The sequence below is a fragment of the Ranitomeya variabilis genome, chromosome 5 (assembly GCF_051348905.1).
Source record: "Ranitomeya variabilis isolate aRanVar5 chromosome 5, aRanVar5.hap1, whole genome shotgun sequence".
NCBI classification, from domain to species: Eukaryota; Metazoa; Chordata; class Amphibia; order Anura; family Dendrobatidae; genus Ranitomeya; species Ranitomeya variabilis.
The window spans coordinates 46,027,201-46,096,788 of record NC_135236.1 but is presented as its reverse complement, the minus strand read 5'-3'; the positions used below and the strand labels follow the sequence as shown (position 1 = coordinate 46,096,788).

Here is a 69,588-nt window from a genome sequence, read left to right as displayed (position 1 = left end):
TACACTGCACAGTACCACTCCTCCTGTATATATACACTGCACAGTACCACTCCTCCTGTATATACACTGCACAGTACCCTCCACCTGTCCTGTATATATACACTGCACAGTACCACTCCTCCTGTCCTGTATATATACACTGCACAGTACCACTCCTCCTGTATATATACACTGCACAGTACCACTCCTCCTGTATATATACACTGCACAGTACCACTCCTCCTGTATATATACACTGCACAGTACCACTCCTCCTGTCCTGTATATATACACTGCACAGTACCACTCCTCCTGTATATACACTGCACAGTACCCTCCTCCTGTCCTGTATATATACACTGCACAGTACCACTCCTCCTGTATATACACTGCACAGTACCACTCCTCCTGTCCTGTATATATACACTGCACAGTACCACTCCTCCTGTATATACACTGCACAGTACCACTCCTCCTGTCCTGTATATATACACTGCACAGTACCACTCCTCCTGTATATATACACTGCACAGTACCACTCCTCCTGTATATATACACTGCACAGTACCACTCCTCCTGTATATATACACTGCACAGTACCACTCCTCCTGTATATATACACTGCACAGTACCACTCCTCCTGTCCTGTATATATACACTGCACAGTACCACTCCTCCTGTCCTGTATATATACACTGCACAGTACCCTCCTCCTGTCCTGTATATATACACTGCACAGTACCACTCCTCCTGTATATATACACTGCACAGTACCACTCCTCCTGTATATACACTGCACAGTACCCTCCACCTGTCCTGTATATATACACTGCACAGTACCCTCCTCCTGTCCTGTATATATACACTGCACAGTACCACTCCTCCTGTATATACACTGCACAGTACCACTCCTCCTGTCCTGTATATATACACTGCACAGTACCACTCCTCCTGTATATACACTGCACAGTACCACTCCTCCTGTCCTGTATATATACACTGCACAGTACCACTCCTCCTGTATATATACACTGCACAGTACCACTCCTCCTGTTTATATACACTGCACAGTACCACTCCTCCTGTATATATACACTGCACAGTACCACTCCTCCTGTATATATACACTGCACAGTACCACTCCTCCTGTATATATACACTGCACAGTACCGCTCCTCCTGTGTATATACACTGCACAGTACCACTCCTCCTGTATATATACACTGCACAGTACCACTCCTCCTGTTTATATACACTGCACAGTACCCTCCTCCTGTCCTGTATATATACACTGCACAGTACCACTCCTCCTGCCAATCCTGTTCCTGTCCTGTTCTCGGATAGGTGACATTGGTCTTTGGGAGGGTTAATATTGGTTTATTATTTTCAGGAATACTATGGGAAAATAAAATATATATATATTGGAAAACACATTTAAATGGATTATACCAAGTAATCCCCTTTCCCGAGAACTTTGTAGTTGCTGGGGTCCGACCGCTGGGACCCCCATGATCTCGAGAACCGGCGCTCTAAAGAAGCGATCAATCGTGGGCACTGTGGCGACATTCACACATAGCTCTTCAAATAACGCCTTTAAGAGGAGCGTTGAAGGGCACAACACAGTATAGGAAAATCCACTGATCGGGTGTGGGGGGAGTGTTAAGGTACCGTCACACTCAGCGACGCTGCAGCGATATAGACAACGAGCCGATCGCTGCAGCGTCGCTGTTTAGGTCGCTGTAGAGACGTCAAACACAGCAGCTCCAGAACGATGCAGGAGCGATCCTGTGACGTAACGGTGACTCACTTATCGTTCTCACAGGTTGTTAGCTCCATGTAAAACATTGCTGACATCGTTGCTTTTGATGTCAAACATGACGATACACGCCGACCTGACGACCAAATAAAGTTCTGGACTTCTAGCTCCGACCAGCGATATCACAGCAGGATCCAGATCGCTGCTGCGTGTCAAACACGACGAGATCGCTATCCAGGACGCTGCAACGTCACGGATCATTGTCGTTCTCGTTGTAAAGTTGCTGAGTGTGAAGGTACCTTTATAGTCTGTGGGCTGGTGGGGTTTGTGTGGCATTGCTCCTTTTTTGTCCCAGTCCGGCCCTGGACAGCTCTGCAGGGAGGCTGCCATACTTTGTACTGGTTTTACTCCCTGCATATTGTGGGGCAGCTGAAGGGTTCAGGTAGCAGTGTCATCGCCCTGTGTTGTTCTGTAGCCCACATCCCCACACTGACTATATACAGTGGGCAACTAAGGGGTAGACAGCAGTTCCTTATGAATAGTAGGGTCAGTGGGTAAATGTGTCTACCTGTTTTACAATGGTATGGCCCAAATGTGAGCTGAGGTAAAACATTGCCAGAAGCTAAGAGGGACCAAACTTTCTTCTCTCTAGCCTCTGACATGTCCATACACAGGCACTAATGCCCTCACACTTCTGCCAGTATGTACTGCCGTGTGTGTGGCAGTAGTTTTTCTAATAGTCTTATCACACCTGTCTGCCTTACTTCCTTGAGGAGGGACGGGAACCAAAGTTGACGTGTTCTAATATTGAAATCCCATTTCCCAGCTCTGGAAATTCACCACTTACGGTTGGAGGATTGGCAGTGATTGCATGGTTTAGAGGAGCACACTTCCATTTATAAGGGGTTGTCCCCGTCAGGCTGGGTTTACAGGAGGGATACCCTCCGCGAGGCTGGAGGTTGTGGTGCGTATACAGAATGTAAACTTCACTCTTGTGAACCCAGCCTACAACTAATTATGTAATGGTGCATGTATTACTAATGCAGATGACGTTTGCGTGTGTCGCCATTTCTAATTCATCTATATATTTTACTATATTATACTGCTCTGTAGTAAGCTCCGTTCTGCGCCCATATGTCTGTAGTAAGCTCCGTTCTGCGCCCATATGTCTGTAGTAAGCTCCGTTCTGCGCCCATATGTCTGTAGTAAGCTCCGTTCTGCTCCCATATGTCTGTAGTAAGCTCAGTTCTGCGCCCATATGTCTGTAGTAAGCTCCGTTCTGCTCCCATATGTCTGTAGTAAGCTCCGTTCTGCTCCCATATCTCAGCAGTAAGCTCTGTTCTGCTCCTATATCTCTATAGGAAGCTCTGTTCTGCTCCCATGTCTCTGAAGTAAGCTCGGTTCTGCTCCAATATCTCTGTAGTAAGCTCGGTTCTGCTCCCATATCTCTGTAGTAAGCTCGGTTCTGCTCCCATATCTATGCAGCAAGCTCAGTTCTGTTCCCATATCTCTGTACCAGCCTGTTTTTAAAGCCTGTTATGTCTGCTGCTTTAATGCAATGGTCAGAGGTAAGCAGGGAAAAGGAGGGCCACCGCAACTCGAGGGCCACTGCCTTGTGATTGCCTCCCAGGCTGAAAAGTGCCAGCCAGCCCCTGTCTAAGGGTCACTTCCGTCCTTCTGTCTGTCACAGATATTCATTGGTCGCGGCCTCTGTCTGTCATGTAATCCAAGTCGCTGATTGGTCGTGGCAAAACAGCCACGACCAATCAGCGGCGGGCACAGTCCGGCGGAAAAATGGCCGCTCCTTCCTCCCTGCAGTCAGTGCCCGCTCCGTACTCCCCTCCAGTCTGCGCTCACACAGGGTTAATGGCAGCGTTGACTGCGGTGTAACGCACTCGGGTAACGCACTCGGGTAACGCTGCTATTAACCCTGTGTGACCACCTTTTTACTATTCATGCTGCCTATGCGGCATGAATAGTAAAACGATCTAATGTTAAAAATAATAATAATTAAAAAAAAATCGTTATATACTCACCGTCCGTCGGCCCCCGGATCGACAACAGGCCTTTCCCGCTCACGACGCTCCGGTAACCGGTCCATGCTGTGATCTCGCGAGATGATGACGTAGCGGTCTCGCGAGACCGCTACATCATCATCTCGCGAGACCGCAATGCACTCTTGAGACCGGAGTGCACGAGCAGCGTCGGTAACCGCTTCGCTTGGATCCAGGGGCTCTGGAAGGTGAGTATATAACTATTTTTTATTTTATTTCTTTTTTTTAACAGGTATATGATGCCCACATTGCTATATACTACGTGGCTGGGCAATATACTACGTGGGCTGGGCAATATACTATGTGGCTGGGCAATATACTATGTGGCTGGGCAATATACTACGTGGCTGGGCAATATACTACGTGGGCTGGGCAATATACTACATGGGCTCTGCTATATACTACGTGGCTGGGCAATATACTACATGGGCTGTGCTATATACTACGTGGCTGGGCAATATACTACGTGGCTGCGCAATATACTACGTGGCTAGGCAATATACTACGTGGCTGGGCAATATACTACGTGGCTCTGTGCTGTATACTACGTGGGCTGCGCAATATACAACGTGGGCTGTGCAATATTCAATGTGGGCTGCACAATGTACAACGTGGGCTGCGCAATATACAACGTGGGCTGCGCAATATTCAACGTGGGCTGCACAATGTACAACGTGGGCTGCGCAATATACAACGTGGGCTGGGCAATATACTACGTGGCTGGGCAATATACTACGTGGACTGCGCAATATACTACATGGGCTGCGCAATATACAACGTGGGCTGCGCAATATACAACGTGGGCTGCGCAATATACTAAGTGGACTGCGCAATATACTACGTGGACTGCGCAATATACAACGTGGGCTGCGCAATATACTACGTGGGCTGCGCAATATACTACGTGGGCTGCGCAATATACTACGTGGGCTGCGCAATATACTACGTGGGCTGCGCAATGTACTATGTGGGCTGCGCAATATACTACGTGGGCTGCACAATGTACAACGTGGGTTGCGCAATGTACAACGTGGGCTGCGCAATGTACTATGTGGGCTGCGCAATATACAACGTGGGCTGCGCAATATACTACGTAGGCTGCGCAATGTACTACGTGGGCTGCGCAATGTACTACGTGGGCTGCGCAATATACAACGTGGGCTGCGCAATATACTACGTGGGCTGCGCAATGTACTACGTGGGCTGCGCAATGTACTGCGTGGGCTGCGCAATGTGCTGCGTGGCTGTGCAATAATATACTACGTGGGCTGTGCTATACACTACGCATACATATTGTAGAATTCCCGATACGTTAGAATCGGGCCACCATCTAGTATATAAAAAAGAGTTTTTGGCAAAGCCAGCTTACCGCTTTGAAGAAACAGGAATGCATCCAACCTGTATTTACAGTTCGCACGGAAAACGGATTGGGACAAATCCACACATGTAAAGAAAAAACTATTTGTTTCTCCAGCGATCAGTCCAATGGTAGAGTAAAATATACCTTTTATTTATCCATTAAAAAGTTTCAGATTTCTTCAGTTACAATATTGCATACATTCAATCCCTTATGGACGACATGTTTCGACACCACGTGTGTCTTCCTCCAGGTCCAAAATCTGGAACTTTTTAATGGATAAATAAAAGGTATATTTTACTCTACCATTGGACTGATCGCTGGTGAAACAAAAAGTTTTTTCTTTATATATATATATTAGATGCTGGCCCGATTCTAACGCATCAGGTATTCTGGAATATGTATGCGTAGTGTATAGCACAGCCCACGCAGTACATTGCGCAGCCCACGCAGTACATTGCGCAGTCCACGCAGTACATTGCGCAGCCCACGCAGTACATTGGGCAGCCCACGTAGTACATTGCGCAGCCCACGTAGTACATTGCGCAGCCTATGCAGTATATTGCGCAGCCCACGTTGTACATTGCGCAGCCCACGTAGTACATTGCGCAGCTCACGTAGTATATTGCGCAGCCCACGTAGTATATTGTGCAGCCCACGTAGTATATTGCGCAGCCCACGTAGTATATTGCGCAGCCCACGTAGTATATTGCGCAGCCCACGTAGTATATTGCGCAGCCCACGTTGTATATTGCTCAGCCCAAGTTGTATATTGCGCAGTCCACGTAGTATAAAGCGAAGCGGTTACCGACGCTGCTCGTGCGCTCCGGTCTCAAGAGTGCATTGCGGTCACGCGAGATGATGACGTAGTGGTCTCGCGAGACCGCTACGTCATCATCTCGCGAGATCGCAGCATGGACCGGTCACCGGAGCGTCGCGAGCGGGAAAGGCCTGATGTCGATCTGGGGGCCGACAGACGGTGAGTATATAACGATTTGTTATTTTTTTTATTATTATTTTTAACATTAGATCGTTTTACTATTCATGCCGCATAAGCAGCATCAATAGTAAAAAGTTGGTCACACAGGGTTAATAGCAGCGTTACCCGAGTGCGTTACACCGCGGTCAACGCTGCCATTAACCCTGTGTGAGCGCAGACTGGAGGGGAGTACGGAGCGGGCACTGACTGCGGGGAGGAAGGAGCGGCCATTTTTCCGCCGGACTGTGCCCGTCGCTGATTGGTCGTGGCTGTTTTGCCACGACCAATCCGCGACTTGGATTACATGACACAGAGGCCGCGGCCAATGAATATCCGTGACAGACAGAAGTGACCCTTAGACAATTATATAGTAGATATAATATATATATACGTATTTCACCACAGGGGTCCTGGCTGGTTGTGTGGACTTGTGCTGTGAGGGGGCTATGCCTGTGCAGGTGGCATGTGATGTAACCGATGACTTTGATTTGCCGGGACCAGGTGTTGGACAGTTCAATGAGGGAGACCACCAGTCAAAAATACATATTTTACTGAACATTAACTAGGGGAGGGTTAGATATAGAAGATAGCGGGTCATATCTTGATGGTTTCACGACACAATTTTCCTCACACAGATTCCTTCCTCTTTACCCTCTTTATTTCTCCTCTGTATTTCTATTTCCATACCTCTCAACTTCTGAAGAATAGAAAGAGGGACATGTCATCCGCACAATCTAGCTCAGTAGCCCACTTAGCGAGACTCCTTTATTGGAACCTTGGTTTTGTGTCTTCTTTCCCCACAGAGGAGCTACACTGCCAGTACTTACCTTCTCTGGAGCTCCTACCTGGGCTCTGTCTTCGTCCTGCATACTCTGTCCCTCTTGGAGTCATACACTCTGGACCTTACAGCTAGGTGTCCTCTCCCAGGAACAGTCTCTGATAAATCATTCCGTCTCTCAGTCACTTCTGCTTTGGATCTCGCCATCTTGTTCCTTCGGTCTCCTCTAACCTTCGGAACACCCCAGAATGCAGCTTTGCTCACATTGGTCCTTTCTCCAGGCCCTATCTGCCTGACTACAAGGAAACTGTTTCTGCCCCTTGAGCTTATCACCTCCCACCCTGGGCTCGCCCAAACATTAACCATTGCCATCTCTACTGTCAGCAATTCAACATTACTAGTGCAGCGCCCCAGAGTCCTGGTCGTTGCAGTACTGTGGCTCCGCCACTATGGGGAGCTACGGTGCGTCCGATGGCACTGAAGGAGTTCATCTGATCAGGTATCACAGACACCAATACATTTCACAGCTGGGCCTCCGGGGGGAGCTAAGGGTTCTATTCATTAGGCCACTCCCCACCATAGTGGGTAAACTGGGGGTCAGGCAGGAAGTTAGATCAGAAAGCTGACTGGATTGGACGAAGCAACACCTGGTGGCAGAGGGTGTTGTGGAGGAAGAGACAGTAGGGTCTCTGTCAGGGGTGGGATCCTGACAGAGGCTTGGCATTGAAAAGAACGTAACGGGTCCGCGCCAGCTCCGGGAAGCGGCGGGACCCAAGAAAGGACTAGAAGCGAGATATATTGTGCTGAGTGAGAAACGAGATCAAGCGATAGGAGAATACCAGTAGGAGTCGTGCTGTAAGACCGGAGCAACATCCTACTGAGGCGCACTACCGGTGGCCGGAACGCCGAGGGAGTATTATAACATTCAGCTTCAAGCAATACTCTAAACAGCGGCAGGACAGTCAGTCTCAGGCGGGCTGTCTCACCTAAATCACCTATGAAGTCTTGGGAGGCAATTGCGGGAGAGGGGCGTCTCTAGGGTCCCGGAAGAACTCCAGGCCTACCCGACAAACGGGTGCCGTTCTAACTGTAACATCAGGAAGGGACGGAAGATTAGAAGAACATCATTTAATCGAGTTGTGAGGGAACTTAAGAAACAGACACAACGGTTGTGGGGTACTTTCCGTAAGCACAGCAGGGAAGGACTACAACACATAGCGCTAGCAGGAAGGCGCAGATTTCCACCTGTGAAGTGAACTCTGGAGGTGCCATTGGACCGGCCGGACTTGCGCAGCCTGGTGAACCGTATTCCGGACTGAGGACCCAGAGATCTTCAGTAAAGAGATAAAGAGACTGCAACCTGGTGTCCTCGTTATTTACTGCACCGCACCACCACCACTATCCACACCTATCATTCACTGTGCGCCCCACGGCAGGGTCACGGACCGGGGCCTAGCCGCCGTGACAACCCCAGAGCAGAGACTTAGAGGCCCGGTACCGGGTACCCCTCGGCCCTGCGGCGGTGTGGGCGCTACACTAGCATATTTAATACAATTCACATTACAACAATTTAAATATTCTTTAAGGGGGAACGTGGTCAACATGTCCATCACGTCACATAAAATCCCAATAAAATACATTAGAGTTTGTGGGTGTAAGGGAAAAAGATGTGGACAAGGCCAGGTTAGCCCGACTGTAGATAAAGAACTCCATAGCCCCCAACCGCCCCACGCTCTGCGGCTCTGTCCCGCTGTCCCGAGACGTCATTGCTTTGGCCCCGGCTTCTATATTCAACTCTGACGTCTTCATGGCTCCTGTATCTCCTCCTTCTCCGGGAACCAACTATGGATGAGCAGGACACACAGATGACGTCACTCCAGCCCACCGGGGACGCAGGGAAGATAGAGATTTGAGGTCTTCCGTCCAGCCGCATCACTGACCTGGACGCTGGATCGGAGTCCCATGAATCGATCGCTCATCTCTAGTCCCATCTCTAGTGATTAGCACTGGTTGCTATGGTTATGATTGGTTGCTATGTAATTAGCACTGGTTGCTATGATTATGCTCTGGTTGCTATGTGATTAGCACTGGTTGCCATGGCTATGCTCTGGTTGCTTTGGTTATGATCTGGTTGTGATGTGATTAGCACTGGTTGCTATGGTTATGATCTGGTTGCTATGGTTATGATTTGGTCGCTATGTAATTAGCACTGGTTGCCAAGGTTATGCTCTGGTTGCTATGTGGTTAGCACTGGTTGCTATAGTTATGCTCTCATTGCTATGTGATTAGCACTGGTTGCTATGGTTATGCTCTGGTTGCTATGTGATTAGCACTCGTTGCTATGGTTATGATCTGGTTGCTATGGTTATGATTTGGACGCTATGTAATTAGCACTGGTTGCCAAGGTTATGCTCTGGTTGCTCTGGTTGCTATGGGCTTAGCACTGGTTGCTATGGTTATGATTTCGTTGTTATGTGATTAGCACTGGTTGCTATGTGATTAGCACTGGTTGCTATGGTTACACTGTGGTTGCTATGTGATTAATAGCGGTTGCTAGGGTTGTGCTGTCGTTAGAGGGGATGAGCAGAGGTAACTATGGTTATGCTCTGGAGGACACGTGATTACTATAGGTTCCCGTCCTGGTTGCCATGGATCTCTCCGTTGCTGGGATACCGCTGGTGGCGCAGTTCCGTGACGTCACGTAGAAGTCGCGCCTGCTGATGACGTGCGAGGCGGGAAGATGGCGGCGACGTGTGTCGGGGTCCGGATGATGGAGGCGGCGGTGAGCGGACTCCTGGAACATGACCTGACTGAGGGAGAGCTGGGGGAGACGATCCGGGCGCTGCGGGAGCACGGAGCCGTGCGGGGAGAGGTGAGGAGCGGCCGCCATTGTGTGCAGCCTGTGCCCGGGGTCATGTGACCGGCGCAGCCGCACGGAAGCAGCCGCCCCGGGGGACGAAGGGTTAAGCTCTAACACTGTGTGTACCACTACCCCCATCATCCCCCTAGCCCCGGTGTACCACTACCCCCATCATCCCCCTAGCCCCGGTGTACCACTACCCCCATCATCCCCCTAGCCCCGGTGTACCACTACCCCCATCATCCCCCTAGCCCCGGTGTACCACTACCCCCATCATCCTCCTAGCCCCGGTGTACCACTACCCCCATCATCCCCCTAGCCCCGGTGTACCACTACCCCCATCATCCTCCTAGCCCCGGTGTACCACTGCCCCATCATCCTCCTAGCCCCGGTGTACCACTACCCCCATCATCCCCCTAGCCCCGGTGTACCACTGCCCCATCATCCCCCTAGCCCCGGTGTACCGCTACCCCCATCATCCCCCTAGCCCCGGTGTACCACTGCCCCATCATCCTCCTAGCCCCGGTGTACCACTGCCCCATCATCCCCCTAGCCCCGGTGTACCACTGCCCCATCATCGCCCTAGCCCCGGTGTACCACTGCCCCATCATCCTCCTAGCCCCGGTGTACCACTACCCCCATCATCCCCCTAGCCCCGGTGTACCACTGCCCCATCATCCTCCTAGCCCCGGTGTACCACTACCCCCATCATCCCCCTAGCCCCGGTGTACCACTGCCCCATCATCCTCCTAGCCCCGGTGTACCACTACCCCCATCATCCTCCTAGCCCCGGTGTACCACTGCCCCATCATCCCCCTAGCCCCAGTGTACCACTACCCCCATCATCCTCCTAGCCCCGGTGTACCACTGCCCCATCATCCCCCTAGCCCCAGTGTACCACTACCCCCATCATCCTCCTAGCCCCGGTGTACCACTGCCCCATCATCCCCCTAGCCCCGGTGTACCGCTACCCCCATCATCCTCCTAGCCCCGGTGTACCACTGCCCCATCATCGCCCTAGCCCCGGTGTACCACTGCCCCATCATCCCCCTAGCCCCGGTGTACCGCTACCCCCATCATCCTCCTAGCCCCGGTGTACCACTGCCCCATCATCCCCCTAGCCCCGGTGTACCACTGCCCCATCATCCTCCTAGCCCCGGTGTACCACTACCCCCATCATCCCCCTAGCCCCGGTGTACCACTGCCCCATCATCCCCCTAGCCCCGGTGTACCACTGCCCCATCATCCCCCTAGCCCCGGTGTACCGCTACCCCCATCATCCTCCTAGCCCCGGTGTACCACTGCCCCATCATCGCCCTAGCCCCGGTGTACCACTGCCCCATCATCCCCCTAGCCCCAGTGTACCACTACCCCCATCATCCTCCTAGCCCCGGTGTACCACTGCCCCATCATCCCCCTAGCCCCGGTGTACCGCTACCCCCATCATCCTCCTAGCCCCGGTGTACCACTGCCCCATCATCGCCCTAGCCCCGGTGTACCACTGCCCCATCATCCCCCTAGCCCCGGTGTACCACTGCCCCATCATCCCCCTAGCCCCGGTGTACCACTGCCCCATCATCCCCCTAGCCCCGGTGTACCACTGCCCCATCATCGCCCTAGCCCCGGTGTACCACTGCCCCATCATCCTCCTAGCCCCGGTGTACCACTACCCCCATCATCCCCCTAGCCCCGGTGTACCACTACCCCATCATCCCCCTAGCCCCGGTGTACCACTGCCCCATCATCCCCCTAGCCCCGGTGTACCACTGCCCCATCATCCTCCTAGCCCCGGTGTACCACTACCCCCATCATCCTCCTAGCCCCGGTGTACCACTGCCCCATCATCCCCCTAGCCCCGGTGTACCACTGCCCCATCATCCCCCTAGCCCCGGTGTACCACTGCCCCATCATCCCCCTAGCCCCGGTGTACCACTGCCCCATCATCCCCCTAGCCCCGGTGTACCACTGCCCCATCATCCCCCTAGCCCCGGTGTACCACTGCCCCATCATCGCCCTAGCCCCGGTGTACCACTGCCCCATCATCCTCCTAGCCCCGGTGTACCACTACCCCCATCATCCCCCTAGCCCCGGTGTACCACTGCCCCATCATCCTCCTAGCCCCGGTGTACCACTGCCCCATCATCCTCCTAGCCCCGGTGTACCACTACCCCCATCAGGAGCAGGTTTTGTGACGCAGTTTCCTCTGATTTCAGGCCTCCTCTGCTGCAGTCTCCGGCCTCCTCAGCTGCTGTAACTCTCACCTGCTGTCTGCAGCCACCCGGTATGTTCTGGCTGTGGCGCGCCCGTTTGCCCCGTGCCCGCCGCTGCCCCCTATGTCCCCCGCCGTGTGCTGATCTGTGGGTGTCTTGCAGGACTGAGGGTCTGTCGCTGCTCTCGCTGGTTGTGGAGGAGTCCTGCACAGATGTGTTCCAGCAGCACTGTGTCTCCTGGATCCGCAGCGTCCTGCAGGTCATACAGGTGAGGAGCCGGGTGGTCTGTAACCATGGTGACTGCCGGGCGGCCTGTAACCATGGCAATATGTAGGTGTGTGTAGGAAGTGTGTACACAGTAGTTCCACAGGTCCCTGTGTCGCCCAGGCCTGACTCTTCCTGTCCTCGGTAAGTGTGTGGGTCACCGCCTCTGATTTGGTCCGTTCTCCCCGTATCCTGAAATGTGCTGTGCCGCTGGGGCTGTGCTGCGGGGGCTGTGCTGCGGGGGCTGTGCTGCGGGGGCTGTGCTGCGGGGGCTGTGCTGCGGGGGCTGTGCTGCGGGGGCTGTGCTGCGGGGGACTGTGCTGTGGGTGCTGTGCTGCGGGGGACTGTGCTGTGGGTGCTGTGCTGCGGGGGACTGTGCTGTGGGTGCTGTGCTGCGGTGACTCTGCTGTGGGTGCTGTGCTGCGGGGACTGTGCTGCGGTGATTGCTGGGGGGGGCTGTGCCGGGGGGGGGGGGGCTGTGCTGCGGGGGGCTGTGCCGGGGGGGGGGGGGGGGGGGGCTGTGCCGCGGGGGACTGTGCTGCGGTGACTGCAGGTGATGAGCGTCCGACTCTCCTTCTGTTTTCAGAGTAGCACAGACGTGGATGAAGAGGAGATGAAGCGCTGCGCCCTGCAGGTGCTCCGTCCGGGGTCTCCTCACTGGGCTCGGGGTCTCCCACTACTCTCTAGTCCAGCACTGGGTGCTAAGCCTGGGTGACCAGTGTCTGCAGAGCCCCCATTTTACCTTGTGGCTTCCCTCTTCCCACAGTCTCCAGACCCCCCGCGGGTGGTCAGCATGGCAGTGTTTGTGCTCCGCTCTCTCCTCGCCCACTCGTCCGCCCTGCCCGAATTATCCAGAGAGATCTCCACCAATCACATCCCCGGACTCCTCACCTCCTTGCTGGGCCTGAGGCGTCAGGTGAGTGCGGCGGCGGGCTGGCGGGGGTGCGACGTGTGACTCCTGATCAGCGTCTTCAATATGACCTTTATCTCCTAGTGTCTGATGCCTGCACTGGAAGGAATCCGCTCCTGCCTGATCTCCTACCCCCGGGCCTGTGGGTCACTGCGGGTAAGTGTGCGTCTGGGGACCGCTCACACCGTCATCACTGTAAGGGTGGGAGAAGACTCAAGTCCATCAATTACACCTGTGACCCAACGTATTCATACAGACGACGGCAAAACCCCAAGAGGCAGATCCTAAATGTCCCATAATAGCCGAAACTACCAACTCCACATAGGGGATCAGACAAGCTCCCTGTACAGCGCCCCCCACAGGATCCAGTGCCCGTAACCTGTATCATAAAGGCATCCAGGCTGACAGGTGCTACTGTAGAGAATCAGACATTACATCATGTGGTAGAGGAGTCCATAGTGTCACTGCTCGTACAGTAAAGAATCCATAGTGTCACTGCTCACACAGTAAAGAATCCATAGAATCACTGCTCGTACGGTAAAGGATCCATAGTGTCACTGCTCACACAGTAAAGAATCCATAGTGTCACTGCTCGTACGGTAAAGAATCCATAGTATCACTGCTCGTACGGTAAAGGATCCATAGTGTCACTGCTCGTACGGTAAAGGAACCATAGTGTCACTGCTCGTACGGTAAAGGATCCATAGTGTCACTGCTCACACAGTAAAGAATCCATAGTGTCGCTACTCGTTCTGTAAAGAATCCATAGTGTCACTGCTCGTACTGTAAAGAATCCATAGTATCACTGCTCGTACAGTTAACCCATGACTTTCCTGGCCTCGGCAGCAGCTGCCTGACACTGGTCACTAGAGTGGAGTTTGCCATCCTCCCATACACATGTATGTCACCTTACCTCTTGCTCGGGGTTTTGGCTTCCAGATGAGGCCAGACTCCATATTCAAGGAGGAAGAATTTGGCCGCAATCTAAAAAATGTTTCCATGTCTTGCTCTGTATGACAGTATGGGACGTTAGAAGCTGCAAGAGGATTTTACTTTCCGCTCTTATCTCCCTTTTACAGACTCCAGTGGGATACAGGAGCTTTTCCTTATGTTATCGCCCATCATACCAGTTAGTCTACTCCTGTCATCTCGCACCTGTACAGCCTCCATACAGGAGCCTTTCCTCTTATCACCCATCATGTCCTCTCTACAGCCTCCATACAGAAGCTTTTCCTCTTGTTATCACCCATCATGTCCTCTCTACGGCCTCCATACAGAAGCTTTTCCTCTTGTTATCACCCATCATGTCCTCTCTACAGCCTCCATACAGGAGCTTTTCCTCTTATCATCCATCATGTCCTCTACAGCCTCCATACAGGAGCCTTTCCTCTTATCACCCATCATGTCCTCTCTACAGCCTCCATACAGAAGCTTTTCCTCTTGTTATCATCCATCATGTCCTCTACAGCCTCCATACAGGAGCTTTTCCTTTTGTTATCACCCATCATGTCCTCTACAGCCTCCATACAGGAGCTTTTCCTCTTATCATCCATCATGTCCTCTACAGCCTCCATACAGGAGCCTTTCCTCTTATCACCCATCATGTCCTCTCTACAGCCTCCATACAGGAGCTTTTCCTCTTGTTATCACCCATCATGTCCTCTCTACGGCCTCCATACAGAAGCTTTTCCTCTTGTTACCACCCATCATGTCCTCTACAGCCTCCATACAGGAGCTTTTCCTGTTATCACCCATCATGTCCTCTCTACGGCCTCCATACAGGAGCTTTTCCTGTTATCACCCATCATGTCCTCTCTATGGCCTCCATACAGAAGCTTTTCCTCTTGTTACCACCCATCATGTCCTCTACAGCCTCCATACAGGAGCTTTTCCTCTTGTTATCACCCATCATGTCCTCTCTACGGCCTCCATACAGAAGCTTTTCCTCTTGTTACCACCCATCATGTCCTCTACAGCCTCCATACAGAAGCTTTTCCTCTTGTTATCATCCATCATGTCCTCTACAGCCTCCATACAGGAGCTTTTCCTTTTGTTATCACCCATCATGTCCTCTACAGCCTCCATACAGGAGCTTTTCCTCTTATCATCCATCATGTCCTCTACAGCCTCCATACAGGAGCCTTTCCTCTTATCACCCATCATGTCCTCTCTACAGCCTCCATACAGGAGCTTTTCCTCTTGTTATCACCCATCATGTCCTCTCTACGGCCTCCATACAGAAGCTTTTCCTCTTGTTACCACCCATCATGTCCTCTACAGCCTCCATACAGGAGCTTTTCCTGTTATCACCCATCATGTCCTCTCTACGGCCTCCATACAGGAGCTTTTCCTGTTATCACCCATCATGTCCTCTCTATGGCCTCCATACAGAAGCTTTTCCTCTTGTTACCACCCATCATGTCCTCTACAGCCTCCATACAGGAGCTTTTCCTCTTGTTATCACCCATCATGTCCTCTCTACGGCCTCCATACAGAAGCTTTTCCTCTTGTTACCACCCATCATGTCCTCTACAGCCTCCATACAGGAGCTTTTCCTCTTGTTATCACCCATCATGTCCTCTCTACGGCCTCCATACAGAAGCTTTTCCTCTTGTTACCACCCATCATGTCCTCTACAGCCTCCATACAGGAGCTTTTCCTCTTGTTATCACATATTTCCCCCGTCCATACGTTGTATTGTAGAGTTTCTGGCCTGGGGGTTTACAGTGAGGGGTTGAGGGTCCGTGTCGTGCTCTGGGCACAGCGCGGCGTGTGACTCCACACCCTCTTGCATTGTATTTTCTTACCTTTCCTGATGTCTCTCGGTTTCCAGACTTACTTGTATTATTATTATTTTTTTTTTCTTACCTTTCAGGGGAAGCTCACAGCGTTTTTTCTCAGTCTCCTGGATGAAGAAAATGTGGCAATCCAAGAGGTAACGATGTAGAAACCAGAGATGAGAAACCATTCTCATCTTTCCACAGGCTCGGAGAAAACTGTATAGTGGGTGGCGGTCCGACCACTGGGATTTTGTGGTCTCCAAAATGAATGGAGCGACCACCGCTGCAGTCTCTTCTGTGCGTGTATCGGACTGGTGGTCATAAACCCTTTCCATACTTGTGATTGGACCCCCCCACTATTAGTCACCTACACTCTGGACAGGTGATGAATGTTTGGGAAAATCCCTTTCATTGAGGGTCATTAATACTAAATCACAAATATTAAATATTTGTGATGGTGTAATCCTCCAGACTTCTCGTTTCATCCAAGGCAGCTGACATGTTAGAGAGCGGCGACTCCTCAGACCGCGGCGTCCTGAACGTACGTGTGTGCCCTGGTTGCGGGGGTACAGTCGCCCGCGGTATGTTCAGGTTCTGCTATAATAACCCATGTCTGTGTCCGCAGCTCGCCTGCCAGTGCTTCTGTCTGCTGCCGACTCTGGGCTCCGGCTTCTCACAAGGCGTAAAACACACAGAGAACTGGGAGCGACAGATGCAGAGCGTCCTGTGCTCGCTGCACGCCGTGTTCCAGCAGTTGTACCAAGCGGCCGAGACCGGTGAGTGGAAACCCTCAGCCCCTCAAGCTCTTTACATTAGCTCCCCCCAATCCTGATTACTTGGGACTGATTGATGTTGGCTCGCTCCGTATCCATCATTTTGTTCTGCCGCGTTTCTTCTCCGCAGACCCCACTCGCTACGAAGGTCCCGGCACGGAGCTGGAGCTCCCCGTCCTGGACGATGATGGGGCTTCCAGTATCCTCCAGCTGGTGAGGAGATTCACCGCCCTAGCACAATGCGTCCGTCTGCTGTTGAGGTAAGGGTGCGGCGGAGTCTTCACTCGCATGGGGCATCGGCTTCTAACAGCAGCAACCGGAGCTCGCCCCGATCGCTGCTGTTCAACCCCTTAGGCTACTTTCACACTAGTGTTTTTTGTTTTTTTTTGGCGGACGTCGCAAAGTTGTCTGCAGGATGCGTTTTTTCCCATAGACTTACATTACCGACACATTGCGACGTATCGCCACACGTCGCAACCGTCAGGCACACCACCGCCACAAAAAAACATTACATGTAACTTTTTTTGTGCATCGAGACCGCCATTTTCCGCCCCCCTCCTCCCACACTTTGTGGAAAATCCGCTGTGGAAACGCTGCGGTTTAAAAGAAGTAGCATGTCACTTCTTTTTTGTGAATCTGCAGCGTTTTTGTACCCACTCCATTATAGAAAACCGCAGGAGTAAAAAACGCAGCAAATCCGCAAGAAAACCGCAGCAAAAACGCTGCGGAACCGCACAAAAAACCACAGGTGCGTTTTCTGCCAGGAGAGACAGAATCCGCACCAGAAATTCCTAAGCCTAATCCGCAACGTGTGCACATAGCCTTAGACTGCTTCCGCTGCCCACGTCGGGCATTTTTTTCACAGTATGCGTCGGTACGTCGGGCCGACGCAGCGCGACGGCCCCGTACCAACGCTAGTGTGGAAACAGCCTTAAATAGCGCTGTAATTTACGTGTCACTGTCTCAGTACAGCGCAGATCGCAGGTTCAGGACCTCTGGGGGACAAACAAAATGATGGAAAAGTAAAAATAACTTCTTAAAAATATTAAAAACAAAAAAGTTTGAATTTGTGCCAAATTTTCCCAATTTATATATATATATATATATTTTTTAAATGAAGGAAAAAAGGGCATTATATATATTTTTTTTTTTACTTTTTATGTACTTTAGCTCATTCATGTATGTTGTAGGTCTCCCCTGCCTGTTTGGTTCAGGCTCTGGCGCTGAGCCCGCATCTTTCTTGGCACATAACATCCGCGGGAGGAATCACAATCCCATCCATGGCTGTTACCATGTTAAAGGGATCCTGTCAGCAGCATTTAACCAGTTAACAGCCACGGGTGGATCACGATTCCACCCGCGGCTGATGCGGGCACATGTTAGATGTATAGATCAGCTGTCATGTAACTGGAAAGGTGCGGGCTGAGCGCCAGAGCCTCCACTAAACAAGGAATCCAATATCGATGTACTATTATGCTTGATGTCGGAAAGGGGTTAAAGGGACCTTGTCAGCAGGATTGTGCTCAGTAACCTACACACAGTGTCAGGTCCGCACCGTTATACTGGATACACTGATACCTGGTGATGAAATCCTTCTTGTTAAAAGGTTGACATTGACTTTTAGGATCGCTGCTTCCTATAGGTGGCGCTAGAGTTCTAGACAATTTGCACAAAAAAAAAAAAAAAAAATCAAACCTACACATATTTGGTATCGCAGCATTCTGGAGGCTGACAGCCCCCCTCTGCCTTTGGATCGGAGACCCCGCGGCGTGACGCCGGGTCCCAATCATTGTCATGGTGGCCGGACATCGTCATGACGACATCCGGGTCACCAGAGTTGGGAAACTTGCAGATCATGCCCAGTGCAGCGCTGACAGTTTCCATAGCATGCAGAATCTACTTCATCTATATACTATAGAAGCGATCAGCCTGCAAAGAATGATTGTCTCATAGTGGGACTAAGTGTAAAAGTTAGAAAAAAGTAAAAAAAAAAAAAAAAAAAAAAAAAAATGTGTTTAAATAATTGTAAAAATATTTAAAATAAAAAAATAATAAAAAAAATCAATATATTGTATATTCTACCTCTAAATAAATATTTTGAATGAAAAAAATGTAAACAATTAAAGTACACATATTTGGTATCGCCGTGTCCGTAACGACCCGACCTATAAAACTGTCCCACCAGTTAACCCCTTCAGCAAACACCGTAAAAAAAAACCCAACGCTTTATCATCATACCACTGAACAAAAAAATAGAACAACACGCGATCAAAAAGACGGATATAAATAACCATGGTACCGCTGCAAACGTCATCTTGTCTCGCAAAAAACGAGCCGCCATACAGCATCAGCGAAAAAATAAAAAAGTTATAGTCCTCAGAATAAAGCGATGCAAAAATAAATTTTTTTTATATAAAATAGTTTTTATCGTATAAAAGCGCCAAAACATAAAAAAATGATATAAATGAGGTATCGCTGTAATCGTACTGACCCGAAGAATAAAACTGCTTTATCCATTTTACCAAACATGGAACGGTATAAATGAACCACCCCAAAAGAAATTCATGAATAGCTGGTTTTTGGTAATTCTGCCTCACAAAAATCGGAATAAAAAGCGATCAAAAAATGTCACGTGCCCGAAAATGTTACCAATAAAAACGTCAACTGGTCCCACAAAAAACAAGACCTCACATCACTCTGTGGGAAAAAATATAAAAAAAATTAATTGATCGTTAAATGGCGTAGCGAGAAAACAATCAGTGCATTACCGCGTATCCAGGACGTGTGTCAGGGTGGGCCGCGTTACTGTCGCACTTCTATCCAAGGTCTCGCCCGTGTGTTTTGCAGAGGACAGTTCCCGGCTCCGGTGCGGGTTCCAGTCTCCGATATCCTCAACCTGGTTTGTCGAGTGGTCAACGTGAGCGCCAAGAACTTGGTAAGACCCTCGTGGGGTGGTGATGGCGGCGGCGGCACCCTCCTCCCGCCATCCGTACGTTGCTGGTCATGGTGTCCTTGTGTTGCAGAGCTGGCAGGGTGAGGAGGCTCTGAAGCTGCTGCTGCTGCCCGGAGTCCACAAGACGGCCCTGGACATCCTGGAGGCCGCCATACTGGCGTGAGTAGCACCACTCCTGGTCTCTTGTGGGGTCTTCACCCTGGGCTGCTACGTACCCCCAGCTATGTCTCTTCCCCAGGTGCGGTCCTCGTCTCCTGCCGCTCTCGTCCGTCATCTGCAGATTATTTCCACAACTCCTCAGCTCCTGGGCATCTGTAAGAGGAGCAGGCGGGTTCCCGTCCGGGCAGGAGAAGCCTTATAGGTGGGTGTCTGTCGCCGATGTAGTCTGCGGGGTCCTGCGGCCATCTTTCCCCTGTGTCCTACATTACTGTGTGATGCTTTATTTCAGCTCACTCCGGGGGGCCGTCTACCGGGTCCTGGAGCGCTGGGTAACCATGTGCGGAGTCTCGGCTGGCGTCTTACAAGGCATGGCACACCACTCAGATATACTGCTGGCACATCTGCTCAGTGACATCACTCCGCCCGCAGATTCCCTGAAGGTGAGACCCGCCACCACTTACTCTTCCCTTGTCGTCCTCCTTGTCTCCCCCAGTCGTCCCCCCCAGTCGTCTCCCCTTTCCCATCCCCCAGCCGTCCCCCCTTTGCCCTTCCCCCAGCCGTCCGTCTCCCCTTTGTCCGTCCCCCCTTTCCCTTCCCCCGATCTTCCGTCCGTCCCCCCTTTCCCTTCCCCCGATCTTCCGTCCGTCCCCCCTTTGCCCTTCCCCCTCCGTCTTCACTCTCCCTCGTCTCTGCAGATGTCCAGCTTTGTGCAGTTAGGAGCCAAGAAGCAGAAAGTCTCGGAGATTGGGAACGGCGAATTTCAAAGTCACCGGAAACGAGAAAGCGGCGCAAATACGGAGCTGTGTGCGGCTGCGCTGCGGGGTGAGAGGAACGACTTGTAGATGTCTGGTGGATGGGAAGCGCCAGGGTTTTTGGAAACCCCTTATCAAGTGTCTTTACGGGAATTCGGAGATGGAGGGGGGTCCTTGTGTGTCCCCCGACCTCTCACCGTTCTCACCTGTCTCTTTTCTAGCCCTCTGCGCCATTGTCCTGTATGGAGGATCAGTAATCAAGGATGACAGTCACCGGGTGAGTGGGCTCTAGTCTCCCTCCCTGAAGTCAGCTTCCATCTTTTATATTGGACGCATCTTGTTGGCTCTTCAGCCTCGTATCTGATGCCACCATGTGGACACGCTGTGGTATTGCACACAGTGCCTTCTGTGTATACGGCGCAGTGAGGGGCAGCAGGCGTCGGGTGTGAAGTCCAGCGTCTCCAGTGGGGTTACATGACGTAAGATCTGCGGCTGCTGGCCTGGAATACAAGAGATTGCCCGAACCTCCGGCCAGCACCTTGTGTGACAAGGGGAGGAACACAGATTATTATGTAGGGGGCACAAAGGAGGGCACCATGGCTGTGGGGGGCACTATAAGGGCATTATTTCTTGAGTGTGGGGGGCGCAAAAGGCGGAATTATTCTAATAAGGGGCACAAAAAGAACATTATTACAATGCAGGGGACGTCAAAAGGGGACAAAAAGGGGGTTCTTTTACTATGTGGAGGATACAAAGGGGGCATTATTACTATGTGGGGGATACAAAAGGGTGCTAATATATGGGTTATACAGAGGATGCTATTACTAAGGGGTATGCAAAGGGGGCACTATTACTATGGGGGGGGGAAACAAAGATGTGCTATTACTACGTGGGGGATACAAAGGGGGCACTATTATTATGTGGGGGATACAAAGGGCGCTATTACTATGGGGAAAGCAAAGGGGGGCGCTATTACTATGGGGGACACAAAAAGGGCACTGTTCCTATGTGGGGAAAGCTATTACTATGGAGGACACGGGGGGCGCTATTACTATGGAGGCACATAGTTGGTGACGATATACAGGGACACTGCATGTGGGGGACATGGCTGACAACTACATGGGAGTATTGCGAAGAGTTGTTGAAAAGTTTTGTGTGCGCAGCACGGTGGTCTTTGATGGCACAGCTGCGCGGTATGGGTGCTGTACGGTGGTTGGCACATCTGAGGTTGGTATAGGTGGTGCATGGTGGTGTTTGGTTGGTGTGATGAGGCATTGGCACCCTCGCAGTGTGATGAGGTGTTGGCGCCCTTGTAGTGTGATGAGGCGTTGGCGCTCTCGCAGTGTGATGAGGCGTTGGCACCCTCGCAGTGTGATGAGGCTTTGGCACCCTCGCAGTGTGATGAGGCGTTGGCACCCTCGCAGTGTGATGAGGCGTTGGCGCTCTCGCAGTGTGATGAGGCGTTGGCGCTCTCGCAGTGTGACGAAGCGTTGGCGCTCTCGCAGTGTGACGAGGCGTTGGCGCTCTCGCAGTGTGACGAGGCATTGGCGCTCTCGCAGTGTGATGTGGCGTTGGTGCCTTTGCAGTATGATGAGGTATTGGTGCCTTTGCAGTGTGACGAGGCGTTGGCGCCCTCGCAGTGTGATGAGGCGTTGGTGCCCTCGCAGTGTGATGAGGCGTTGGTGCCCTCGCAGTGTGATGAGGTATTGGTGCCTTTGCAGTGTGACGAGGCGTTGGCGCCCTCGCAGTGTGATGAGGTATTGGTGCCTTTGCAGTGTGACGAGGCGTTGGTGCCCTCGCAGTGTGATGAGGCGTTGGTGCCCTCGCAGTGTGATGAGGCGTTGGCGCCCTCGCAGTGTGTTGAAGCGTTGGCGCTCTCACAGTGTGATGAGGCGTTGGCGCCCTCGCAGTGTGATGAGGCGTTGGCGCTCTTGCAGTGTGATGAGGTATTGGCGCCCTCGCAGTGTGATGAGGCGTTGGCGCTCTCGCAGTGTGATGAGGTATTGGCTCCCTCGCAGTGTGATGAGGCGTTGGCGCTCTCTCAGTGTGATGAGGTATTGGCGCCCTCGCAGTGTGATGAGGCGTTGGCGCTCTCGCAGTGTGATGAGGCGTTGGCGCCCTCGCAGTGTGATGAAGCGTTGGCGCTCTCGCAGTGTGATGAGGCGTTGGTGCCTTCGTAGTGTGACGAGGCGTTGGTGCCCTCGCAGTGTGTTGAAGCGTTGGCGCTCTCGCAGTGTGATGAGGCGTTGGCGCCCTCGCAGTGTGATGAGGCGTTGGCGCCCTCGCAGTGTGATGAGGCGTTGGCGCCCTCGCAGTGTGATGAGGCGTTGGCAGCCTCGCAGTGTGATGAGGCGTTGGCGCCCTCGCAGTGTGATGAAGCGTTGGCGCTCTCGCAGTGTGATGAGGCGTTGGCGCCCTCGCAGTGTGATGAAGCGTTGGCGCTCTCGCAGTGTGATGAGGCGTTGGCGCCCTCGCAGTGTGATGAGGCGTTGGCGCTCTCGCAGTGTGATGAGGTATTGGCGCCCTCGCAGTGTGATGAGGCGTTGGCAGCCTCGCAGTGTGATGAGGCGTTGGCGCCCTCGCAGTGTGATGAGGCGTTGGCGCCCTCGCAGTGTGATGAGGCGTTGGCAACCTCGCAGTGTGATGAGGAGTTGGCGCTCTCGCAGTGTGATGAGGTATTGGCGCCCTCGCAGTGTGATGAGGCGTTGGCAGCCTCGCAGTGTGATGAGGCGTTGGTGCCCTCGCAGTGGTATTGAGGCATTGTTACTCTCGCACCGTTGTCAGGTCTTGGCGCTGCCACAGTGTGGACCCTTAGTGTGGATTTGTCTCGCTCGCACTATGAGGAGGCCTTGGCGCCCTCTATCAGACTGTTCCTCTCCCCGCAGCGCCTCCAGGAGCTCTCCATCCCCCTCCTGATCCGCCTGCAGCAGGGTCCCGACCAGTGGACGGGTCCGTACACCAGCAGCGAGTGTCGGAAACAGCTGTATCGGCTGCTGCTGTCCCTGACGCTGAGCCCCAGCCCGCGCCTCCCTGCCCCCCTGCACTGTGCCATCCGGATCTTCAGAGTGGGGCTGACCGAGGAGAACTTACAGGTAGGAGGGCGGACATGATGAATAAGGGAGTGCTGGGATTTGTAGTGTCACTCCTCATGGTTTTCCATCATGTTGTAGGTGTCCATGTTCTGCTCGGAGGCTCTTGCCATCTGCAGGATTATCATCCACCCTCGTGTGCCCAGCCTCCAGCGGCCTCTACCACAGCACAGCTCACGGCCTCCTATGCAGGCAGAAGTCCCGGTCCAGCGACCCCCGGCGCCTCCACTTACATTCCCTGCCACTGTACCTTTAAATCATCTCCCCCTCAGGACCCCCATTCCTCCACAGCTCGCAGAGCCTCCGGCCGCCGCGCTGATCCCTTCACCTCAAGACACTTTTGGTGGAAAGACCCTTCGTCCCGTCTTCATCCACTACGAGAAGGAAGAGACGTCCGATGTGGAGATTTCCCTGGAGAGCGATTCTGACGACAGCGTGGTCATCGTCCCCGAAGGTCTCCTACAGAAGCCCGCCCCGAAATCTGAACCTTCCCCGCCCTCAGCTAAACCTCCTGCCGAGGAGACCCCGGCAGCAGAGACCCCTGCCCAACCTGTAGTGCCGTCACCCACCTTGGCAGCGCCTCTGCCGCCACCAGCCTGCCCTGGTCCCTCCCCTGCACAGATGCCAGCTGCTGTAGAACTGCCGTCGCCGCCTCCTCCGTTCTCGGCTCCTGCCCTTCCAGAGGGCGACATGGTCATCAACATTAACAGCTCGGATGAAGAAGAAGAGGAGGACGACGACGAAGATGATGAAGAAGGCATGTACGATGAGGAAGAAGAGGAATTCTACGACGATGATGAGGAAGAGGAGGAAGACCTGGAAGGACTGGACGATGAGGAAGAAGAATTCGATGATGATGAAGGACTGACTGAAGAAGAGGACGAGGAGGAAGACCTGGATGCCGAGATAGAAGAGGATGACGAAGATGTGGACGATGAGGATGCGTTAATTGCCGAGGATATACAGATGGCTCCCTCTGTGGACACCATACCCGAACCATTGCCGCCAATCATACACACTCCAGAGGTAGAAGAGGGGCCCCCATGTCTGTCCCCTGTCCAGGAGGATGACCCCGGAGACACAGACCTTCTGATGCTGGTGGAGAGCGAAGAGCGGGAGACTCCGACGGAGACTTCTCAGGATCGGCTTTCCGAGACCGAGGTCACAGCCAGCCCGTCGCCTCCTCCAATCCTCACTCCACCTCCGGCCACCCCGGTACAGGAGGAGGAGGAGGAGGAGGAAGAAGAAGAAATTGCTGTGCCTGATGTCATAGAAAGTGAACCCCTCCCTGAGCTGAAACCCCCCGCCAAGGAGGAAGAGCTGATCAAAGAGGTGGAAGGTGAGGAGGAGAAGAAGCCGAAGACACAAGTGGTGGTGGAGGAGGAAGAGGTCCCGGAGGAGCCCGAGGTGAGTGCACGGACAGTCGGGTGAGACACCATACTCCACATGCGCAGTGCTGTGCAAAAGTTTTAGGCAGGGGTGCTGCAAAAATTGAAGTGATAATAGTGTAACAAAGCGCAAAGTGAACAAAATCCGTATTTGGCGACAGCCCTCCAGCTTCATCAGTTCTTCTCACTTGTTCATAGTTTATGGAAGATCTCAGCAGGAGGTTGTTCCAAACGTCTTGGAGAAGTGACCTCAGATCTTCTGCGTATAAGGACTGACCCCAGATCTTCTGCGTATGAGGACTGACCTCAGATCTTCTGCGTATGAGGACTGACCTCAGATCTTCTGCGTATGAGGACTGACCCCAGATCTTCTGCGTATGAAGACTGACCCCAGATCTTCTGCGTATGAGGACTGACCCCAGATCTTCAGCGTATGAGGACTGACCCCAGATCTTCAGCGTATGAGGACTGACCTCAGATCTTCTGCGTATGAGGACTGACCCCAGATCTTCTGCGTATGAAGACTGACCCCAGATCTTCTGCGTATGAGGACTGACCCCAGATCTTCTGCGTATGAGGACTGACCCCAGATCTTCAGCGTATGAGGACTGACCCCAGATCTTCAGCGTATGAGGACTGACCTCAGATCTTCTGCGTATGAGGACTGACCCCAGATCTTCTGCGTATGAAGACTGACCCCAGATCTTCTGCGTATGAGGACTGACCCCAGATCTTCAGCGTATGAGGACTGACCTCAGATCTTCTGCGTATGAGGACTGACCTCAGATCTTCTGCGTATGAGGACTGACCCCAGATCTTCTGCGTATGAGGACTGACCCCAGATCTTCTGCGTATGAGGACTGACCCCAGATCTTCAGCGTATGAGGACTGACCTCAGATCTTCTGCGTATGAGGACTGACCCCAGATCTTCTGCGTATGAGGACTGACCCCAGATCTTCTGCGTATGAGGACTGACCCCAGATCTTCTGCGTATGAGGACTGACCCCAGATCTTCTGCGTATGAGGACTGACCCCAGATCTTCTGCGTATGAGGACTGACCCCAGATCTTCTGCGTATGAGGACTGACCCCAGATCTTCTGCGTATGAGGACTGACCCCAGATCTTCTGCGTATGAGGACTGACCCCAGATCTTCTGCGTATGAGGACTGACCCCAGATCTTCTGCGTATGAGGACTGACCCCAGATCTTCTGCGTATGACGACTGACCCCAGATCTTCTGCGTATGAGGACTGACCCCAGATCTTCTGCGTATGAGGACTGACCCCAGATCTTCTGCGTATGAGGACTGACCCCAGATCTTCTGCGTATGAGGACTGACCCCAGATCTTCTGCGTATGAGGACTGACCCCAGATCTTCTGCGTATGAGGACTGACCCCAGATCTTCTGCGTATGAGGACTGACCCCAGATCTTCTGCGTATGAGGACTGACCCCAGATCTTCTGCGTATGAGGACTGACCCCAGATCTTCTGCGTATGAGGACTGACCCCAGATCTTCTGCGTATGAGGACTGACCCCAGATCTTCTGCGTATGAGGACTGACCCCAGATCTTCTGCGTATGAGGACTGACCCCAGATCTTCTGCGTATGAGGACTGACCCCAGATCTTCTGCGTATGAGGACTGACCCCAGATCTTCTGCGTATGAGGACTGACCCCAGATCTTCTGCGTATGAGGACTGACCCCAGATCTTCTGCGTATGAGGACTGACCCCAGATCTTCTGCGTATGAGGACTGACCCCAGATCTTCTGCGTATGAGGACTGACCCCAGATCTTCTGCGTATGAGGACTGACCCCAGATCTTCTGCGTATGAGGACTGACCCCAGATCTTCTGCGTATGAGGACTGACCCCAGATCTTCAGCGAATGAGGACTGACCCCAGATCTTCAGCGTATGACGACTGACCCCAGATCTTCAGCGTATGACGACTGACCCCAGATCTTCAGCGTATGACGACTGACCCCAGATCTTCAGCGTATGACGACTGACCCCAGATCTTCAGCGTATGACGACTGACCCCAGATCTTCAGCGTATGACGACTGACCCCAGATCTTCAGCGTATGACGACTGACCCCAGATCTTCAGCGTATGACGACTGACCCCAGATCGTCTGTCTCTTCATGTGATCCCAGATGGACTGGATGATGTGAGATTATGGCTGGATCATCAACTCCCGGATTCCTTGTTATTAAGGACATCCGCTGGATGTTGAGGGTCATTGTTAATAATTTTGAGTCGATCAGAGAGCTCCTGATGATGGGATTACATGATGAAGTATCTGCCATGGATTTCTCAGCATTGAAGACACCATTAATTCTGACCAGATTCCCAATTCCCATTTTCTGAGATTCATCCCCAAGCCTGCAGGACCCTCCACCGAGCTCCACTATTTGTGCCGCCCCTCATTATTGTGTTGTACTCCAGAAGCTGGTCCTCTTACAGCCAGATATTTCACATTGTGACCGATCAGTCCAGAACACATGCTGACCTTTTTCTGCACCCCAGTTCCTATATTTTCATGCATAATTGGCCTTGTTCCTACATAGAAGATTTGGTGTTTGTCCACAATTCTTCTATGAAGACGACTTCTCAGCAGACATCTCCAAACAGTAGAGGACTGTAGCTGATCCCACAGGTCACTGCCACGTCTGACCTGATGGCACTGCTAGACATCTTCCAGTGTAAAAGCCAAGTAAGCACGACGCGTCTTTCTTCTGCCGCACATAGTTTCCTCGGCTGAACACTGCGTCTGTGGTTCTCAATGTTGACCATTTTTTAAACATCACATCTTGAAATCCCCCAGACTGCTCTGAAATCTTTGCCTGGGAGACACCTTGCTGATGCAGTGTAACTACCTTGTGTTTCATTGCTGGCACAAGTGGTCACTCATACGCCCGACTATAATCCTACAAAACCCCAAACTGTGGGCAAGTCACCGAGAAGACGTAGTGTAGGCGACGGCGGTCACCGGACACTAGAGGGATTTGTTGCCTGCCTACAACTTGTGCACAGCATTGTACCATCCTACCCGAGGGAGGCAGTCTGTTGTTGCACCACATCCCCCCCCCCCATCGGTTTTGTTATCCCCCCCCTTCTCTGTGTTGTCGCTACACCCCTAGTCTGCGTCGTACCCCCTCAGCTTATCTGCCAACTTCGCCCTGTTCACTTGACATATTGCAATCATCCAGCCTACTGCTCCAGTCACGTCCAAAGCTGCATTTAGGACGACAGTCCGTGGTAGCTGAGATCCCGTCACACTACATCTCCCACAATGCACCACAGCCGAGCATGCTCTGTGCAGACAATGAAGCAGCAGGAGATGTGAAAAAGGTGGAAAAAAATGCATCGTAGAGTTGTAAATGCAGCTCTGGATGTGACTAGAGGATCCAGGTTTGCACTGGTAGGAACGCTCCCTGGGCTGTGCTTACAGACAGAACAATGACAGCTGTTGTCTTCTGTTATCAGCCTTTCCACCACACTGTTTTTATTCCCCCCTTTGCCTCCAGGATGAACTCCGCGATGCAGAATCCATGTTGGCGGACTTCATCGACTGCCCCCCGGATGACGACAGAGACCTGGAGCCCCTGGTGACGTGACCTCGCCGCCCCCCTCCTCACCGCTGCTCACGATCTCATTCCATTGTTATATTTAAAGTGCCCACTGCCCCTGTGATCGATCCTCGGCCCACCTCAGGCTCAGAAACACTACAACGCCCAGCATACCCTGCAGTCCACACCAGAGGGCTCTGAGATTGATGGGGGTTGTAGTTTGACTAAAGTTGGATCATGGGGGTCTCACAGAAGTGGTCTCCATCCGTGGTTGTTATTGTTACCCTTTCTAGTCCAGCTCCATTTCTTAGTTTACCATAAGTGGCGCAGGTCAGGGTGCCAAGATTTTCCTTATTTTTGGGGGGCGCTAGGATTTTCTTTATTTTCGGGGGAGCAGCGATTTGTCTGGTGGTGAATGGGCTCTGGATATGTCTGCGGCAGGTGACGGATGCCTGCACTTATGTGGATGCAGCTGTAGTTTTTTTGGTTCACGTGATCAAGTTTTGTCACTTTTTTTCACTTTGTGATTTTTTTTTTTTGGTGGGGGAGGGAAATAAAATCTGGGATGTGACAACGTTTCCGGCCTCATTTATTAAGAACGAGGAAAAGTCAGATGCAATCTCTCTGCAGCAGCCATAAATGTATAAGGCAATAATGTCAGCCTGCAGGAGAAGTATGGCTGGAGGAAGACTCCATAGTATCAGTAGCAATGTGTCCGTATTACAGGAGACGAGACGACGCTTCACTCCACAGACCAGAACATGGCCTATAACATATATACAGTGGGGGAGAAAAAGTATTTAGTCAGCCACCAATTGTGCAAGTTCTCCCACTTAAAAAGATGAGAGGCCTGTAACTGACATCATAGATAGACCACAACTATGAGAGGAAAAATGAGAAAACAAATCCAGAAAATCACCTTGTCTGATTTGGTAAGATTTATTTAGCAAATTATGGTGGAAAATAAGTATTTGGTCATCTAAAAACATGCAAGATTTCTGACTCTCACAGACCTGTAACTTCTTTTTTAAGAGGCTCCTCTGTCCTCTACTCATTACCTGTAGTAATGGCTCCTGGTTGAACTTGTTATCAGTATAAAAGACACCTGTCCACAATCTCCAGCAGTCACACTCCAAACTCCACTATGGTGAAGACCAAAGAGCTGTCGAAGGACACCAGAAACAAAATTGTAGCCCTGCACCAGGCTGGGAAGACTGAATCTGCAATAGGCAAGCAGCTTGGTGTGATGAAATCAACTGTGGGAGCAAAAATAAGAAAATGGAAGACAAAAAAGACCACTGATAATCTCCCTCAATCTGGGGCTCCACATAAGATCTCACCCCGTGGGGTCAAAATGATCACAAGAACGGTGAGCAAAAATCCCAGAACCACACGGGGGGATCTAGTGAATGACCTGCATAGAGCTGGGACCACTGTAACAGAGGCTACCATCAGTAACACACTACGCCGCCAGGGACTCAGATCCTGCAGTGCCAGACGTGTCCCCCTGCTTAAGCCAGTACATGTCCGGGCCCGTCTGAAGTTTGCTAGAAAGCATTTGGATTATCCAGAAGAGTATTGGGAGAATGTCATATGGTCTGATGAAATTAAAGTAGAAATGTTTGGTAGAAACAAAACTTGTGTTTGGAGGAGACAGAATGCTGAGTTGCATCTAAAGAACACCATACCTACTGTGAAGCAAGGGGGTGGCAACATCATGCTTTGGGGCTGTTTCTCTGCAAAGGGACCAGGACAACTGATCCATGTACATGAAAGAATGAATGGGGCCATGTATCGTGAGACTTTGAGTGCAAACCTCCTTCCATCAGCAAGGGCATTGAAGATGAAACGTGGATGGGTCTTTCAGCATGATAATGATCCTATGCACACCGCCAGGGCAACGTGTGGCTTTGTAAGAAGCATATGAAGGTCCAGGAGTGGCCTAGCCAGTCTCCAGATCCCACCCCCATAGAAAACCTTTGGAGGGAGGTGAAAGTCCGTGTTTCTCAGGCCCAAAACATCACTGCTCTAGAGGAGATCTGCATGGAGGAATGGGCCAACATACCACCAACACCAACAGTGTGCGCCAACCTTGTGAAGACTTACAGAGAACGTTTCACCTCTGTCATTGCCAACAAAGGAAACATAACAAAATATTGAGATGAACTTTTGTTAATGACCAAATACTTATAGTCTCAGGACAGATGTTAAATTACTGCCAGCCACACACATATACGCACTTATTTCACTACACTTATTTTCCACCATAATTTGCAAAATAAATCAGACAAGGAGATTTTCTGGATTTGTTTTCTCATTGTGACTCTCACAGTTGTGGTCTATCTATGATGTCAATTACAGGCCTCTCTCATCTTGTTAAGTGGGAGAACTTGCACAATTGGTGACTGACTAAATACTTTTTTTCCCCACTGTATATACAGTGACAGGAGAAGAGCTGACCCTTCACTCCACAGCCTATAACGTACAGCTTTGGCAAAAATTCAGAGACCACTGCACAGTTTTATAACAATCAGCTTCTCTACAGGTCTGACGGCCATTCCATTCCAGTGTCAGTTCAATTCCAACCAGAGTTCACCTCATTCTACTTAATGTGCTTCTGGTTAGGTGATCACCTGAACCAAATCTTATATAAAGAAGGAAAGTATAAAAAACCCTGCTGTGGTGTTCACTATCATCTTGCAATAGGACAAGCTGGACGGCAAAACAAGTGCTAGTAATATCCCAAAAGTAATAGGAATGAAAAAATAACTAAATAACTTTTAACCATGCCAAAGGAGCTGAAAAGAAAAGTATTGAGTGAGGAAAAGAAGGCCTCAATTCTGGCTTTACTAGCAGAGGGACACAGCGTCATGTTGCCTCCATCCTTACAATTTCTAAGACGGAAGTTCATTACAACAAGGTCAAGCAGCAGACATTGGGGACAACGAAGCTACAGAACAGCAGAGGGTGAAAATGACTCTGCACTGACCGGGATGACCATCATCTTATTCTAATGTCACTCAGCAACCGCAGGATGACATCAAGTGACCTACAAAAGAATGGCAAATGGCAGCTGGGGTATAGTGCACGGCAAGAACAGTTCGTAACAGGCTCCTGGAGGCAGGGCTCAAGTCATGTAAAGCTAGAAAAAAGCCTTTCACCAATGAGAAGCAAAGGAGAGCCAGGCTGAAGTTTGCCAAAGACCATAAGGATTGGACCATAGAGGACTGGAGTAAGGTAATCTTCTCTGATGAGTCTAATTTTCAGCTTTGCCCAACACCTGGTCGTCTAATGGTTAGCCGGAGACCTGAGAAGCGTACAAGCCACAGTGTCTTGTACCCACTGTGAAATTTGGTGGAGGATTGGTGATGATCTGGGGATGCTTCAGCAAGGCTGGAAGTGGGCAGGTTAATCTTTGTGAAGGTCGTATGAATCAGGCCACATACAAGGTTATCCTGGAAAAACAGTTGATTCCTTCTGCTCAGGCAATGTTCCCCAACTCTGAGGACTGGTTTTTCCAGCAGGGCAATGCGCCATGCCACACAGCTAGGTCAATCAATGTGTGGATGAAGGACCACCACATCAAATCCCTGTCATGGGCAGCACAATCTCCAGACCTGAACCCCATTGAAAACCTCTGAAATGTAATCAAGAGGATGATGGAAAGTCACAAGCCATCAAACAAGGACTGCTTACATTTATGTACCAGGAGCGGCATAAGGTCACCCAAAAGCAGTGTGAGAGACTGGTGGAAAGCATGCCAAGACACATGAAAGCTGTGATTAAAAATCATGGTTATTCCACAATATATTGATTTCTGATCTCTTCCTGAGTTAAAACATTAGTATTGTTTCTAAATTATTATGAACTTGTTTTTTTTTTTGCAGTCCCACCCCATAGTCCGGCCCCACAATCTCGTCTGACAGTCCCTCCTGATGCCCGAAGACTTGATTACAGAAAAAATTAAAGCACTCATTACACCAGAACCACAAGCCGGATTTCTTCTCTGCTGGTGTTGTGCTAATCAGTATAACAGCACTAACATGGCACTATCTGTAGTTTACGTAGTAAATCCTCGTTCTCTTTAACCCTTTCAATAACGCCCTGTGGGGCCCAGTTTTGTGCCAGTTGTATTCACACCAGGTCCTCGCTGCATTATATTTAATTATTGTGATTTTTTATTAACCCCTTTCCCACATCGGGTGTAATAGTACGCCAATGTCGGACTCCCTCCCTTTGATGTGGGCTCCAGCTGTGAACCCACGTTTTCTGGCACGTCTGCTGACTTGTTCCCCGAACAGCCATGGATGGAATCGCGATCCACCCGCGGGTATTAACCCGTTAAATGCTGCTGTCAAAAGCTGACAGTGGCATTTTACAAGTGTTTCCAGCAATCGCACCGGAAATCCGCCCGTCGGTGACCCCGTCACGTGATTGTGGGTCACCGATGGGTTGACAAGACAACCAGAGGTCTCCAGCAGAGCTCTATGGTTATCACTGCCGGTTTGCTATAAGCACCACCTGGTGGTCGCCACTCAGCAAGTCAGTAAATCTGCTATATAGAGGTGATCTGATCATCACCCCTACGGAGCAGAGCTGATCGGGTTGTGGCAGCTTCTAGTCTTCCATGGAGGCTATTGAAGCATGGTAAGCGTAAAAAAAAAATGTAAAAAAAATATATAAATGTTCAAATCACCCCCTTTCGCCTCATTCAAAATAAAAAAAAAATAAACATACACATATTTGGTATCGCCGCATTCAGAATCACCTGATCTATCAATAAAAAAAATAAACCTGATTGCTAAACGGCGTAGCGAGAAAAAAAGTAAATACGACAGAATTACGTTTTTTTGGTCGCCGCGACATTGCATTAAAATGTAATAACGGGCGATCAAAAGAACGTATCTGCACAAATGTGGTATCATTAAAAGCGTCAGCTCGGCATGCAAAAAATAGGCCCTCACCTGACCCCAGATCAGGAAAAATGGAGACGCAACGGGTATCGGAAAATGGCACAATTTTGTTTTATCAAAGTTCAGATTTTTTTCACCACTTAGATAAAAAATAACCCAGACATGTTTGGTCAGGGCCGGATTGGGACTAAAATTCAGCCCTGGCATTTGAAGTCACACAGGCCCACTTGTCACATGGTGACTGTATAATATCTTTGTACACTTGTAGGCTACATGAAGTGAGGGGAGTGTAACACGACTAACATATAATTACAGCTGTATCCAGCATTACAGCTCAGCCCCCATAGAATGTAATGCAGCCAGCCCCCATAGAATGTAATACAGCCAGCCCCCATAGACTATAATACAGCACAGCCCCATAGAATGTAATGCAGCACAGCCCCATAGAATAATGCAGCACAGGCCCCATAGAATGTAATGCAGCACAGCCCCATAGAATGTAATACAGCCAGCCCCCATAGAATGTAATACAGCCAGCCCCCATAGAATGTAATACAGCACAGCCCCCATAGAATGTAATGCAGCACAGCCCCCATAGAATGTAATGCAGCACAGCCCCCATAGAATAATGCAGCACAGCCCCCATAGAATGTAATGCAGCACAGCCCCCATAGAATGTAATGCAGCACAGCCCCCATAGAATGTAATGCAGCACAGCCCCATAGAATGTAATACAGCCAGCCCCCATAGAATGTAATGCAGCACAGCCCCCATAGAATGTAATGCAGCACAGCCCCCATAGAATGTAATGCAGCACAGCCCCATAGAATGTAATACAGCCAGCCCCCATAGAATGTAATGCAGCACAGCCCCCATAGAATGTAATGCAGCACAGCCCCCATAGAATGTAATGCAGCACAGCCCCCATAGAATGTAATGCAGCACAGCCCCATAGAATGTAATACAGCACAGCCCCCATAAAATGTAATACAGCCAGCCCCCATAGAATGTAATGCAGCACAGCCCCCATAGAATGTAATGCAGCACAGCCCCATAGAATGTGATACAGCACAGCCCCCATAGAATGTAATACAGCACAGCCCCATAGAATGTAATGCAGCACAGCCCCATAGAATGTAATGCAGCACAGGCCCCATAGAATGTAATGCAGCACAGCCCCATAGAATGTAATACAGCCAGCCCCCATAGAATGTAATACAGCCAGCCCCCATAGAATGTAATACAGCACAGCCCCCATAGAATGTAATGCAGCACAGCCCCCATAGAATGTAATGCAGCACAGCCCCCATAGAATGTAATGCAGCACAGCCCCCATAGAATGTAATGCAGCACAGCCCCCATAGAATGTAATGCAGCACAGCCCCCATAGAATGTAATGCAGCACAGCCCCCATAGAATGTAATGCAGCACAGCCCCCATAGAATGTAATGCAGCACAGCCCCATAGAATGTAATACAGCCAGCCCCCATAGAATGTAATGCAGCACAGCCCCCATAGAATGTAATGCAGCACAGCCCCCATAGAATGTAATGCAGCACAGCCCCCATAGAATGTAATGCAGCACAGCCCCATAGAATGTAATACAGCCAGCCCCCATAGAATGTAATGCAGCACAGCCCCCATAGAATGTAATGCAGCACAGCCCCCATAGAATGTAATGCAGCACAGCCCCCATAGAATGTAATGCAGCACAGCCCCATAGAATGTAATACAGCACAGCCCCCATAAAATGTAATACAGCCAGCCCCCATAGAATGTAATGCAGCACAGCCCCATAGAATGTAATACAGCACAGCCCCCATAAAATGTAATACAGCCAGCCCCCATAGAATGTAATGCAGCACAGCCCCCATAGAATGTAATGCAGCACAGCCCCATAGAATGTGATACAGCACAGCCCCCATAGAATGTGATACAGCCAGCCCCCATAGAATGTAATGCAGCACAGCCCCCATAGAATGTAATGCAGCACAGCCCCCATAGAATGTAATGCAGCACAGCCCCCATAGAATGTAATGCAGCACAGCCCCATAGAATGTAATACAGCCAGCCCCCATAGAATGTAATACAGCCAGCCCCCATAGAATGTAATGCAGCACAGCCCCTATAGACTATAACAGTGAAGAACAAGACGTGCACTCTCGCTAGTACTGGTGCAGACTGAACATGGAGGGATTCTCCAGAATGTAGTCATAAACATCAACAGTCGCACTCAAGAAATATGTCTTCAGAATATTGTTAGCCAAACTCGTGGTTTTTTATTTTGAAAAAACACCAAAAATAAAGGTATCACCGCAGTGTTGCAAGATTTGCAAGGTAGGTAACATTTCGACCCTTGGGGTCTTTCTCAAACCTTACTTATAGTAGTAGGTACGGAAAGGAGGGCACAGATCCCTGGAGAGGTGCAGGAGTCCCGTTAGGGGCTATTACTTGGCAGCTTCTGGTGTCTGCGGTGGTGGTGTGTGTGGGGCCAGGAAGACAGGCGCCATTTCATAGACTATAATACAGCACAGCCCCATAGAATGTAATGCTGCACAGCCCCCATAGAATGTAATACAGCCAGCCCCCATAGACTATAATACAGCACAGCCCCATGGAATGTAATGCTGCACAGCCCCCATAGAATGTAATGCAGCACAGCCCCCATAGAATGTAATGCAGCACAGCCCCATAGAATGTAATACAGCCAGCCCCCATAGAATGTAATACAGCCAGCCCCCATAGAATGTAATGCAGCACAGCCCCCATAAAATGTAATGCAGCCAGCCACCATACAATATAATGCAGCACAGCCCCATAGAATGTAATGCAGCACAGCCCCCATACAATATAATGCAGCACAGCCCCATAGAATGTAATGCAGCACAGCCCCCATACAATATAATGCAGCACAGGCCCATAGAATATAATGCAGCACAGCCCCATAGAATATAATGCAGCACAGGCCCATAGAATATAATGCAGCACAGGCCCATAGAATGGAATGCAGCACAGGCCCATAGAATGGAATGCAGCACAGGCCCATAGAATACAATGCAGCACAGGCCCATAGAATATAATGCAGCAGAGGCCCATAGAATGGAATGCAGCCAGCCCCATAGAATATAATGCAGCAGAGGCCCATAGAATGGAATGCAGCCAGCCCCATAGAATATAATGCAGCAGAGGCCCATAGAATGGAATGCAGCACAGACCCATAGAATACAATGCAGCACAGGCCCATAGAATATAATGCAGCACAGGCCCATAGAATGGAATGCAGCCAGCCCCATAGAATATAATGCAGCAGAGGCCCATAGAATGGAATGCAGCCAGCCCCATAGAATATAATGCAGCAGAGGCCCATAGAATGGAATGCAGCCAGCCCCATAGAATATAATGCAGCAGAGGCCCATAGAATATAATGCAGCAGAGGCCCATAGAATGGAATGCAGCACAGCCCTATAGAATATAATGCAGCACAGGCCCATAGAATATAATGCAGCACAGGCCCATAGAATATAATGCAGCACAGGCCCATAGAATGGAATGCAGCACAGCCCCATGGAATATAATGCAGCACAGGCCCATAGAATATAATGCAGCACAGGCCCATAGAATGGAATGCAGCACAGCCCCATAGAATATAATGCAGCACAGGCCTATAGAATGGAATGCAGCACAGGCCCATAGAATGTAATGCAGCACAGGCCCCATAGAATGTAATGCAGCACAGCCCCATAGAATGTAATACAGCCAGCCCCCATAGAATGTAATACAGCCAGCCCCCATAGAATGTAATACAGCACAGCCCCCATAGAATGTAATACAGCACAGCCCCCATAGAATGTAATGCAGCACAGCCCCCATAGAATGTAATGCAGCACAGCCCCCATAGAATGTAATGCAGCACAGCCCCCATAGAATGTAATGCAGCACAGCCCCCATAGAATGTAATGCAGCACAGCCCCCATAGAATGTAATGCAGCACAGCCCCATAGAATGTAATACAGCCAGCCCCCATAGAATGTAATGCAGCACAGCCCCCATAGAATGTAATGCAGCACAGCCCCCATAGAATGTAATGCAGCACAGCCCCCATAGAATGTAATGCAGCACAGCCCCATAGAATGTAATACAGCCAGCCCCCATAGAATGTAATGCAACACAGCCCCCATAGAATGTAATGCAGCACAGCCCCCATAGAATGTAATGCAGCACAGCCCCCATAGAATGTAATGCAGCACAGCCCCATAGAATGTAATACAGCACAGCCCCCATAAAATGTAATACAACCAGCCCCCATAGAATGTAATGCAGCACAGCCCCATAGAATGTAATACAGCACAGCCCCCATAAAATGTAATACAGCCAGCCCCCATAGAATGTAATGCAGCACAGCCCCCATAGAATGTAATGCAGCACAGCCCCATAGAATGTGATACAGCACAGCCCCCATAGAATGTAATACAGCACAGCCCCATAGAATGTAATGCAGCACAGCCCCATAGAATGTAATGCAGCACAGGCCCCATAGAATGTAATGCAGCACAGCCCCATAGAATGTAATACAGCCAGCCCCCATAGAATGTAATACAGCCAGCCCCCATAGAATGTAATACAGCACAGCCCCCATAGAATGTAATACAGCACAGCCCCCATAGAATGTAATGCAGCACAGCCCCCATAGAATGTAATGCAGCACAGCCCCCATAGAATGTAATGCAGCAGAGGCCCATAGAATGGAATGCAGCCAGCCCCATAGAATATAATGCAGCAGAGGCCCATAGAATGGAATGCAGCACAGACCCATAGAATATAATGCAGCACAGGCCCATAGAATATAATGCAGCACAGGCCCATAGAATGGAATGCAGCACAGCCCCATAGAATATAATGCAGCACAGGCCCATAGAATATAATGCAGCACAGGACCATAGAATGGAATGCAGCACAGCCCCATAGAATATAATGCAGCACAGGCCTATAGAATGGAATGCAGCACAGGCCCATAGAATGTAATGCAGCACAGGCCCCATAGAATGTAATGCAGCACAGCCCCATAGAATGTAATACAGCCAGCCCCCATAGAATGTAATACAGCCAGCCCCCATAGAATGTAATACAGCACAGCCCCCATAGAATGTAATACAGCACAGCCCCCATAGAATGTAATGCAGCACAGCCCCCATAGAATGTAATGCAGCACAGCCCCATAGAATGTAATACAGCACAGCCCCCATAAAATGTAATACAGCCAGCCCCCATAGAATGTAATGCAGCACAGCCCCCATAGAATGTAATGCAGCACAGCCCCATAGAATGTGATACAGCACAGCCCCCATAGAATGTGATACAGCCAGCCCCCATAGAATGTAATGCAGCACAGCCCCCATAGAATGTAATGCAGCACAGCCCCCATAGAATGTAATGCAGCACAGCCCCCATAGAATGTAATGCAGCACAGCCCCCATAGAATGTAATGCAGCACAGCCCCATAGAATGTAATACAGCCAGCCCCCATAGAATGTAATACAGCCAGCCCCCATAGAATGTAATGCAGCACAGCCCCTATAGACTATAACAGTGAAGAACAAGACGTGCACTCTCGCTAGTACTGGTGCAGACTGAACATGGAGGGATTCTCCAGAATGTAGTCATAAACATCAACAGTCGCACTCAAGAAATATGTCTTCAGAATATTGTTAGCCAAACTCGTGGTTTTTTATTTTGAAAAAACACCAAAAATAAAGGTATCACCGCAGTGTTGCAAGATTTGCAAGGTAGGTAACGTTTCGACCCTTGGGGTCTTTCTCAAACCTTACTTATAGTAGTAGGTACGGAAAGGAGGGCACAGATCCCTGGAGAGGTGCAGGAGTCCCGTTAGGGGCTATTACTTGGCAGCTTCTGGTGTCTGCGGTGGTGGTGTGTGTGGGGCCAGGAAGACAGGCGCCATTTCATAGACTATAATACAGCACAGCCCCATAGAATGTAATGCTGCACAGCCCCCATAGAATGTAATACAGCCAGCCCCCATAGACTATAATACAGCACAGCCCCATAGAATGTAATGCTGCACAGCCCCCATAGAATGTAATGCAGCACAGCCCCCATAGAATGTAATGCAGCACAGCCCCATAGAATGTAATACAGCCAGCCCCCATAGAATGTAATACAGCCAGCCCCCATAGAATGTAATGCAGCACAGCCCCCATAGAATGTAATGCAGCCAGCCACCATACAATATAGTGCAGCACAGGCCCATAGAATGGAATGCAGCACAGCCCCATAGAATATAATGCAGCACAGCCCCATAGAATATAATGCAGCACAGGCCCATAGAATATAATGCAGCACAGGCCCATAGAATGGAATGCAGCACAGGCCCATAGAATGGAATGCAGCACAGGCCCATAGAATACAATGCAGCACAGGCCCATAGAATATAATGCAGCAGAGGCCCATAGAATGGAATGCAGCACAGGCCCATAGAATATAATGCAGCACAGGCCCATAGAATATAATGCAGCACAGGCCCATAGAATGGAATGCAGCACAGGCCCATAGAATGGAATGCAGCACAGGCCCATAGAATATAATGCAGCACAGGCCCATAGAATACAATGCAGCACAGGCCCATAGAATATAATGCAGCAGAGGCCCATAGAATGGAATGCAGCCAGCCCCATAGAATATAATGCAGCAGAGGCCCATAGAATGGAATGCAGCCAGCCCCATAGAATATAATGCAGCAGAGGCCCATAGAATGGAATGCAGCACAGACCCATAGAATACAATGCAGCACAGGCCCATAGAATATAATGCAGCACAGGCCCATAGAATGGAATGCAGCCAGCCCCATAGAATATAATGCAGCAGAGGCCCATAGAATGGAATGCAGCCAGCCCCATAGAATATAATGCAGCAGAGGCCCATAGAATGGAATGCAGCCAGCCCCATAGAATATAATGCAGCAGAGGCCCATAGAATGGAATGCAGCCAGCCCCATAGAATATAATGCAGCAGAGGCCCATAGAATGGAATGCAGCACAGCCCCATAGAATATAATGCAGCACAGGCCCATAGAATATAATGCAGCACAGGCCCATAGAATATAATGCAGCACAGGCCCATAGAATGGAATGCAGCACAGGCCCATAGAATATAATGCAGCACAGCCCCATAGAATATAATGCAGCACAGCCCCATAGAATATAATGCAGCAGAGGCCCATAGAATGGAATGCAGCCAGCCCCATAGAATATAATGCAGCAGAGGCCCATAGAATGGAATGCAGCACAGGCCCATAGAATACAATGCAGCCAGCCCCATAGAATATAATGCAGCAGAGGCCCATAGAATACAATGCAGCACAGGCCCATAGAATATAATGCAGCACAGCCCCATAGAATATAATGCAGCACAGGCTCATAGAATATAATGCAGCAGATGCCATAGAATGGAATGCAGCACAGGCCCATAGAATGGAATGCAGCACAGGCCCATGGAATATAATGCAGCACAGCCCCATAGAATATAATGCAGCACAGCCCCCCCACCCCCAATAGCTCCACAATCCAGTCATCACTCATTGATAAAAAAAAAAAAACAAACCACTCTACTCACCTCTTTCCTCCTGCCCCGCGCTGCTCTGGCTCTGGTCTCAGCAGTCGCAGTCTGCCCGCCCGGTCACACAGCAGGTGCGCGATGATATGATGTCATCGCGCACCCGCAGTGTCAGCGGCAGGCAGAGCGGGGAATGATGGGAGAGAAAGCGTCAGCGGACGCTCTCTCCTCCATCATTGCATTCAACTGTACCGGCGTTAGACGCCGGTATAGTTGAATGCGGGGCCGGGAGTGCGCCGACAGCGGGGAGAGTGTGCCGACAGCGGGGAGAGTGTGCCAACAGCGGGGAGAGTGTGCCGACAGCGTGGGGAGTGTGCCGACAGCGGGGAGAGTGTGCCAACAGCGGGGAGAGTGTGCCGACAGCGTGGGGAGTGGGCCGACAGCGGGGAGAGTGCGCCGACAGCGGGGAGAGTGCGCCGACAGCGGGGAGAGTGCGCCGACAGCGGGGAGAGTGTGCCGACAGCGTGGGGAGTGCGCCGACAGCGGGGAGAGTGCGCCGACAGCGGGGAGAGTGCGCCGACAGCGGGGAGAGTGCGCCGACAGCGGGGAGAGTGCGCCGACAGCGTGGGGAGTGAGCCGACAGCGGGGAGAGTGCGCCGACAGCGGGGAGAGTGCGCCGACAGCGGGGAGAGTGCGCCGACAGCGGGGAGAGTACGCCGACAGCGGGGAGAGTGCGCCGACAGCGTGGGGAGTGCGCCGACAGCGGGGAGAGTGCGCCGACAGCGGGGAGAGTGCGCCGACAGCGGGGAGAGTGCGCCGACAGCGGGGAGAGTGCGCCGACAGCGTGGGGAGTGTGCCGACAGCGGGGCGAGTGCGCCGACGGGGAGAGTGCGCCGGCAGTGGGGAGAGTGCGCCGGCAGCGGGGAGAGTGCGCCGACAGCGGGGAGAGTGCGCCGGCAGCGGGGAGAGTGCGCCGGCAGCGGGGAGAGTGCGCCGACAGCGGGGAGAGTGCGCCGACAGCGGGGAGAGTGCGCCAACAGCGGGGCGAGGGCGCCGACAGCGGGGAGAGCGCGCCGACAGCGGGGAGAGCGCGCCGACAGCGGGGAGAGCGTGCCGACAGCGGGGAGAGTGTGCCGACAGCGGGGAGAGTGTGTCGACAGCGGCACACTCGAGCGGCCCACTACTGCCACCGGCCCTTCTGGCATTTGCCAGAACTGCCCGATGGCCAGTCCGGCCCTGTGTTTGGTGTCTATGAACTCACAATGACCTGGAGAATCATAATGGCAGGTCAGTTTTAGCATTTAGTGAACCTAGCAAAAAAGCCAAACAAAAAACAACTGTGGGATTGCACTTTTTTTGCAATTTCACCGCACTTGGAATTTTTTTCCTGTTTTCTAGTACAAGACATGGTAAAACCAATGATGTCGTTCAAAAGTACCACTCGTCCCGCAAAAAATAAGCCCTCACATGGCCAAATTAACGGAAAAATAAAAAAGTTATGGCTCTGGGAAGGAGGGGAGCGAAAAACGAAAAAAGCTCGGGTCATGAAGGGGTTAAAATTGTATTACAAAAAAAAAAACTAATAAAAAACATGTCAGGCTCCTGAGAGGCGTTAGGTTGTAATAACGCACAGCGCCAAAACGAGGGGGTTAGGAGGCGCCCCCGTGTGTCAGTCCGGGCATCATCACAACTGCAGAATACAGCGGCTCAGTCACCATCCGGGTATCAGTCCTCAGCACGTGATCATCGCCTCCGCTGAGGTCACGTGAGGAACGACTTCTCGGATTGTCCCCTCTCGCTCACCCTAGACCTGGCTGCCCGGAGCTGCCTTGCATCTTTGACCACGCCTACTTCCTCATAGACAACCAATAGGATCGCAGCTTAGCAGCGCTGGCCGCAATCAGCTGACCTCGGCCAGGTAGTCGGAGGAGAGCGGAGCTCGGTGTCAGTCATGGTGTCTCTTCTGTGCTGCGGGCCCAAGCTGGCCGCCTGCGGGATCGTGCTGAGCGTGTGGGGCGTCATCATGCTGGTGAGTGCCGGCTCCTCGGACCCCGGTGCGGGCGGCATTGGCGCTTGTTCTCTCATATTGGCCATTTTGGGGGGAAGTTGTCAATGTCATTGACCCCTATTGGTCACGTGATTCACTTACTAGGAGTTCCCCTTTAAGAGTGGTGATGTCAGTGAGGGGCTGCATTACAGGGGGCTTCACTGTAGTCTTAGTGTTGGGGGGCAGGTTAACCCTTCCTGGTCCGGGCGCAGGGAGCGGCAGACACTTCTCCTTTCTGCACCCAGAGTCTATGAATCATGAAGTTCCCCAAATTGTGAGGAGGAATCTTAAAGGGATATCCCATGATCACATATATCTCATACCAGCCACCACCCCTTTAACATTCCTCCTTGCTAATTTTTCCATTATGGGGTCATTCATGCATTGTCAGACAATGGGGCGACTGTTTCCCGTCACAGGACGTCGCCCACTCTGTTATATAATGACAAAGCTTTATTTATAATGGACACGTCGGCTTTAGTCAGATCCCTGCTTGCTGTCAGTGGTCGGCTGCCGGGCTCCTCACAGCTGGTGGTTTGTTACAGCTGCGGCTAGTGTCAGGATGGTGCTTGGCATCGGTCACTGACAGCAAGCGGAGATCTCGCCAAGTGCTCCGGGATATGTTGGCGGTAATACCGTGACTGACCTCAGGGGGCGCCGCGTCGTTTCTCTGAGGTGCGCAGCCGGCTTCAATAGTTCTTGTCGCTGATTCCTATAAGTGGCTGACACCAGGGAGCAGTAGTGGAGGAATGTGGGTGTGTTGTTGACTGTACACAGGAGGCGCGGAGCTGTGTGTACAGTAATCAGCCCCCGCTGTGTACATGTACACCCAGGAGCGACCGCCTCCAGCCAAATCTGTGCTGATCATCATCTGAGGCACCGAACTACAACTCCCAGCAGCCCACAATATGGGAAGAAGAAACATGGTCCTATAGCTTTTCTCAGGGGGCCGACATCATGGCTCCACGCCTGTGTGTGAAGCGGGTGGTCTCCAGGGGGCGCCTGGTGGCAGGAAAGTGTCACAGGGTGTGCTGTACATTTAAAGGGCTGTCACACACACACAAACTAAACAGCAGGTGAAGGCACATGGGGTATTAAGGGGTTAAATGTGCCCTCCTCTGCCTTCTGGGGGCTGGCAGTGCCATTATCTGTCCTGATCCTGGAACTCATTGAAAGCAGATAGTGACCAGGTAGTAATTGTGTCCATGTAAGTGAATAGATGGGTGGACTACAAGTCTCAGCAAACCTTACTGTGCATTTAGAGTGACTTCAAAGTCATATACAGGTGGGCACAGGCCGTGTAACACCAGCCATACGGGGTGCTCTGTGCCCTGAGGAGGTGCCAGCTGTGTAACCTCTGCCATACAGGGCACTCCGAGCCCTGAGGAGGTGCCGGCTGTGTAACATCTGCCATCCGGGGCGCTGAGCCCTGAGGAGGTGTCGGCTGTATAACCTCTGCCATATGGGGCCCTGAGCCCTGAGGAGGTGCCGGCTGTGTAACATCTGCCATATGGGGCGCTGAGCCCTAAGGAGGTGCCGGCTGTGTAATATCTGCCATACGGGGCGCTGAGCCCTAAGGAGGTGCCGGCTGTGTAACATCTGCCATACGGGGCGCTCCGTGCCCTGAGGAGGTGCCGGCTGTGTAACATCTGCCATCCGGGGCGCTGAGCCCTGAGGAGGTGTCGGCTGTGTAACATCTGCCATACGGGGCGCTGAGCCCTAAGGAGGTGCCGGCTGTGTAACATCAGCCATACGGGGCGCTCCGAGCCCTGAGGAGGTTACGGCTGTGTAACATCTGCCATACGGGGCACTTCGAGCCCTGAGGAGGTGCTGGTGGTGTAACTTCTGCCATACCGGGCGCTCCATGCCCTGAGGAGGTGCCGGTGGTGTAACTTCTGCCATACAGGGCGCTCTGTGCCCTGAGGAGGTGCCGGCTGTGTAACATCTGCCATACGGGGCGCTCCGTGCCCTGAGGTGGTGCCGGTGGTGTAACATCTGCCATACGGTGCGCTCCGTCCCCTGAGGGGGTGCCAGCCGTGTAGCACCAGCCATATGGGGCCCTCTGAGCCTTGAGGAGGTGCTGGCTGTGTAACACCAGCCATACGGGGCGCTCTGTGCCCTGAGGAGGTGCTGGTGGTGTAACATCTGCCATACGGTGCGCTCTGTCCCCTGAGGGGGTGCCGGCCGTGTAACACCAGCCATATGGGGCCCTCTGAGCCTTGAGGAGGTGCCGGCTGTGTAACACGTGCCATACGGGGCGCTTCGTGCCCTGAGGAGGTGCCGGCGGTGTAACATCTGCCATACGGGCCGCTCTGTGCCCTGAGGAGGTGCCGGCTGTGTAACACCCGCCATACGGGGCGCTCCGAGCCCTGAGGAGGTGCTGGCTGTGTAACATCTGCCATATGGGGCGCTCTGAGCCCTGAGAGGGTTCCGGCCGTGTACCACCAGCCATACGGGGCGCTCCATGCCCTGAGGAGGTGCCGGCTGTGTAACATCTGCCATACGGGGCGCTCTGAGCCCTGAGGAGGTGCCGGCTGTGTAACATCTGCCATACGGGGCTCTCCGTGCCCTGAGGAGGTGCCGGCTGTGTAACATCTGCCATACGGGGCGCTCCGAGCCCTGAGGAGGTGCCGGCTGTGTAACATCTGCCATACGGGGCGCTTTGTGCCCTGAGGAGGTGCCGGCTGTGTAACATCAGCCATACGGGGCGCTCTGAGCCCTGAGGAGGTGCCGGCTGTGTAACACCAGCCATAGGGGGCGCTCTGAGCCCTGAGGAGGTGCCGGCTGTGTAACACCAGCCATAGGGGGCGTTCTGTGCCCTGAGGAGGTGCCGGCTGTGTAACACCAGCCATAGGGGGCGTTCTGTGCCCTGAGGAGGTGCCGGCTGTGTAACACCTGCCATACGGGGCGCTCCATGCCCTGAGGAGGTGCCGACTGTGTAACACCCGCCATACTGAGTGCTCCGAGCCCTGAGAGGGTGCCGGCTGTGTAACATCTGCCATACGGGGCGCTTTGTGCCCTGAGGAGGTGCCGGCTGTGTAAAAAAAAAATAAAAACATTTCTGTTTATCACTGCGTCCGAGAAAGTCGATTCCCCCGAGATAGAAAATTGTGAAACTCGTAGAAAAAAAAATTCTCCTCCCGTCCCTGCGCCCCCATAACTAGTGAAAGGAAATCGGGCGAAACGCCCCCAGAATGAGGTCAGTAAACGGGAACAACACGGCCAGGGGGCTCCGAATGGGGAGAAGAATTTGTTTTATTTTTCTATATATTTTTATTACGATCCATCTCCCCCCGTCCGCTGTGTTGCAGGTTCTGCTCGGGATCTTCTTCAATGTCCACTCCGCGGTTCTGATCGAGGACGTCCCCTTCACCGATGCCGACCTGTTTGACGAGTGAGTGATGGCTGCAGGTCGCTCTCCTCCCACCGCCTCCTCCGGCCGCTGATTAACCCTGTCTTGTCTCCTGCAGCCTCCAGCCCCCCACCCAGCTGTACGGCCTGTACGAGCAGGTCTCGTATAACTGCTTCATCGCGGCCGCCATCTACGTCCTCCTGGGCGGCTTCTCCTTCTGCCAGGTGCGGCTGAACAAGAGGAAGGAGTACATGGTGCGCTGAGGACCGCCGAGCCGGCGCTGGACCCCCTCCTCCCTCTAGGCCACCAGGACCCCCATCATTGTGTCTCCGGATCTCGGACCTTCGCATCATGAATCTGCAGGGTCTCCTGAAATTTGACTTTTGTGCACATTCCTGGAACCACCTCCCTTCCTGGCTCCGGACCCCTTGTTTGCCCCCCAAAATCTTCCTGAATTCTTGATGTTATTTAAAAGATGTAAATGTGTAATAAAGTGCTGAGAATTGTGTGATAGAACCACAGCCGGGTGGTCTGAAATCCTCTGTGCTGCGGGGGCCTCGCCTAACCTCCCACCACAGCCAGTCACCCCCAGCTCTCAGACTATGGCATAATATCGGCCTGTGCTGAAATCCTCTGTGCTGCGGGGGCCTCGCCTAACCTCCCACCACAGCCAGTCACCCCCAGCTCTCAGACTATGGCATAATGTCGGCATGTGCTGAAATCCTCTGTGCTGCGGGGGCTCCTGCCTTGTAGCCATTCCTTAGCTTTGCCTGCTCCTGACATACTCTGTGCTGCTGTAGACCCCTTTTTTTGCCCTCTAGGGTCTGGATCCGCCCCCCCCACTTGATCTCTGTGCACGAGAACCTCGGAGGACGGGGTTATGTCCTTCAACATCTGTATAATTATCTCCTGAAATACTCTGCGCTGCTGTGTCATCAATTCCCCCATGGAATTAAAAGGGTTGTATAGAACTAGAAAAAAACCTGACTGCTCCCTCCCCTGGAACAGCGCCCCTCTCTCTCAGGCCGTGTGCGGTATTGCAGCTCCCCCTAGTGATGTGAGTAGGGCTGAGCTGCAGTACCGGACCCGGCCTGAGAGAAGGCATGGCGCTATTGTAGGAGGATAGTGGCCATGGTTTTCCTAATTCCGGATGCCCCTTTTAATGGCACAGGGGACATTTGGTCAATGATGGTGATATGACGTAATGCAGCAGCAGCACAGAGTATTTCAGGAGACGGCGATCGCGCTGCTGTCGGTCTCTGCGATGCAATTGTGGGATGGCGATGGTAACGGGGGAGCTGCTGAATACGGAATATAACGTATTTTTATGGCTCGGAAAATATAAAAAAATAAGTTTTATTTTCCATCATTTAAAAAAATATATATAGAGATAGATTTAGTGTGGTGCAGGCCCCGTTTTCCGCCAGCAGATGGCGCCGCTGCACCTGGTATTAGTGGTGCGATCCCTCGTGCACAGCGTCAGTCTGCTGCTCCTACAGCCCAGCATTAATGTCGGGGGTGCGACGTCTTCATCCCTGTCCACGTCCGCCACCCATTAACCTCTTAAATGCTGATGCCGGGCAATAGCGGCCTCTCAGGGTCGCCATCTTGGTGTCTCCTCTATTCAGGGGCCCATTGCTCCCATGATCACGCTACAATGAACGCTGGGAGACCGAAACCAGGAAAACAATGGCAGAATTGCGGTTTTTTTCAAACATTTTACGCCAATTTGTTCATCCTGCGCCTCCTGGTTCATGAATATAATTCTAGGGCTGCAGTGTAGACTGACACGGGGTTCTCTTTTATGAATAGCAAAAGTTTATGTAAAAAAAAAAAAATACAAAAGTAATCAATGAAACCAGTGACACACTCAGCTCTGCTACATCCACACTCACAGCCCTCCACTGAGCGCAAAGGCGAGCGACCAATAGGAAGGAAGCACCGAGGTGAATTCACCGATGGAAGAAGAGTATGGAGGGGAGACAACCAATAGGAAGGCAGCACCGAGGACAATTCACCAATGGAAAAAGAGTATGGGGGGGAGACAACCAATAGGAAGGCAGCACCGAGGACAATTCACCAATGGAAAAAGAGTATGGGGGGGAGACAACCAATAGGAAGGCAGCACCGAGGTGAATTCACCAATGGAAGAAGAGTATGGAGGGGAGACAACCAATAGGAACGCAGCACCGAGGTGAATTCGCCGTTGGAAGAAGAGTATGGAGGGGAGACAACCAATAGGGACGGTGAATTGGTGAAGTCACCAATAGAAGAAGAGTAGGGGCGGGACATTAGCCTGGGATTGATAGCTGACAGAAGCCAATCGTAGCGGGAGATTAGGGTGGGCGGGCTCTGGACTCTGCTGGAGCGTCAGCAGAAGGAGCCAATAGCAGCGCGAGTCCGGTGGTCGCACAGCGAATAGGAGGCTGGAGAGGAGCAAGCCGGGACTGACAGACAGCGGCTCACTGGCGGAGGGTCGGCGGGAGATCAGGCGGACAGCGAGGCTCTGTGTAACATCCGCACCATAGATCTCTTCTGAACTGGCGCCATGACGTCAGCATCAACCAAGGTACCCCGGCAGTGGTGCCGACGTCTCATTGGCGTGAAGTAGTCACGTGTTCACCTATTGCCCAGCATTGCATGCCGGGACATGTAGTTTTACAGAAAAACAACATGTCAGATTGATGAATAATCCCATTATTGCTCTAAAGTGCTCCAGAACTACATTTCCGAGCCTGCCCAGCGTCCTGCTGCGATATGTAGTCCTTTTCCCCTGCCTATAGTATTCTAGGGCTTGTAGTTCATCACCGGTTAAAGTGAAATGTGTGTCCTTATAATAAAGTTTCTCTTCTTTGTTCACCAGGTGGGGGAGATCTTCTCGGCAGCTGGGGCCGCCTTCACCAAGCTGGGAGAGCTGACCATGCAGCTGCACCCTGTGACCGACTCCTCGCCTGCCGGGTAAATGGCGACAGAGCGGCGAAATGTCACCTGGGTGCGGCGGGGGAGTCTCCTCCGCTAGGGGGGGAAATGGTGGGAGGAATAGTCGCCTCCTCCAGGAACAATGGTGGGAGGAATAGTCGCCTCCTCTGGGAACAGTGGGGAAGGAATAGTCGCCTCCTCCAGGAACAATGGTGGGAGGAATAGTCGCCTCCTCCGGGAACAATGGTGGGAGGAATAGTCGCCTCCTCTGGGAACAGTGGGGAAGGAATAGTCGCCTCCTCCAGGAACAATGGTGGGAGGAATAGTCGCCTCCTCCGGGAACAATGGTGGGAGGAATAGTCGCCTCCTCTGGGAACAATGGTGAGAGGAATAGTCGCCTCCTCCAGGAACAATGGTGGGAGGAATAGTCGCCTCCTCTGGGAACAGTGGGGAAGGAATAGTCTCCTCCTCTGGAAACAATGGTGGGAGGAATAGTCGCCTCCTCCGGGAACAATGGTGGCAGGAATAGTCGCCTCCTCCAGGAACAATGGGGAGGGATAGTCGCCTCCTCCAGGAACAGTGGGGAAGGAATAGTCACCTCCTCCGGGAACAATGGTGGGAGGAATAGTCACCTCCTCCGGGAACAATGGGAAAGGAATAGTCCCCTCCTCTGGGAAGAAGGGGGGATAGTCTCCTTATCTGGGAAGAAGGGGAGGGAATAGTCTCCTCCTCTGGGAAGAAGGGAAAGGGCAATAGTCTCCTCTGGGAAGAAGGGGGGAGGATAGTCTCTGGGAAGAAGGGGGGAGGACAGTCTCCTCTGGTAAAAGGGGAGGGAGAGGAATAGTCACCTCCTCTGGGAAGGGGATGGGGACAATCACCTCCTCCAGGAAGAAGGGGGAGAGGGGAGTAGTCGCCTCCTTCGGGAAAAGGGGAGGGAGAGAAATAGTCTCCTCCGAGACGAGGATAATTTCCACCGGGAAGAAGGCGGGAGGGATAGTCGCCTCCTCCAGGAACAATGGGGGGATAGTTGCTTCCTCGGGGAACAACAGGGGGGAATAGTCGCTTCATCGGGGAAAAACAGGGGAGAATAGTCGCCTCGGGGAAGAACAGGGGGATAGTCGCCTCCCCCTTTGGGAAGAAGAGGGGGATAGTCGCCTCCTCCTTGAAGAAGGGGGGAGGGAGCAATAGTCGTCTCCTCTGGGATGAATTGGGGGTATAGTCTCCTCCAGGAAAAAAGGAGAGGAAGTAACAATCGCCTCTTCTGGGGAGGGGGGAATAGTTGCCTCCTCCGGGGTGAAGGGGGTATAAGGGATAGTCGCCTACTCCGGTAAAGGGGGAATTGCCTTCTTCCTCCCGCCCCCCTCCTCCTATGCCCCTTGTCTCACTGCCTCCCTTTCCCCTCGTCCCCAGTCTTTCTCCTCCCCTCGTCCCCGGTCTTTCTCCTCCCCTCGTCCCCGGTCTTTCTCCTCCCCTCGTCCCCCGGTCTTTCTCCTCCCCTCGTCCCCCGGTCTTTCTCCTCCCCTCGTCCCCAGTCTTTCTCCTCCCCTCGTCCCCAGTCTTTCTCCTCCCCTCGTCCCCAGTCTTTCTCCTCCCCTCGTCCCCGGTCTTTCTCCTCCCCTCGTCCCCGGTCTTTCTCCTCCCCTCGTCCCCGGTCTTTCTCCTCCCCTCGTCCCCGGTCTTTCTCCTCCCCTCGTCCCCCGGTCTTTCTCCTCCCCTCGTCCCCCGGTCTTTCTCCTCCCCTCGTCCCCAGTCTTTCTCCTCCCCTCGTCCCCCGGTCTTTCTCCTCCCCTCGTCCCCCGGTCTTTCTCCTCCCCTCGTCCCCGGTCTTTCTCCTCCCCTCGTCCCCGGTCTTTCTCCTCCCCTCGTCCCCGGTCTTTCTCCTCCCCTCGTCCCCGGTCTTTCTCCTCCCCTCGTCCCCGGTCTTTCTCCTCCCCTCGTCCCCGGTCTTTCTCCTCCCCTCGTCCCCGGTCTTTCTCCTCCCCTCGTCCCCCGGTCTTTCTCCTCCCCTCGTCCCCCGGTCTTTCTCCTCCCCTCGTCCCCCGGTCTTTCTCCTCCCCTCGTCCCCAGTCTTTCTCCTCCCCTCGTCCCCAGTCTTTCTCCTCCCCTCGTCCCCAGTCTTTCTCCTCCCCTCGTCCCCAGTCTTTCTCCTCCCCTCGTCCCCAGTCTTTCTCCTCCCCTCGTCCCCAGTCTTTCTCCTCCCCTCGTCCCCAGTCTTTCTCCTCCCCTCGTCCCCAGTCTTTCTCCTCCCCTCGTCCCCAGTCTTTCTCCTCCCCTCGTCCCCAGTCTTTCTCCTCCCCTCGTCCCCAGTCTTTCTCCTCCCCTCGTCCCCAGTCTTTCTCCTCCCCTCGTCCCCAGTCTTTCTCCTCCCCTCGTCCCCAGTCTTTCTCCTCCCCTCGTCCCCAGTCTTTCTCCTCCCCTCGTCCCCAGTCTTCTTCCTCGTTCCCCCGGTCTCATCTCCACTCTCCCCTTGTGTCTCCATAGGGCCCGCTGGACAGACACTGAGATTCAGATGTTGCACGCAGCCGTCAAACGCTTCGGGGAGGATTTAAATCAAATCAGCTCAGTAATCAAGGAGAGGACAGTGTAAGAAGTGGGGGTGGGAGGTAGAATGGAGAGCCTGATTCTTCCTCCCTTCATGGCTGCCACCATTCTGTCCATTTCTGCTCCTTCCCTCCCCACGTTTCCACCATTACCCGGCATCTTGCCTTCTCTCTCCTCAGAGCTCAGCTCAAGTTCGCCGTGAAGCGTAAGATCTACGATGACAATGGTGTCCCCCTATCTTCAGATTCCCCGAAGAAATCTGTGAAGAAGGTGGTGTCCATACCCACATCTGTGCTGTCTGGGCCAACGCCACCTGCGGTTGGGGGAACCAGCCTTCCAGAGGGGTCTCAGGGCGCCATGAGGAAGCGCAAGTCGTCTGGTGAGTTTAAGGGAAGAAGGAAGGAACATGGTGGAGGAGCTTTGGTCAGCTGGATTCTCGGCCTTACGTCTTCACGCTTTCTTCCTGCAGATGTCACCCTCAGCGCATTGAATGACTCGGATGCCAACAGCGATCTGGTGGACATGGAGGGTCTGGGTGACAGGAGTACGGTGAAGAAACTCAACTTTGACCAGGGTGCGACATTCACGTAAACTAGGGATTGAGGGGAGTGAGGCGGTTAATCCGTCCAGCCCCTGGTTCTTATATCAGACCCTGTTCTCCCTCTGGTCCAGGAGGGCCAGCTATCACTCTCTATACTTCTGTTCACACCCTGCACTTACTCTGGGCCTTTATTCTGCCCTGCTCAAGCCCATGCTCCTCCGTACAGATTGGCTTTCCTTTACTTGGTGAAGAACTTTCCTCCGATTGCCCACTCCACTTCGCAGAGCCTTTGTCCCACTTCTCCGCCCCTGCCCCAATCTTCCTACCACAACTTTCCTTTACCCACTTTTTCCACCTGTTCTTACTGAACCAACAGGACTCAACTCTCCCCCACTCGGACTTTGTTCCTCTTATGATTGCCCACTTTGATCTACCTCTGGTTTCAACTTATTAGCTGGACCCTGTGACTTGTTCCCTTGCTCTTCTGGCCTGACCGTGATCTCTTTTCCTGGCAGCAGACCCACCTTACTTTCTCTGTTCCAGCTGGAATCGGCTCTCGTTTGTTTGCCTATGGCCTTTGCGTCCCTTTGTAGTCCCTTTGCCACAGCCAGACCCCTCTCCTCTCTCTTCTCCCCAGACCCCGCTCTCCCTCGTCCTCTCTCTTCTCCCCTGACCCTGCTCTTCCTCATCCTTACTCTTCTCCCCAGACCCCGCTCTCCCTCATCCTCTCTTCTCCCTCATCCTCTCTCTTCTCCCCAGACACTGCTCTTCCTCATCCTCTCTTCTCCCCTGACCCTGCTCTTCCTCATCATCTCTTCTCCCCTGACCCTGCTCTTCCTCATCATCTCTTCTCCCCTGACCCTGCTCTTCCTCATCCTCTCTTCTCCCCTGACCCTGCTCTCCCTCATCGTCTCTTCTCCCCTGACCCTGCTCTCCCTCATCGTCTCTCTTCTCCCCTGACCCTGCTCTCCCTCATCCTCTCTCTTCTCCCCAGACCCTGCTCTTCCCCATCCTCCCTTCTCCCCAGACCCTGCTCTCCCTCATCCTCTTTCTTCTCCCCTGACCCTGCTGTCCCTCATCCTCTCTCTTCTCCCCAGACCCTGCTCTCCCTTATCCTCTCTTCTCCTCAGACCCTGCTCTTCCTCATCCTCTCTTCTCCCCAGACCCTGCTCTTCCCCATCCTCTCTCTCTTCTCCCCTGACCCTGCTCTTCCCCATCCTCTCTCTTCTCCCCAGACCCTGCTCTCCCTCATGCTCTCTTCTCCCCAGACCCTGCTCTTCCCCATCCTCTCTCTTCTCCCCAGACCCTGCTCTCCCTCATGCTCTCTTCTCCTCAGACCCTGCTCTTCCTCATCCTCTCTTCTCCCCAGACCCTGCTCTCCCTCATCCTCTCTCTTCTCCCTTGACCCTACTCTTCCTCATCCTCTCTTCTCCCCTGACCCTGCTCTCCCTCATCCTCTTTTCTCCTCAGACCCTGCTCTCCCTCATCCTCTCTTTTTTCCAGACCCTTCTCTCCCTCATCCTCTTCTCCCCAGACCCCTCTCTTCCATCCTCTCTCTTCTCCACAGACCCTGCTCTCCCTCATCCTCTCTTCTCCCCTGACCCTGCTGTCCCTCATCCTCTCTTCTCCCCTGACCCTTCTCTTCCTCATCCTCTCCTCCCCTGACCCTGCTCTCCCTCATCCTCTCTTCTCCTCAAACCCTGCTCTTCCTCATCCTCTCTTCTCCCCAGACCCTGCTCTCCCTCATCCTCTTTTCTCCCCAGACCCTGCTCTTCCCCATCCTCTTTCTTCTCCCCTGACCCTACTCTTCCTCATCCTCTCTTCTCCCCAAACCCTGCTCTCCCTCATCCTCTCTTCTCCCCTGACCCTACTCTTCCTCATCCTCTCTTCTCCCCTGACCCTGTTCTCCCTCATCCCCTCTTCTCCTCAGACCCTGCTCTCCCTCATCCTCTCTCTTCTCTCCAGACCCTGCTCTCCCTCATCCTCTTCTCCCCAGACCCCTCTCTTCCATCCTCTCTTCTCCAGACCCTGCTCTCCCTCATCCTCTCTTCTCCCCAGACCCCGCTCTCCCTCATCCTCTCTCTTCGCCCCAGACCCCGCTCTCCCTCATCCTCTCTTCTCCCCAGACCCCGCTCTCCCTCTTCCTCTCTTCTCCCCAGACCCTGCTCTCCCTCATCCTCTCTTCTCCCCAGACCCTGCTCTCCCTCATCCTCTCTCCTCCCCAGACCCTGCTCTTCCACATCCTCTCTCTTTTACCCAGACCCTGCTCTCCCTCATCCTCTCTCTTCTCCCCAGACCCTGCTCTTCCACATGCTCTCTCTCCTCCCCAGACCCTGCTCTTCCACATCCTCTCTCTTCTACCCAGACCCTGCTCTCCCTCATCCTCTCTCTTCTCCCCAGACCCTGCTCTTCCTCATCCTCTCTTCTACCCAGACCCCGCTCTCCCTCATCCTCTCTCTTCTCCCCAGACCCTGTTCTCCCTCATCCTCTCTTCTCCCCAGACCCCGCTTTCCCTCTTCCTCTCTCTTCTCCGCAGACCCTGCTCTTCCTCATCCTCTCTTCTACCCAGACCCCGCTCTCCCTCATCCTCTCTCTTCTCCCCAGACCCTGCTCTCCCTCATCCTCTCTCCTCCCCAGACCCTGCTCTTCCACATCCTCTCTCCTCCCCAGACCCTGCTCTTCCACATCCTCTCTTCTCCCCAGACCCTGCTCTCCCTCATCCTCTCTCTTCTCCCCAGACCCTGCACTTCCACATCCTCTCTCTCCTCCCCAGACCCTCTTCTCCCCAGACCCTGCTCTTCCTCATCCTCTCTTCTACCCAGACCCTGCTCTCCCTCTTCCTCTCTCTTCTCCCCAGACCCCGCTTTCCCTCTTCCTCTCTCTTTTCCGCAGACCCTGCTCTCCCTCATCCTCTCTCCTCCCCAGACCCTGCTCTTCCACATCCTCTCTCTTCTCCCCAGACCCTGCTCTCCCTCATCCTCTCTCTTCTCCCCAGACCCTGCACTTCCACATCCTCTCTCTCCTCCCCAGACCCTCTTCTCCCCAGACCCTGCTCTTCCTCATCCTCTCTTCTACCCAGACCCCGCTCTTCCACATCCTCTCTCTTCTCCCCAGACCCTGCTCTCCCTCATCCTCTCTCTTCTCCCCAGACCCTGCACTTCCACATCCTCTCTCTCCTCCCCAGACCCTCTTCTCCCCAGACCCTGCTCTTCCTCATCCTCTCTTCTACCCAGACCCTGCTCTCCCTCATCCTCTCTCTTCTCCCCAGACTCCTCTCCACCCATCTTTCCTCCTCATTCCCTTCCCTCCATTTGGGCTTTCCCAATGCTTTTACCATCTCTAATTTTTGCCTTCCCTTTCCCAATGTCCTGCCTTACCTTTGCTTCTACTTTTACAAGTCCTTTTCTTTGTGGCCCTTTTTTCCTAACCTGTGCCCCCTACAATTCCTCCGTCTTCGTTGTGCCCTCGCCTCTAATTCTCCGTCTTCTTCTTTATTACAGAAAGTCTAAACCTGGATTCCAGCTTTATCATGAACTCCAGCGACCTGCCGCTGTTATCCCGCTGACCCTGCACCCGCTCACCCCTTGTAAATACCAAGTACACCCCATTTCCTCAGTCTCTGGTACATCTGAAGATGCCCTGGAGGACCAGCGCCCCCTCCGCACCTCCACCCACAAGTCGTCTATTAATAATGTTGTGAATTGCATATTTTTAATAAAACACTTAAAGCCAAAACCTCTTCTTTGTCTTCATCCGGCCGCGACGAGACGTTTGTGTTCCCATCACCCTGAAGCAGCACAAACAGAACTGGCAGCGGATACCACTGCGGGCACTGCCAATATCTGTGTGCTGCTACAGGGGCATGGTCACCGGTCAGACCTCCGCCGGCAGAAGACCACGTGCTGCCGACATCTGCGCTGGCAGAAGACCACGTGCTGCCGACATCTGCGCCGGCAGAAGACCACGTGCTGCCGACATCTGCGCCGTCAGAAGACCACGGCCAACATCTGCACCGGCAGAAGACCACGTGCTGCCGACATCTGCGCCGGCAGAAGACCACGTGCTGCCGACATCTGCGCCGGCAGAAGACCACGTACGGCCGACATCTGCGCCGGCAGAAGACCGCGGCCGACATCTGCGCCGGCAGAAGACCACGTGCTGCCGACATCTGCGCCGTCCTGGAAGATTTCTATGCTCATTATCTGCTTAAATATTGTAATACTTTTATTATTATTTTTTTATATATATATATTGGTGAAATTCGGCACAAGTGCCAACCTGGGAGCAAATCACTCCCCAGACCGAACTTTTATCTGAACCCTCTGCACTAAGTATAGGGATTCCTAATACATGGCAGAACGTCATGGTGCGTGGCATTTATAGGGGCATTTATATGATCCCCTTGTATACATAGTTTGCCCTCGTATCGTCTATATTAGTAAAAGCAGACCCGACACAATGCAAAAAAAAAAAGACATAAAAATAAAGCAAATGATAACATCCGGTCGTGAGATTACCGGTTTTTTTTCCAAAATTCCGTAAATTTGGGGCACAAATATACAATACTGGTGCACGGAGCAGTGGGCACGGCCCTCCATTGTGCTTGCTCTTAACGTGGGCGAGGCGACAAAAAACAACAAAACATGGATGTGGGCTCCATGTTAATAGTATTAAGCAATCGCCATTCCGGATTTGTGCCAAGAAACGAAATCGTAAGCTCCTTGACCCAAGATGCCAACCGTTCACCCCCCGGGAGTGAGAAAAGAGAGAAGGATAGAAAAGGGGCAGAGGGTACGGACCACCGAAGGACAAAGAAGCTGACCCATGCCCAGATCTTACCCCTCTTGCCTCCTTTTTTTGTTTGTTTTACGTGTTTCTTGCAAAATGTCCCCCCCGCCCCCACATCGTTTGGTCACTTACCTTTTTGCGCACACCCCAGGTGTATAATTTTTGGAGATTTGCTACCCACAGGCTTTTTTTTTTTTTTTTTGTTGCTCCCTCACCCCCCCTCTCCCTCTGCGCATCCTCTCTCTGAGACACACCAGACAGACACCCATATCTTTTGTGCACTCTCGGTTGCACCCCAATATTTAGGGTTATTGACTTCGGGGGGCAGCTTAGGGCGTCTCCCCAGACCCCTTCACCCTGTGTGGAGAAGTTGCGTCCAAGACGAGCACTCTCTCTCCCTTTCTGTCTTTCCCAGCAGAAAACTCTCTTCTCTCCCCCCACACAACTTTCTACACTTAAATCAAATGTGTTTGACTAGACAGAAAAATCTCAAAAAATTTGGAGGCGTGGGTAAAGGGGAGAGGGGCATTGGGTCCAAATTTGGGGTCTCTAGGTAAAACGGGGGGCGAGATAAAAATAGGGAAAAGAGGGGGACATTTGAGGCCCGAAGTTAACTAGTCTGACTCGTGTTTTGACTTCGTGCCAAGATAGAACTGGAAGACGAAAAAACGAAGGGAGGGAGAGCAGAGGGGGTACAAGCAGGAGAGAAAGTTGGGAAGAAAAAAAAACTGTAGTATAGAAGCAAAGGAAGAGGGTAGAAAACAAACGAGTCAAAGTCAAAGGAAGCAAAAAAAAGAACAAAGGTACAAAAATAATAAAAATAAAATACTTGAAATGAGACAGAAAAACAGGAAGCGGAAAACTACGGAATTAGGAGAGTGGGAACTAAAGAAATTACTGAGCAACAAAATGGCTAAAAAACTTGTATAAAAAATATGTGAAAATGTGTTTCAATGTCCGGGATTAATTTAAAACAAAGCTAAATAAAAAATGATAAAGTCAAAATAAATGAAAATAAAACCGAACCTGATGGCATCCTCTGTTCCTCTTCTGATTATGTACAAGAATATAACTGATATAATACTGCTCCTATGTACAAGAATATAACTACTATAATACTGCTCCTATGTACAAGAATATAACTACTATAATACTGCCCCCTATGTACAAGAATATAACTACTATAATACTGCCCCCTATGTACAAGAATATAACTACTATAATACTGCTCCTATGTACAAGAATATAACTACTATAATACTGCCCCTATGTACAAGAATATAACTACTATAATACTGCTCCTATGTACAAGAATATAACTACTATAATACTGCCCCCTATGTACAAGAATATAACTACTATAATACTGCCCCCTATGTACAAGAATATAACTACTATAATACTGCTCCTATGTACAAGAATATAACTACTATAATACTGCTCCTATGTACAAGAATATAACTACTATAATACTGCTCCTATGTACAAGAATATAACTACTATAATACTGACCCTATGTACAAGAATATAACTACTATAATACTGCTCCCTATGTACAAGAATATAACTACTATAATACTGCCCCTATGTACAAGAATATAACTACTATAATACTGCTCCTATGTACAAGGATATAACTACTATAATACTGCCTCTATGTACAAGAATATAACTACTATAATACTGCTCATATGTACAAGAATATAACTACTATAATACTGCTCCTATGTACAAGAATATAACTACTATAATACTGCTCCTATGTACAAGAATATAACTACTATAATACTGCCCCTATGTACAAGAATATAATTACTATAATACTGCCCCTATGTACAAGAATATAACTACTATAACACTGCTCCTATGCACAAGAATATAACTACTATAATACTGCTCCTATGTACAAGAATATAACTACTATAATACTGCCCCTATGTACAAGAATATAATTACTATAATACTGCCCCTATGTACAAGAATATAACTACTATAACACTGCTCCTATGTACAAGAATATAACTACTATAATACTGCTCCTATGTACAAGAATATAACTACTATAATACTGCCCCTATGTACAAGAATATAATTACTATAATACTGCCCCTATGTACAAGAATATAACTACTATAACACTGCTCCTATGCACAAGAATATAACTACTATAATACTGCCCCTATGTACAAGAATATAACCACTATAATACTGCTCCTATGTACAAGAATATAACTACTATAATACTGCTCCTATGTACAAGAATATAACTACTATAATACTGCTCCTATGTACAAGAATATAACTACTATAATACTGCCCTCTATGTACAAGAATATAACTACTATAATACTGCTCCTATGTACAAGAATATAACTGATATAATACTGCTCATATGTACAAGAATATAACTACTATAATACTGCTATGTACAAGAATATAACTACTATAATACTGCCCCTATGTACAAGAATATAACTACTATAATACTACTCCTATATACAAGAATATAACTACTATAATACTGCCCCTATGTACAAGAATATAACTATTATAATACTGCCCCTATGTACAAGAATATAACTACTATAATACTGCTCCTATGTACAAGAATATAACTACTATAATACTGCCCCCCTATGTACAAGAATATAACTACTATAATACTGCCCCTATGTACAAGAGTATAACTACTATAATACTGCTCCTATGTACAAGAATATAACTACTATAATACTGCCCCCTATGTACAAGAATATAACTACTATAATACTGCTCCTATGTACAAGAATATAACTACTATAATACTGCTCCTATGTACAAGAATATAACTACTATAATACTGCCCCTATGTGCAAGAATATAACTACTATAATACTGCTCCTATGTACAAGAATATAACTACTATAATACTGCCCCCCTATGTACAAGAATATAACTACTATAATACTGCCCCTATGTACAAGAGTATAACTACTATAATACTGCTCCTATGTACAAGAATATAACTACTATAATACTGCCCCCTATGTACAAGAATATAACTACTATAATACTGCTCCTATGTACAAGAATATAACTACTGTAATACTGCTCCTATGTACAAGAATATAACTACTATAATACTGTCCCCTATGTACAAGAATATAACTACTATAATACTGCTCCTATGTACAAGAATATAACTACTATAATACTGCCCCTATGTGCAAGAATATAACTACTATAATACTGCTCCCTATGTACAAGAATATAACTACTATAATACTGCCCCTATGTACAAGAATATAACTACTATAATACTGCTGCTATGTACAAGAATATAACTACTATAATACTGCCCCTATGTACAAGAATATAACTACTATAATACTGCCCCTATGTACAAGAATATAACTACTATAATACTGCTCCTATGTACAAGAATATAACTACTATAATACTGCCCCCTATGTACAAGAATATAACTACTATAATACTGCCCCTATGTACAAGAATATAACTACTATAATACTGCCCCCTATGTACAAGAATATAACTACTATAATACTGCTCCTATGTACAAGAATATAACTACTATAATACTGCTCCTATGTACAAGAATATAACTACTATAATACTGCTCCTATGTACAAGAATATAACTACTATAATACTGCTCCTATGTACAAGAATATAACTACTATAATACTGCCCCCATGTACAAGAATATAACTACTATAATACTGCCCCCTATGTACAAGAATATAACTACTATAATACTGCCCCTATGTACAAGAATATAACTACTATAATACTGCGCCTATGTACAAGAATATAACTACTATAATACTGCTCCTATGTACAAGAATATAACTACTATAATACTGCCCCCTATGTACAGGAATATAACTACTATAATACTGCCCCTATGTACAAGAATATAACTACTATAATACTGCTCCTATGTACAAGAATATAACTACTATAATACTGCTCCTATGTACAAGAATATAACTACTATAATACTGCCCCTATGTACAAGAATATAACTACTATAATACTGCTCCTATGTACAAGAATATAACTACTATAATACTGCCCCCTATGTACAGGAATATAACTACTATAATACTGCCCCTATGTACAAGAATATAACTACTATAATACTGCTCCTATGTACAAGAATATAACTACTATAATACTGCTCCTATGTACAAGAATATAACTACTATAATACTGCCCCTATGTACAAGAATATAACTACTATAATACTGCCCCCTATGTACAAGAATATAACTACTATAATACTGCCCCTATGTACAAGAATATAACTACTATAATACTGCTCCTATGTACAAGAATATAACTACTATAATACTGCCCCCTATGTACAAGAATATAACTACTATAATACTGCCCCTATGTACAAGAATATAACTACTATAATACTGCCCCTATGTACAAGAATATAACTACTATAATACTGCCCCTTATGTACAAGAATATAACCACTATAATACTGCCCCTTATGTACAAGAATATAACTACTATAATACTGCCCCCTATGTACAAGAATATAACTACTATAATACTGCCCCTATGTACAAGAATATAACTACTATAATACTGCCCCTTATGTACAAGAATATAACTACTATAATACTGCCCCTATGTACAAGAATATAACTACTATAATACTGACCTCTATGTACAAGAATATAACTACTATAATACAGCCCCTATGTTCAAGAATATAACTACTATAATACTGCCCCTATGTACAAGAATATAACTACTATAATACTGACCTCTATGTACAAGAATATAACTACTATAATACTACTCCTATATACAAGAATATAACTACTATAATACTGCTCCTATGTACAAGAATATAACTACTATAATACTTCCCTCTATGTACAAGAATATAACTACTATAATACTACTCCTATATACAAGAATATAACTACTATAATACTGCTCCTATGTACAAGAATATAACTACTATAATACTTCCCTCTATGTACAAGAATATAACTACTGTAATACTGCTCCTATGTACAAGAATATATCTACTATAATACTGCTCCTATGTACAAGAATATAACTACTATAATACTGACCTCTATGTACAAGAATATAACTACTATAATACTGCTCCTATGTACAAGAATATAACTATATTACATTGCTATTTGCGCACTTTTTAGTGACGCTATTCACTATATCACATTGTTAATTGAACACTGTATGGTAGTATTATTTGACACTGTATCATGTTATGTGCATTGTATGATAGTATTATTTGACACAGTACTGTGTTTCGGGTGCATTCTATTTTATTATTTGGCAGTGTATCATGTTATATGTGCATGTTTTAGAGGGTGACCAGGAGAGTCATGTGCTTCTCTTTTATTAGAAAAATGGTTATGACCTATGTATATGAAATTGCATAGAAACTTATAGGCACCAAGGTGCACTGTTATTGTGTTGCTATAATATGTGGATGACTCAATGTGTTTTGATAAATATATTAGATATAGGGAAAGGATAAGATTAGTACATAGGACATAGGTTAAGATTTAGCTGTAAGATAGGATTGGGTATAGATCATCGGTGGGCACAATGAGTTCAGGAAGTAGACCGGTTTAGGATAGAAGTAGTTAATGTGTTCAGGAACAGCCCAGTGTGGGAGGGGCAGGGGCAGCTAACAAGAGGAACACTTCCTGGTTAGTGTAGGGAAGGTAAGAGATTAGAAGGAGAGAGAGCAGTAGTTGGAGGTCTGAAGACACGAGGAGCAGGGACTGTTTAGCAGCAAGAAAACAGCGGACATTCCTGGAATGTCGGGCCTACAGTCCTACTGAGGCAATGAGAAGCGTGCCTCAATATCTTCGTAGGAGATGAAGCCGGATGGGGAATCACATAAGGGTGTTGGGACAGGACTCATGGAAGCTGAAGAGCTGGACAGAGTATCCCAGGGGCCAGAGGTGCCAGAGAGAAAAGGGATAGTTCAGGGCGAGCAAACAGCGGACATCAGAACATGCTGTGTTATGGACTTTCAAAACGCAAAAGTTTATGCCCAATATGGCGTGTCTCAATATGATGAAAATGGACAGTTAAGTAAACTTCTTTATTATAAAACGAATTTGTTGTCCCCTATTGTGTGTGCAGCAGTTCCTGAAGAACCAGAGACAGCAGAGGCCTGCATCCAAAACGTGAGTGTTACACACCACAGCACAGGAGAATCGGGACACTGTTTATTTGTAGGGTGCCAAGGAGTGGGAACACAGCAGCCCCACACCCATGACTACCACCCTGTGCACCTTACAACTTGGCGTAGTCGGCAGGATCTAGGGTCCTCGCGTTCAGAAAGCGGAGGAACCTCTGAAAAAGCTAAGGTGGCAACTGTCGAGGGACCTAAGATTGCGGATGAAGGTGTGAAAACCAGAGGAGGCTCCACCTGTCGTGAGCGTCTGTGGAGGAAAATGGCACAATAGCCAATCCAAACAATGAGGTGGTCTGCCTGGAGAAGACATCCTATTGTGAGTGATGTCCCTCGAGATGGGCATGGCGGAAGAAGAAACCCCACCTATTGCTGCGAGTGACTGGAAAACGGGCAGTGACTGGTACAAAACGGACAGGTGTACCTAAAGAGGTACTACCTTGGAAGAGGTGGAGCAACGGAAGAGTATGCCTCAAGCAGAGCGAGCTGGCACCATTGTTGTTGAGAAAGAGGAAGAGTGAGCAAGTAGAGATGGAGCATCATGGATTTCCTCTGGAGAGAGATGGCAGGCGGTATGGCCTAGCACTCTGTGGAGAACCAGGAAGGTTCGAATGGAAGCAGCATCTGGCGCAGCATTCAGAACAGATCTGGCAAGAAGGACTGAGGAAGCTGGAGGTTCTACCAGAGGTCCCGAGTAAAGAGCAGGACCCCAAAGGAGAAGCCGTTGTGTCGTGTGGACAAACCCTTGTGGCAGGTTGGAATGTCTGAAATCCCGGATGGCGACATAGCCACCTAAAAAGATACTTGTCCAGGAGGCCATGCGGCTACAGCTGGCGGCCGCCCGTCAAGCGATGGCCACTACCCCTTGGCCCCAAGACGCAATTACCATGCAGGCAGCAGCAGAGGACGTGCCTCAAGCAGAGGCCCAAGCGGGGGCCATACCCAAGTGGCAGAGCCCATCACTTCTCAGAGAGCGGTCCAGAGGGGGAGTGTGGAGTCGACATCCAGTGACTCCTCCACGACCACATTTATTATCAGCTATTGTCTGGGAGCTTCCACCTATGTCGGTCATGAGTATAAGAAAACCCTTGTGTGAGTGTGACTGCTTTAAAGTGGTGGTCGAAATTTTGCAGTTGTACTAGTTGCACAGAAAATGAGAGTGGGACTGTTCTGCGTCCCTTATAATAATAATAATTTTTATATAATAATAATTTTTATTTATATAGCGCCAACATATTCCGCAGCACTTTACAATTAAGCGGTGACATGTACAAACAATAAATTCGGTACGAGTTAAGACAATTTAAACAGTGACATTAGGAGTGAGGTCCCTGCTCGCAAGCTTACAATCTACAAGGAAATGGGGGGACACAATAGGTGAAAAGTGCTTGTTATTTCAGGTCTGGCAATTATAATAAATAGGAATTTTCATATAAAGCTGCATGATCCGGTCATCAGCCCGTGTGTTTAAGTGCAATAGTCAAGTATCAAGTGCAGTTATCATGTGCATGGAGGGTGTGGAGACAGATGAATAGTAGGGTGCAGATTCAGAGTAATATTTGGAAGGAGGGAACAGGGCAAAGTTAGTTTACTGAGTAGTTGGTGTGGTAGGCTTGTTTGAAGAGATGGGTTTTTAGAGCGCGCTTGAATAGGTCGGGGCTAGGTATCAGTCTGATCGTCTGGGGAAGTGCATTCCAGAGAGCTGGCGCAGCACGAGAGAAGTCTTGGAGACGGAGGTGTGAGCTTCGGATTATGGGGGATGCTAGTCTTAGGTCGTTTGTAGAACGGAGGGCACATGTAGGGCGATAGACAGAGATGAGAGAGGAGATATAAGGCGGTGCAGAACTGTGGAGAGCTTTGTGGGTGAGAGAGATGAGTTTATACTGGACCCTGTAGTGAATGGGTAGCCAGTGTAATGACTGGCACAAGATGGAGGCATCGGTGAAGCGGCTGGACAGAAATATGACCCTGGCTGCCGCATTCAAGATGGATTGGAGAGGAGAAAGTTTGGTAAGAGGGAGACCGATCAGAAGAGAGTTGCAGTAGTCCAGACGAGAATGAATGAGAGCGACAATAAGAGTCTTAGCAGTTTCAACGGTGAGAAAAGGTCGGATTCTGGAGCTGTTTTTAAGCTGCAGATGACAAGAGCGAGTGAGTGATCAGATATAGGGAGTAAAGGAAAGATCGGTGTCGAAAATGACCCCAAGACAGCGGGCATGCTGCTTGGGAGTTATGGTTGAACCCTCCTTATGGCAAGTGCGCACATTTGCGCACCCCCCTTCTTGATTACGGAACTAAGACCCTTAAAACGTCAACCGCCATTTGTGACTAAAAGGGACTGTGTGCAACTGCCCCATGGATTCTGTCCCATTTCCCCCTGAACTTGGCTTTTATTTAACCTTGAACTTCTCCCCAGGGATTGATGGGCAGCACACCTTTCTTTTAAAGGGACTGTACTCTAAAAACAGGAGGGAGCGGGAAAACTGAACAGAGCAATCCGAGGATCGTGCCAAGTTATTGCTCATTGACTGTTGAAGCTGTTGTGAGTTGGTCAGTGGGCTGTTGTGTTTTAATGTGGACACACTGTATTTGGATACCTGAAGCAGTGCGATTGGGTCATACAGACTCATGTTTTAAAAGAACTTGGACACTTTCTGTCTGTGTCCCCACAGCGATAGGACCGGAGTCAGGCGGACCCATATTAAAAGCGAGCGACCCGATGTGCGTGCAGTGTTGAAGTAAAAAGGACTGTGTCCATGGATGTTTGAACAATTACTTGTGGGCCAAAGGGCCGGTTTAATAAAGACTTGAACTGTAATTTCCAAGGCCCCAAACGATTGTGCCCGGGACAAGACCTGACCAGGAGCAGAGTCAGTGATAGTCGACAAGAAGGACATTTGTTGTTTACTAGCAAAAAAATATAATAACAATAAGTGACTGTTGCTTTAGAAGTGGTTTTATATGTACATGTTCTTCTTGGTGTCTTACAGGTACCGTATGGTCGGGGATGACCATGTTTTAGGGGGGGAGGAATGTAAGAGGGTGACCAGGGTGGTCATGTGCTTCTCCCTTGATTAGAAAAACGTTTCTAACCTGTGTATACGAAAAAGTGTTCTATATTGCATAGAACCTTATAGGAACCAAGGTGTACGTTTAATGTATTGCTATAATATATGGATGACTTAATGTGTTTTCAGAAATGTATTAGATAAAGAGAATGGATAACATTGGTACATAGGACATAAGTTAAGATTTAGCTATAAGATAGTATTGGGTATAGTGCAGTGGTGGGCACAATGAGTTCAGGAAGTAGTCACGTTTAGGCTAGAAGCATTTCATGTGTTCAGGAACAGCCCAGTGTGGGAAGGGCAGGGATCGCTACCTAGAGCAACATTTCCTGGTTAGGGAGTCAGAGTAAGAGATTAGATGGAGAGAGAGCAGTAGTTGGAGGTCTGAAGACACGAGGAGCATGGGCTGTTCAGCAGCAGCAAAGCATCAGCCATAAACTCAGAGCGGACATTCCTGGAATGTCTGGGGCCTACGTTCATTGGCGTAGTCTTCTTCTCAATCTTAGACCTAGCCATGTTGCTGGATCGGTTGCAATATCTCTTGTTTGTCATTGTTGTGGGCAAAGTGTTTGACACTGTTAATTAGGTACTGTTGTGATGACTCTAGTTGGCATTGTATTATGGCCGTGAGTCTGACACTATTATGGGGGTGCTGTTATTACTTGTTGTGCTGAGTCTGGTTGACACTGTTATAGGGTAATATGGCTGACATTGTTTAGGGGTACTGTTGTGATGTCTCTAAATGGTACTGTTATAGGGTAATATGGCTGACATTGTTTAGGGGTACTGTTGTGATGACTCTGAATGGTACTGTTATAGGGTAATATGGCTGACATTGTTTAGGGGTTACTGTTGTGATGACTCTGAATGGTACTGTTATAGGGTAATATGGCTGACATTGTTTAGGGGTACTGTTGTGATGTCTCTGAATGGTACTGTTATAGGGTAATATGGCTGACATTGTTAAGGGGTACTGTTGTGATGACTCTGAATGGTACTGTTATAGGGTAATATGGCTGACATTGTTAAGGGGTACTGTTGTGATGTCTCTGTATGGTACTGTTATAGGGTAATAAGGCTGACTGTTATGATCTGGTGGCCTAAGAGCAGCATGAGACGTACTCTGGAGAAGGTGGTACCTGTACTGACCGCAGACCCTGAACTTAACACCGCAACTAGAAGTAGCCGTGGAATGTACTTAGCGCTCCCTAGACATCTCGACACAGCCGGAGGACTAATTACCCCTAGAGATAGAAAAGGGAAAACTATCTTGCCTCAGAGAAAATTCCCAAAGGATAGGCAGCCCCCCACAAATATTGACTGTGAGAGGAGAGGGATAAAACATACACAGACTGAAATCAGAATTTAGCAAAGGAGGCCACTTCTAGCTAAATAGAAAGGATAGGACAGAGTACTATGCGGTCAGTATTAAAACACTAGAAAATATCCACCACAGAAAATACAAAATCTCCACAGCTAACTAAAGATATGGAAGGTATACCTGCATCTCCAGAGAGATCAGCTTGGCTAAACAAATCCTTATAGAGACCAAGCTGGACAAGACAAAAACATGGAAAAGAACTGAACAATAAGGCCACAGCATGTGGACAGCAAAAAATCAAGGCCAGAACTTATCTTTGTTGAAATGAACTGCAAAGCAGAAGAGACCAGGCAGGGATGTGAATCCTCCAGGAACAATGGACAACTGGCACTGACTAAAGGGTGAAGCAAGACTAAATAGCCCAGTCAGAATTGCAAAAAGTGAACACACCTGACAAATGCTGCGATTCAGAGACAGCAGCGCTACCACTTACAACCACCGGAGGGAGCCCAAGAGCAGAATTCACAACAGCTGACATTATTAAGGGTTACTGTTGTGATGTCTCTGAATGGTACTGTTATAGGATAATATGGCTGACATTGTTAAGGGGGTACGGTTGTGATGACACTGGTTGGCACTGTTATGTGGCATTGTGGTCAGTGCTGTTATGGGCACCTTTTCTGCTTTTATAAGTAAATCTTGATGGATTTGTTGTGATGTCTCTGGTTTGGCACTGTTATAGGGTAATGTGGCTGATACAGTTAAGGGGGTATGGTATAATGACTCTGGTTGTTTATGGGTAATTTGCTGTCATTATCAAAAGGGTATGGTGTGATGACTCTAATTGGCACTGTCATAGGGCTATGTGGCTGACACTGTTATGGGAAACTGTCGCTGGCATTAATAGGAGGAAATCTTGCTGGCACTGTTGTGAGGACATTGGTTGGCACCATTAAATGGCATTGTGTCAGGTACTGCTATGTCTCTGGGTGACAATGTTATATGATAGCATGGCAGGTACTGTTATGTCTCTGTGGGTGACACCGTTATATTGCAGCGTGGCAGGTACTGCTGTGTCTCGTGGGTGACACTGTTATATGGCAGCATGGCAGGTACTGCTGTGTCTCGTGGGTGACATCATTATACGGCAGTGTGGCAGGTACTGATGTGTCTTGTGGGTGACACCGTTATATTGCAGCGTGGCAGGTACTGCTGTGTCTCGTGGGTGACATCGTTGTATGGCAGCGTGGCAGGTACTGCTGTGTCTTGTGGGTGACACCGTTATATGGCCGCGTGGCAGGTACTGATGTGTCTTATGGGTGACATCGTTATATGGCCGCATGGCAAGTACTGCTGTGTCTCGTGGGTGACACTGTTATATGGCAGCATGGCAGGTACTGCTGTGTCTCATGGGTGACATCATTATACGGCAGTGTGGCAGGTACTGCTGTGTCTCCTGGGTGATACTGTTATATGGCAGCATGGCAGTTACTGCTGTGTCTTGTGGGTGACATCATTATATGGCAGTGTGGCAGGTACTGCTGTGTCTCGTGGGTGGCATCTTTGTATGGCAGCGTGGCAGGTACAGTTGTGTCTCTTGGGTGACACCGTTATATGGCAGCGTGGCGGTTACTGCTGTGTCTCGTGGGTGACATCATTATACGGCAGTGTGGCAGGTACTGCTGTGTCTCGTGGGTGACACCGTTATATGGCA

At 50.2% G+C, this 69,588-nt stretch overlaps 3 protein-coding genes across 5 annotated transcripts; all 3 read left to right on the top strand.

Moving 5' to 3' along the window:
- Positions 1–9,568: 9,568 nt before the first annotated feature.
- Positions 9,569–29,189, top strand: PELP1 (proline, glutamate and leucine rich protein 1). Of its 2 annotated transcripts, XM_077261780.1 has the most exons (18): positions 9,569–9,775; positions 11,977–12,044; positions 12,136–12,241; positions 12,824–12,871; positions 13,004–13,153; positions 13,232–13,303; positions 16,023–16,082; positions 16,553–16,703; positions 16,831–16,960; positions 19,548–19,635; positions 19,724–19,812; positions 19,892–20,014; positions 20,102–20,252; positions 20,508–20,634; positions 20,786–20,841; positions 23,450–23,656; positions 23,735–25,060; positions 28,573–29,189. In XM_077261780.1, the coding sequence occupies exons 1-18, from the start codon at positions 9,644–9,646 to the stop codon at positions 28,660–28,662; spliced, it is 3,174 nt and encodes a 1,057-aa protein (XP_077117895.1). In that variant the 5' UTR covers positions 9,569–9,643; the 3' UTR covers positions 28,663–29,189. The 2 variants fall into 2 exon arrangements, with proteins under 2 accessions (XP_077117895.1, XP_077117896.1); XM_077261781.1 differs by lacking the exon at positions 12,824–12,871 and having other exon boundaries at positions 9,570–9,775.
- Positions 29,190–42,966: 13,777 nt separating this feature from the next.
- On the top strand, positions 42,967–47,008 carry RNASEK (ribonuclease K). Its single transcript, XM_077261779.1, has 3 exons — positions 42,967–43,122; positions 46,452–46,534; positions 46,611–47,008. The coding sequence occupies exons 1-3, from the start codon at positions 43,045–43,047 to the stop codon at positions 46,753–46,755; spliced, it is 306 nt and encodes a 101-aa protein (XP_077117894.1). The 5' UTR covers positions 42,967–43,044; the 3' UTR covers positions 46,756–47,008.
- Positions 47,009–48,823: 1,815 nt separating this feature from the next.
- On the top strand, positions 48,824–56,228 carry BACC1 (BPTF associated chromatin complex component 1). 2 transcript variants are annotated; one of them, XM_077261776.1, is made up of 6 exons: positions 48,900–49,061; positions 49,356–49,450; positions 51,893–51,994; positions 52,132–52,331; positions 52,422–52,526; positions 55,994–56,228. In XM_077261776.1, the coding sequence occupies exons 1-6, from the start codon at positions 49,041–49,043 to the stop codon at positions 56,056–56,058; spliced, it is 588 nt and encodes a 195-aa protein (XP_077117891.1). In that variant the 5' UTR covers positions 48,900–49,040; the 3' UTR covers positions 56,059–56,228. The 2 variants fall into 2 exon arrangements, with proteins under 2 accessions (XP_077117893.1, XP_077117891.1); XM_077261778.1 differs by lacking the exon at positions 51,893–51,994 and having other exon boundaries at positions 48,824–49,061.
- The last annotated feature ends 13,360 nt before the right edge of the window (positions 56,229–69,588 follow it).

What these genes read in the sequence shown, in the direction of transcription:
- PELP1 (XM_077261780.1), top strand. Translation starts at nt 9,644, where the DNA reads ATGGCGGCGACGTGTGTCGGGGTCCGGATGATGGAGGCGGCGGTGAGC. An exon ending in GTACCAAGCGGCCGAGACCG is followed by an intron (nt 16,704 to 16,830) that starts GTGAGTGGAAAC and finishes TCTTCTCCGCAG; the next exon opens with ACCCCACTCGCTACGAAGGT. An exon ending in TGACCGAGGAGAACTTACAG is followed by an intron (nt 23,657 to 23,734) that starts GTAGGAGGGCGG and finishes ATCATGTTGTAG; the next exon opens with GTGTCCATGTTCTGCTCGGA.
- RNASEK (XM_077261779.1), top strand. Translation starts at nt 43,045, where the DNA reads ATGGTGTCTCTTCTGTGCTGCGGGCCCAAGCTGGCCGCCTGCGGGATC. An exon ending in TGTGGGGCGTCATCATGCTG is followed by an intron (nt 43,123 to 46,451) that starts GTGAGTGCCGGC and finishes GCTGTGTTGCAG; the next exon opens with GTTCTGCTCGGGATCTTCTT. An exon ending in GATGCCGACCTGTTTGACGA is followed by an intron (nt 46,535 to 46,610) that starts GTGAGTGATGGC and finishes TGTCTCCTGCAG; the next exon opens with CCTCCAGCCCCCCACCCAGC.
- BACC1 (XM_077261776.1), top strand. Translation starts at nt 49,041, where the DNA reads ATGACGTCAGCATCAACCAAG. An exon ending in ACCGACTCCTCGCCTGCCGG is followed by an intron (nt 49,451 to 51,892) that starts GTAAATGGCGAC and finishes GTGTCTCCATAG; the next exon opens with GGCCCGCTGGACAGACACTG. An exon ending in GAGGAAGCGCAAGTCGTCTG is followed by an intron (nt 52,332 to 52,421) that starts GTGAGTTTAAGG and finishes TTCTTCCTGCAG; the next exon opens with ATGTCACCCTCAGCGCATTG.